Raw genomic sequence first — 71789 nt, 5'->3', positions numbered from 1 at the left:
GAGGCCCTTCCAGCGAGCTGCTCATGCTTGAAATGACCCACTTTGCTCTGATTGAACTTGTAGACCACCGCGCCCTGCCTGAACCACTCGATGGTCTCGTTGCTGCCGGGCTGAAAGCTGCAGGGGAGCATGCAATCCTCTGAAACGAAGCACCTCACGGTGACATCTGGAACATGGGAGGAGTCGGGATGATACGGTTAATGGTCAAACTAGAAATCCTCTGTAACTGAAGTGACTGAAGCTTGAATTTTAAACTTGTGTCAGAGGTTTATGAGGTTGTTACACCTGGATTTATGGATACTGAATACATAGTGAAATGAGGCAAAACGAGCTGTCTTTTGGCATCTGCGCCTTCTTGCACCAGCTGTGGTGAAACTGCCCGCTGAGACATAATTGAAGGACCGGTGGTGGCATAAGCTGTGGGTTTGTCAGAAAGGAGACTGTGGCATGGGTGTGTTTTTCACTTGGATTCATCTGTTTAGCTTCATTACAACTCCCTTTCTAATTGAACCTCTTATATTGCTGGTTAGGCATGAAAAACGACTTGGTTGGGCCCAGAGAAGATCAGTTTGGGTAAAAACGCAACCTTTCACAACAGTCAATGACACACCCGTCTCACTAATGCACTAACATTAAAAAAAAGTGCTTGCAACTGTGAGAAAATTGCATTATTTTACACACAGCAAGGCTGGAAATCTTTCATTCCTTCATTTTTATATCCAACAAAAGACATTATGAAAGATACATGTGATACTAAAAGACCCCTGAATGACACGTGTGGGAGACCTCTGTAACACTGATTATGTTGGCTGCCTCCAAAGAGTCACTGGAAAGCTGAACAGGGAAAAGTATCAGCAGTTGCTGCACTGCTGCGTGCACACGGCTGAGATTCACAGCAGTTTCAGTTATTTGCTGGAATCGACTCACTCTCAAAGTACAGATGTGGGCAGGTGTGCTCATTTTTCTTGGTGACTGGTGAATCTATCCATGCAGGTTTTTCTCCCCATTTATTTAGATAGCCATTTCAAACCAACTGCTCAAATAACTGCCTTAAAGTAGCATCAACATGTCTGCCAGGTGATGAGATTTGCTTCCAGAAGGACTTGTACCCACTGATCCACTGGAGCAGTTGTTGTGATCCAGTTAGGCAGGGAAATGCTCTGCAGATGCGTAGACAGTTGAGTTTAACGCTTCTTAATCACAGGCTGTTGGTTCAGCCTCTGATTGGCTTACGTTGGGTGAGATTGAGGGTTAATGTTCAGACTATGGCATTATTTATATTTTAATCTATGGTGCCAAAGATGTGAGTACAGTCACTGTAGGGTGGCTAATCTTTTACCAAGAAAGGATTGTTAAGCTGCTCAGGCCATGAATCATTAGTGCTCCAGATATGACATGTGTTACTAACAAAGTTACTATTAAAAAAAATAAGATGGGTTTAGATCGTTAGATTAATGAAATGTTTTGTTGCAGCCCTCCAAAGGCCTGTTTCAGGGTTTTAGACTCAGGTTCAGGTTACAGTTGCAGGAAGGGTTTGGCACTTAGTTGTGACGGTTAAATGATTGTTCGACTCGGGTCGTTTGGACGAGCGGTTCACAAGTATCTGCTCGTTTTGCACACAGTCACACACACACACACATAAACAGCCACACTCCGTGATCTTTATTTATTTTCAGAACAGCTGTTTTAGTTCATATTCAAGTGAAACAGAACCTTGGCTCTTATTGTGTTCTCACCAGGTCAGACAAACTAAACTACAAGAGACGCACAAAAACTCCCTCTGGAGGAGTTCAGCCATCTTTCATTCATTCTTTAATCTTTCGTTGATCTAAAGAGTAACTCTCAGTGGGGCCCACTGAGAGTTACTCTTTTGTATTAAAGCCCTGTATACAGAGGACAATAAAACATTTCACAAAGCCAGAAACCTGCATTCAGACAACACTCAACAGAAAGGAAAGGTTAAAGGTGAGAGGAGGAATCTTCACCAAAAAAGATGTCAGTGAGAGAGGAAACACATGCTTTGGGGATAAAAAAAAAAACACCACAGAGCAGCGACTGGATTATCACTGAATAAAATCTGTTTTATTATCAAATATTTGTGAAAGAGGCAGATCGTGAAGGACACTGATGTGTAAACTGCCTAAACTGATCTACTGAGATGTTTGAATGTGAGCACAAAAGCCTCAGACACAACTGAAATCTTGTTTTTACTCTCTTGTTCAAAGCAGATCCAAACTTTCAAAGTGTGAGGAAAAGGATGGACAGGTGGGTTATTCATCTGGGCAGCGATGAGCAGACAGCAGTGATGGTTACCACATGCAGGAAAGGTATGCAGGAAATCATCCTGCTTTCGTGAGAAATAGAAGTGGGGGGGGAAGAGCCTTGTTCGATCTAGTTCTTACACGCCTGCTTTTAATGTCCTGACAGGCAGGAAGTGTGACTGAAGACATTCCTGAGGAATGGTTGAATACCCACATAGACGACGATAAGAACAGCAGTGGCTCTGCAGTCAGTGCTGGTAACTCAGCACAGCTTCTGCATAAAGAATGACTCAGGTTTGTTCATTTCCACCGGAAAACATTCATAACTGTTGAGACATTTTTAGAAGCAGAAATAATTTAACTTTATTGGCACTGAGTGGATCTAAAGGGTGATCAGTAAATCCCATAAAAAGAACAGGAATGGGCCATCTGTTCTCATTTGTACTTCTTTTATCGGAGATCTAAATATATTTACAGTACAGTTTTTAATAAAAACTGCTCATTAATCTTCCAAAAACAGATAATATATTAATACATTCACATACTGGAGGGTTTAATGCATTTGTTCCAGACTGTTTTCTGTAGCGGATTAATGTGCATTTGATTTAGTGCTGCTTAAGCAGACTGTGTGTCCTTTCATTAGCTTCAGATAAAAATGATTCCCCCCCACAGAAAAACCACCGAGGATTTCATCACCGAGGAGGCCCTGACAATTGCTCTAAGACAGATTTGTGAAGAACATGTTCTTTAGTCATGTTACTAACCTTACAATGATATTAATGAGTCTTTTTTTTCACAGGGTTGTACCGTATTATCATACAAACAAAGCTAGCAGGGGAAGGGACTTCTAGAATTGTATTGCTGACGGATGCCAACTCTGTGGAAGCTGTTTTCCGCCAAAAAAAATAATAAAATAAAGTAAAATCGCTGTTCGCTCTGCCAATCAAGGAAGCTCCGTGACGGTACGTCATTTCCTTGTTAACCGGAAGCAAGAGGCCGAATAATCAGCTGTCCAACAGATCGACATGGAAACATTTGAATCCTCACCTTTTATGCCGCCATTTTTTGCTAGAAGGTATTTTGAAAGTTGACTGTCAAAACGTCGACAACAACGTTTGTTAGAAACTGCTTGCTCACTGATACTGTCGGTACCCTATTTTGAGCGCACATGCGTTGCCGTCATCTGCTTCCGGGTAACAAGGAAATGACCTTTTTCACAGAGCTTCCTGATGGGCAGTAGTAATATAGTATAACGCTCAAATTCAATACCCGCTCCATATCTGGATTCATGTCCAGATGAAGCATACACATACAGGGTTTTGAAAAGTAAAGGTTTCAAAGTTAGTGCTGCAATGTTAACATGAAAGAGGAGGACTGAATTGCAGGACACTCCAGGCAGAGAAAAACTCGTAAACCCATAATCCAGATCTTTTAAGTCACTCAGTATCCTGAAGAATAATTCACATAAAAGGCAGGATATATATATATATATATATATATATATATATATATATATATATATATATATATATATATATATATATATAACACACACACACACAAATTGAGGGGAAAAAATAGTCAAGAAACATTTGACTACAAATGCTAACAATACTATCTGGCCAGTGAGGGCATTGCAGATGATTAAAAGAAAACTGAGGCCATATCCACAAAGGTGTTTTGTGGTTTTTTGTTTTTTAATGATTCTTTTGCCTTTGTTTTGAAAAATATCTCCATCCTAGAAAAAACATGTCAAGCGCTGTCAAGAGCATGCCAAAGCAACACGTGGAGATATAACCCTAATCTTTTAGAAATGTTGGCCTATCAGAAGCCTATAAACAACAACGAAAAGGAGATAAAGGTGCACACCTTTGACGCTGGAAGACTAAATGTTCAGAAGCTGAATTTGTGAAAATCTAAACCCTGGAAACATTTTATCACAAGCTCTTTACAAAAATACTTGTGTACATTGGGACAGTGTTATGAGATGAGGATCCAAATGCTGGCATGAAGAGGAAGACTGTGGTGTAATAAAAGTGATATGTTTATTCTGGGCTGATAACAGGTACATAGAAGATGAAACATCAAATACTACAAGGAACTGAAAACTATAACCTTCCTGAAACCTAAGGCATCCCCATTGTCCTCAGCCTCTGCTTCCTCTACAGAAGTGGGATTAAGGAAGTCCTCACAGTATTCCTTCCACCACACTACTATAGCCTCAGTTGAAGTCAGCAGTGCCCCACCTGCACAATACACCTTGTGAGTAGAGCACTGCTTTCCCCTCCTGAGTCGCCTGATGGTTTGCCGGAATCGCTTCAAGGCCGTCCTGTCAGCTGCCTTCGGAGTCCCACAGGCCAACCAAGCCCAATGACACTCCTTGTTCAGCTTGATGGCTCCCTTCACCTCCAGTGTACACCATCTGGTTCGAGGATTACCACCATGACAGCCACCAACCATCTTGCAGCTGCAGGTCCATGCAGCAGCCTCAACAATGGAGGTGCGGTACATGATCTATTCAGACTCAATGTCCTCAGCCTCCCTCGGAATGCTGTTGAAGATCTCGCCGACCAGGTCCTCTGCCAGGCGTTCCCAGCACACCCTCAGTGTATTTAGGTGAGCCAGGTGATCGGTCCACCAGGGCCTCCACCTTTGGACACCGCCCAATGCACACTGCACGTGTCCCCTACTGCGCCTGCTGCAGGTAGTGGGCCTACAGGAGGGCACAGCCAATGCAAAAGTGGAGAAAAAAAACCCTGCAGTTCCTCTAATGGCCACTTCAGGCTATCTCCAAAAGCGAGTCAGTCCTCATAGACTCCCATGTGAAAACATCCAACTTTACCCACTAAAATACCATATTTACTGCCAGCTATAACAAAGTTTTGGTATCTCCAGCCAAGTTAACCTATAAAACAACTGAACAGGGGTCAATGTTAAAGCAACTCATTTGTATGAATTTTGATAAGACTTGTGGCGATGTGATGATGTGGCGGATCACCCACTCTTTAAAAATGTGTAGCCCACAAACCAATGATGACTGTGTCCATTTTTTTTAAGTCTATGCTATGCAGCCAAAAAAGGAAAGGCTGCAGTAATCATCCACTGTAAAGTAATCTGGAAGAACTGCATCAGGAGGATTTAGTGCACACTTTACTGTGTATGAAATGCTTTGTGGATAATGAGATTAAAATGTGCAGGTAAAGAAAAAAAAGAGGGTGGGTCCTCTAGCATAGCACAGATTAGCTAATCAGAAAGTATCCTGTTCAGAGATGGTCTTTATTCTCCCCGACAGGTTCAGTGTTGGGACAGGTATGAGCCAAACCTGCTATCACAATGCTGCCTTTGTGCCAGCTAAAGATTATTATTTGTTTTTTTCTCAAATGCAGATCCACGTGTTTGGATAAGTGTGTGACAGTTTCTGGCAGAGCAACCTATGAATGAGTGGAGGGATCAATGCTGCTGCATCACTAGAGTGTTGCTTTCACCCTCTCCTCACTGACAGAGTCATGATGAACTCCGCCTGCTCACGCTGCCACTGTTCTGGCTCAGTCTTCCTTTTCTTGTAACTCTTTGGCAGCAGCAGCAGTGTGTTGGCTCAGACCTCTGACTCACACCTGTGCAATGCAGTGGGCGGAGCCCTACCTGTTCGTGGAAAATGCTACACCTGTTTTTGGGGGGAAAAAAACTGATCTGAAACTAACTACAAGCTGGAGCTGTCTGATAAATATAACAGTAAATATATTTACTCAAATACATAAAGGGTCTAAATATCTCTTTTAGCACTTTGAAAATCACTTATTCAACACAAGCGGGGGTGACCAAACTCGGCCTGCGGGCCTCTTCCGGCCCCGCCCCCTTCTGGTCCACAAATTGATGTAAAAAAATAACACAATTTGGCCCTTTAAGTTACTTTTTTGACATTTCATCTTCCCCTCCAATTAAGAGGGTTAAGCGAAATGTCAAAAAAGTAATTTAAAGGGCCAAATTGTGTGTTAGTTTTGACATCAATTTGTGGACCAGAAGGGGGCGGGGCTGCAAGCGGCCAGTGGGCCGCGAGTTTGGGCACCCCTGGTTTAAAGTCTTGTGTAGAGCCACTTTTTCTGTAACACCACCTGTATGAGGGTGCAGGAGCCTGAAAACTGCTCATGGTCTTATACACTTTATTTCTGATTTCCTGTGGACCCCTTTGTCTCGCTCTTGATTCACCCTGTCGTCACAATCTGGCTCGAGGCACGTGACAAAAAAGGGAGACCACTCACAGATGTGGGAGGTTGTTGAATATTTTAATGAAAATGGAACAAAGAAACCAAACAGATCCTCAGTGTACAGAGGACAGGGATCAGAATGCATTAAAATGAAGGACATAGTCAGCAAAACAACCTCCATGGGGAGAAGAGGAGAAAACAGGAACCTCCTGCACACCTGAGCTTAACAGGCTCAGGTGTGCAGCAATTAGGTCAGCTCCACCCACAAGCTACCTGTAAAAGAGAGACAGGCAACAAGACAACAAGGCCAGCCCAGTGGGTGCCCGTGGTTTTGGTCACCATACTCTGAGAGAAAACATACAATAAAAAAGAAAAAGAAAAAAGAAAGAAATCAAGGGAAAAGTATCCAAACTGTTGACACTTTGATACACATGCACAGATTCATTTACTGTGCCTGTAAGTGGGAAGCTGACAGTCTACTTTTTGAGCAGTGATGATGTTTTTGAGACCCTTCCACTATTAACAGCCAATCCCAGCAGAGCACCGATCCAATAATAATAATAATTTTATTTTCCTCATTGTCAGTTTAACTTACATTTCTTACCTGCCTACCTGAAGAAAATGATTCAACCTGAACTTTGTTTAAAGTTCAGTCATGCACGTGTTGAGATTTGAGAACTGAGCCCTAGTGTGTGTGTGTGTGTGTGTGTGTGTGTGTGAGTGAGACAACACCCTTCCCTCTGAAATGCTTCGAGCTGTTAGAATCAGTTGCATCATTGTCAGTTTCCTTTCCAAATCCGACTCAGCGGTTGGCAGTGATGCTGGGAGCTGCTCAAACAGTTTTCCCTTTAAGTTCAGCCGCTCTTCGACTTGTTGTGGTCGGAGGATTTTTCCATTCACTGATGTCACAATTTAACTGAGAGGAAAAAGCCTGAATCTGCTGCCTGTCTAATCTGAGAGTTCCCTTCTCCAGGGAGAAAAGCCCTTTAACATGCAGCCTTAAGATTCATTCTTTTTTTTTCTTAACAAACTGGATCTGTGTAACAGGTTCTGTAAAGAAACCCTTCAGGCCTTTAATCCCTGTGAGTGGATCAGATGAAACTCCAGAACAAAGAGGAATTTGTGTCTTACCTGGGGTTTTGTTCTGTGTGGTGAAGCTGATCCAAAGGAGGAAACAAGCCCAGGTGTGTATCGCTGACATGATTTCCTTTCAGCTACACGCATTTAAAATGCAGGCAGACACACATGCAGTGGGACGACACAGAGAAAAGCATTCACACGAGCCTTCAGTCCAAAATCCTTCCACTGAGGTAATTTCAGCCAAATGTCTCCACTCTTTTTTTCCCCTTTCAGCAGGTTTTTCCTCGAGTCCCTCTGGGTGGTTTGGTGCTGCAAAAATACAAGGAAGAGAGAAAAAACATAATTAGAAAAGCATTCCTGATGATGTGGAAACAAAAAGATACACTGTGCAAAACATGACAGAACACGCACAACTTTGAGAGGAAAAATTCAGGTTTGATCTTTTGATGAAAGTGAGATTTGCAGCTGGATCTCTGCACTCTTTCATCCACCTCAAACCCAGAAGCCTCTTTTCATTGTTCCCCATCATTCCTCTCTGTCTTTTCATCCTCTTCTCCTGCATTCCAAACCTCTCTTTATATCTGCAGAGCGCTTTGATAAGTGAGGGAAAAGGATACATCTGCTGCCCGTGCACAATGAAGCCCTCTCACTGTATTTTGACACCATCTTAACTTCTTCAAACAAATGCACCTGAACTCCGTCCTGCACATCAAAGAGCACAAGTGTGTGCAGTCAGTCTCTCTTAAAGGCAAAGGAAGTTTATTACAGTGCAAATGAAACAGAAGAGGAAGAAGGAACAATTCAGGATGAGCAGAGTGATGAGATTCAGCTCAAGTGTCGGGTGGGAAGACGCAGCCTGAGCCATTGTTGGATCCTTCCTGCATTAGAGGGAGGATTGTCTTCAGCTCTAAGTGTATAAACACCACATAAAAACGACCTTATCTCGTATGTATTGCTGATGCCTGTTTGTTGGCTGAAGATGAAAGACAACACTTGGATTTTTTCCAATAAGTGCAACACAATAAAAGCATTCTTTGCATTATGAATAACAAAGAATGAGGTTATTGAGCAGCTGTATCTAATTTAAGATCAGCAATGATAGCAGTGCACATGAGTCTGCAAATAATCTTTAAGAAATCGATAAATAGTAGCTACCAAACCAAATGTTTAACAGAAGAAAATATGTGCCAGGAAAATGGCAGATATCCTTGGATAAAGAAAAGATAACGACATTTTTTCACAAATGAATTCCAGCGGGTAATAAATCTGAGTAAGAAGTGAATTGCATAAATGCAGAGAAATATGCTCCTGATAATAATGCATAACTTATTCTGCATTAATAATATTTTAAAGAGGTTATCTGAATTGCCAAATACAGAAACTCAGACAGCCTCTAAATTTTTCATAAACCCTGGTTATCCCCTACTTCTAATTTTTAAGGATCACGACACATTAACAGTAATTCCTGGACCTCAGGTGCATTCTCAGGAGGCAACAATATCTCTGTGCTTTACTTCATCAGTAAGAAAATGGAAGAATGACACTAAAAAAGCTGTTTGAAATTTGTCTTTTAGTCAGCCCGACACAAAAACTGCTGCGCTGAGCTGCATGGAGAGGTCTAAGACGGGCAAACGAATGCTTTGCCAATTGGCTGCAGACTCCAGTCAAGTTTTTATTATTTTTATCTTTAATTTTGTTATGTTAGGACGTTCTCATATCAACAGATTGCTTCAGGGCATGGACGTTACTGTTTTTTCCCCTCACAAAATAGAGGCTTGTCAGAAAGAAAGAGAGGAGTCCTAACCCTAAGAAAATTAAAAGGTAAAGGCCAAATTAAACCCCCCCCTCCCCACTTAGGCCGCTGTGATCCAGATGATGATTCATGGCACTCGTAGACATGGCGTCACTGCAGAAGCACGGCCGGGTAATGAGAAAGTGCCTTTCTAAACAGTGCGAGCTCATCAAAGAGCAAAGACTGCACGCCCTCCAGCAGGGCTGAGAACTCCCCCCACACCATCCATGTTGTGAGCACGTGTATCCAGAGCAGCATCTGACTCCACGTTGGCTTCTAAAGATCAACAGGATGTGTCTCCCAGCTTTAGTGTTTTCAGTTTGATACGTGTTTGCGGAGAAAACACACAATGTTCAGTTTTGCCTCGCAAAGAAATTTAGAACCAGAACACACAAGCTAAGCAGAGCCGACTCCCACCTGTGGTTTCAATTTGTTTGCAGATCTGACCGCAAGTTTTTTAGTAATCCTACCAACAAACCAACAAACCAATCAGGAGGCCGACCTTCTAAAAAAACACGTTTCACCCTTTTCCCACTATTCTAGTTTTGTTCAGGTCTGTCATTTTGCTGCCCCATATTGCAAAGATTAATAAAGATACACACAAAGCCAAAAAACAAACTGCATCCTTATCAAGCTCACATCATCTTGTGTTTACTCACAAAAGACACAAAATACTGAAGAAAACTGCAAATTTTCAAATTAAGTGTACAAAAGCACAACAACAAATACAAAAAAACCCAAAAAACAAAAAAACCCCACTAAAGTTCATTTTAAAAAATAACCTTAAAAAGACCTTTTTTAATATAGAAATCAACTATGTGAGCTCATATCGCACATACTGTGAGTTTGCTCCACTGGCTTCTTTATGAATGAAGATAAGAGAAATATTTTTATAGTCTTGCTTCAAAGCCAACACAGAAAATTCAGGAGTTTAGTTTCTCATAATCCTCTATGAATGAAAACAGCTCAGCTGATGTGGTTTTAGTGTCTCTATATGCACAAATTACTGAAAAAAAAAAATCAATAAGTACTTACAGAAATTTCCAGGCATCAACTGTAAATCTAATCTTAGCAGAAGTAGAAAAGGTGTAACTTTTTAAAGTGCTGAAATCTGTCAGAGAAGTGGTGGTAAACCAGTGTGAAACCTCCAAACACCAAAAGCAGTGACTTACAGTGACTCAGCTCCAGTTCAGAGGAAATCCAGGAGAAAGAGGAAGAGTTGAAGAGCTGAGCTGAGCTGAGCCTGCTACTTCCAGAGACTGAGTGTTAACTTGACTGGCTCAACAGGTTATTTAGAGAATAGGCTCCACACACACACTCTCACACTCACGCTCACACACTGAGGCAAACTTTTCACCATTCACACAACACTATCAAACACACACCCTCTGAATGGGTGGAGTTTGGTTGTAATTGGCAAAGTCACAAAGACACACACAGACACACGAGACCCTTCCAGAGTTTTCCCTGCTGCAGCACGAAATGTCAGGGAGCAGAGCCGTTTTAGTGTGTGCTGTGTACCATGTGCTATGTGATGTATGCCAAACCGTCCAGCCATTTGACACCTGCTGAGTCCAAGCACACACAGAGGAGCAACAGTGAAGCAGATTTTCTCGTCTAATTTTGGGATCACAAACAGACTGGATTTACAGTCAGGTTCACGCCGTCCTCCTGTGCTGGCTCTCTCTCTCCTCTGTCTGCTCGTGTTTGTGTTGCGTTGACCTTGTGTTTCAGGGGTGGGACTGATCTTGGGTTCCAACTGTTTTGCTCCACACACCTGAAAGGACACACCTGTACCTGATCATCTGGTTTGCTGCCACCACATAAGGCGGTGATTTGCCTGTGGTCACTGCTGCATTGCTGAATTATCAACAGTTAGCAGAGTGACTTCCTGGTTTGTTGCTTTGCTCTGTTTTTCCTATGGAAGTCACTCAGCTTGTTGTCCTCTGGACAGGCTGTTCTGCGGGCTGAAGGGCCGGAGCTCTAACTACCCCTGTGTGCTCGTTAATAACCTGCTTTTAAAACTGACTCCAGTCCACCCGCCTTGGAAATAAATCCCCTTTAAATTCATTTTTAAGTTAAACTGCTTGCAGATAAACTTGTGCTGTTGTCTGCAGGGTTCATGCTTCACGGCTTAAAGGCAGTGGGAATAATAAAGGTCTTTTCCATTGTTCCTTCATCTCTTTTGTTATTTATGACTGAAATAGTTAAGAAACTACAAGCTGTACTCTGAACAGTTGAGCAAACACATGTCCGAACAAGCCAAGTAGCAATTACACATCACATTATCACATGAAGTAAACTGAAGGAGCACATACCTGTCCCCCGGCATGCCTTTGGAGAAGTCGGCTTTGGATGGCATTAAAACAGAAATGGTGATTAATGCAATTTGTATAGTATATTAAAAATAATTGAGACAAGATCAGATTCAGGAAACAGGTGAGGCTGTCCTTACTTTGATCTTTGTTGATAGTTAATACAATTAAATATGTTTGGAAACACACAGTGAGAATCTAAGGATGGGTCCTGGTCTTCTCAGAAGGCTAAAATCCAGCACCAGCTTTATTTTTTAATTCAGTGGTAAATTATTCCCATTAATATGTTGGTCACACACATCTTACAATGTAGCACATTATTGAAGAACCAGCTGTTAAAGGAGGAAAAAAAGAATAATGCACTTCAATAGCTCTTGGAAGAGGACAATGTTACATGAATCATTAGATAAAGGTTATTGTATAAATAAAACATGTAATGACTCCAAAGTCCTTTGTGGGGAGTCGCCCCACTCGTGGTAACGCCCCCATGCAGATATTTACTCCATTACCACGCATCAGAATGACATCCTTGGCATTATGAAATTCTCCTATGGGCCTCTGTTTCTCAGGAACTCATCAGTTATGGCTGACTGAAGCTTTTCAGGTACCTGTGGCTCAGGTGGTAGAGCAGTTTGTAATCACAGTGCTGGCAGCTCCTCCATGAGTCCTTTATTAAGAATCTGATCCCAAAGCTGTTCCCAAGTCTCAGCTGCCTTTCAAGGGACACACATTTTCTCCCAGGCATGGTCAGCAAGAGGCACCCACAGACTGTAGAGGTGTGACACACCAATTCAGTGCAAAGTAACAGACTGTTAACGTACGAGAATTTTGGACATTTTAACATCTACAGGGAGACTCCCTTTTTGTCCCAGCTTAACTTAATTTTTCAGGTCTGAGGGCTGGACAACAAAGCCAGGCTGTCTTTGTGTTAGCTGGCATCACAGCGGTGGTTACCATTTTTTTCCGTTAACTCGGACTTTCTGCTCCAGACTCTGTGCATGCTCAAATAAAAAGGGCATTTTGTCCATGCAAAATGATCCCCATGAGTCCCGCCTACTGCAATCAGAGATGTTATCAGATCACGGCGATAAAGTGGTCATAAAAATCTATGATGAACATAAAGATGTAACTGATAAATGCAACAGTGTTGCAAATAAGACAAGAGATTAACGCTGCAGAAAATGGTGATTTAGCACATTTAAATAGAACTATTATTAAACTAAACGCTCTCTCAGTGCTTTTTGCTTTTGTTTGTTTTACAAACATGATGGCTGCTCATCAGAGCGCTGACACTTTAAACTGGATACATTTAAGCATTACACATGACTGTCGCGCAGCCTGCATATTTCCCAGCAGAGGATCTATATTGCCCTTAAAGCATGCTGTAAATAAAAGAAAACGTGGAGCTTGAAGGTGATTTTAAACCAAAAACACTCAACATAATCTGCTCCCGCTCCAGCATACGTCACCACAGTGACTTAGCCAGGTAAAAAGCTGTGGGAAATGTCACTAAACAGGAGCATTATTCATGATGTTTTGGTTCCCGTTTTTGTGGTATTTCAGTGTTTCCTATGCACTGGGAATTTGCAGAGTTTCTCAAACCTGCAGAAACTGTGAGAGGATGTGTGTCATCTTGAGATCACTTAATTCATTTCCATGGCTCTAATGCTAAGGAGGAAATTCCCAGAGTTTCCCCAAATCGCCCCCAATATTGCACTCACACACAGACACATCACCTAAAAATGCAGCTTGTGTGTGTTTCTGTGTTGCTACGCCGCTTCTTAGCATTTGTGTGCTTGGGATTATGTCTTCCAGAGGTGTAAGCTGAGGAAGGCTCTAGGTAAAGCGGGATTAGACACATTTCCCTCCACTCCAGCTCAGATTAAACCATTGCTGATCTGAATGAGCTGCTTCCAAATGTGCGCTTCATTTCCTCTCACAAATACCTCTACCTATACAAAGTGGAGGTGTGTGTTAACCTCTTGCCTGTTTTTTTATTGTCCCACTGAGAAAATCCTGATTACTGATGAGTGTGTGTCTGTGTGTGTGTGTGTGTGTGTGTGTGTGTGGCTTTTTGTAGGTTAGTGAAAGATTGCTGTGGCTGCAGATAAGAGGATTAGGGTGGAATTAGTGTCATTCCTCTATCGCCGTGAGGAATAGATTCATATCGATTTTAATCAGAGATAGAGAGATCCACAAAACCGCAGAAACAAACAGACTGAGGGAGAGAGAGGGGGCGAGAGGAGAGCAGTGGATGGATGAAGTGGAGGGAGGGCAGAAGATTCCTGGAGATCATCGCAGCTGGGATGTTCAGCTGGAAACTGAGGAGCTGCAGAGGCAAAACTTCCAGAGCTTCCTCATGTATTTGCCCTGCTTGGAAATCTCGCTGACATCCTGGAGGTCTCTGGCTGAGGAAACGTTCAGCTGCTGTGGGATGCTGGACCAAAACCACCAGTGTTAGTGAGCAGGATCGGCCGAGACCAGAAGGAGGGAAGCCGGGATGTTAGAGCCGTGCCTGGTTTGGCGGGGAGACCTGTGAAGAATGAAGGCGGACGTACTCGCCTACCTGGCTCTGGCTGCAGCCAGCTTTGTTGCCACCGTGACCGGCGGTCGCAGCTCGAGCCGCAGGAAACACAAAGAGGTCTTCCTCGGGGAGAACAGCAAGTTCAAGTTTGGAGGGTGAGACACATTCACTGTTACAGCTTTGTGTTCCCACTGAGAAGGTTTGAGCCAGTGGCATTGTTTGAAGTATAGTTTGTGCATTATTTAAAAATTTTTGGTACTTTTGGAAACATGCTGTAAACACAATACATGAAAAATGAGGCTTTACTGTAGATGTACTGTCGTTCCATCAGAGTTCAGTTAAAAGATTCAGCTCTGCTCTCTGCTTGATTTGTGAAGCTGTGGTTTGTGTTGCAAAAATTTTTCTTCAAATGTCCACCAAAATATGAACATGCACTAAACCCAGAGCAGTAAAACCAATGAAGGAGCTGTGTGTCTGTCACAGCTTGTTCCAGGGTGCATGCAGGAGGAGGGTTTGACACTTAAACACCACCCCTTAAATGTACTTTATGGTCCAAATATATGTTAACCATGTTCAACACTGACAGTGATTGGCCTGAAGTCACATGACCATAAGTCCAACAGTGAAGCTGGGAAATGACTGACTGAAGGGGTTTTGACATACAGTATACATTATTGAGCTATAATATGTGCACAGCAGTTGGTAGAGGAGGTCAAGCCGAGGCTCTGACCCAGCTTTAGGACCTCACTGTGGAGTTTTCAGTTCCATCGTATGAAATTGAAAAGGCTGCATGATGAGTGGGGTTTCTGTAGGTGTCTGAGCATGCTGGGTCAAAGACAGTGAGGCTGCAGAGCGTAGCCTGAAGGGCTCTAAAGAGAGGGACGCTGATCTCAGAGCATGCATCAGAATATCTGACTGACATCAGTGAACACAAAAGCAGTGTGGCAGATGCAGGAAAAATGAAACTGTTATTTTTTTATGACAAGAGATGTTCAAACTTCTGTAAGTGTGGCTGGAGTTTTGATATTTGCTGGAGTGATATTGGGAGAGGTGAGTACACGATGATCAGACTGGCAGACCATCACAGGGCTAAAACAGAGATACACACAACCATTAAAGCCTATTGGCCAATTCACTATTTAACTCCTTGCATGTCTTTGCACTGTGGGAGGAAGCTGGAATACCTAGAAAGAACCCACAAAGGGACACAGGGAGATCAGGCAGACTCCACACAGAAAGTTATTGAGTTTGTCATTCAGTTGAGTGGTTTATGAGTGAAAGGTCACTTGTTCCATTCCAGCCAGTGATTCAAATCCTCTTTGGGGTTGTAGCTGGTGTAAAAACTTTGCCACATAAAGCATGCAGAGCTACCCGTGGCTGGCAGGATCCAGTGATGATTTTTGAATTGCTTTCAACATTAAAGTGACATAATTATTTAAAATGACTGTAATTGGCTGAAGAGCAGGGATCTGTAATTCCTCAAGCACTGGCTCAGGGAGAGCCGAGTGCTTACAGTAAACTCTGTGATTTACTTCCTAAGAACGTGTCACACAGAGATTCCCTCGGTGACTCACATCCCTGTTTCACAGAAAAACCACAGAGCCTGCTGCAAAGGAAATTTCACATCTGCACGTTTACTTTCATTTGCTTAAAAAAAATTAAAAAAAAAAAAGCGTTAAAGTGGTCGCTGCCCTCCAGCCTGGAAGGATTATTTTAGTTTTCAAAGCAAGTCTGCAGCAAAGACGTTTCCCTTCAGTGTGTAAAAACTTCCCTTTTCATACTGACTCTGCTGCTTGTCGGAGCAGCAGCCCCTGGAGGAGTGACCGCTGCAGGTTTAATATATTCCAGCATTCGGTCAGCCTCAAACAAGTTTTAAATGGAAAAACAGAAACAGCCAGTTTCCTGAGTCGGTGAATGCATCTTCAGTTCTGTGCAGCTCGGACGAGTCATCTAATAAGCTTCTCCTGTGAATCATGCTGGAGAGCCAAATATGTAAACTGACTGAATAGATTTCACTCTTTCCAACACATTCTGCAATTAATTCTCTAATTTCTTTGTCTTAGCCAAACAAAATACTAATATTTTACATTTAGAATCTGCATTATAATTTCTTCTGAAGACATTTGCAAAATTCACTGTACTACCAACAGTATTCACTCATCTGCCTTCACACACATGAAACTGAGTAACATACATTCTTAATCCAATGGGCTTAATATGATGTCACCCACCCTTTGCAGCTATAACAGCTTCAGCTCTTCTGGGAAGGCTTTCTACAGGTTTAGGAGTATTTATGGGAATTTTTGACCATTCTTCCAGAAGCACATTTGTGAGGTCAGACACTGATGTTGGAGAGAAGACCTGGCTCTCAGTCTCCGCTCTAATTCATCCCAAAGGTGTTCTATCAGGCTGAGGTCAGGACTCTGTGCAGGCCCATCAAGTTCTTCCACACCAAACTGGCTCAGCCATGTCTTTATGGAGCTGCTTTGTGCACTGGTGTGCAGTCATGTTGGAACAGGAAGGGGCCATCCCCAAACTGTTCCCACAAAGTTGGGAGCATCAAATTGTCCCAAATGTCTTGGTATGCTGAAGCATTAAGAGTTCCTTTCACTGGAACTAAGGGGCCGAGCTCAACTCCTGAGCTGATCTGAAGGCCACATGAAGGTTGGAGGTCTATAGTGATTGACTCTGCAGGAAGTTGGTGACCTTTGTGCACTATGACCCTCAGCAACCACTGACCCTCCTCTGTGATTTTACGTGGTCTACCACTTCATGATCTGAGTTGCTGTCATTCCCAATCACTCCCACTTTGTTATAATCCCACTACCAGCTGACTGTGGAATATTTAGCAGTGAGGAATTTGAGGACTGGACTTGTTGCACAGGTATCATCCTATCACAGTACCACGCTGGAATTCACTGAGCTCCTGAGAGCGACCCATTCTTTCTGCATGCCTTGGTGCTTGGTTTATACACCTGTGGCCATGGAGGTGACTGGAACACCTGTACTCAGTGATCTGGATGGCGAGTGAAGACTTTCTGCAGTTTAGTGCATGACAAGGTAGTAACAATGACTCTACATTTGTTTCCATATTACACACCCAAAATAAACACATGAAGTCAGCAATAAAAGTAATTTTGTGTTACTGTTAGCAGAGCTGATAACAGAGCCACTTTTTATTCTTTGTTGTTTACACTGCCTGAGAGTTGATGTGTGTGTTGCAACAGTGAGATAACAACATGACCTTGATCTATCTATATATATATATATATATATATATATATATATATATAATACCATAACCCAGCCCTCACTGTTTGTATGACAGGTAATCTCTATGAAATTAAAGTGCAAAACAACGAAAAAAAAACAAGCTGCAGAGCAAAGCTAAAATGACTCAGGCTGTGATTGATGTTTAAGGACACGCTACATGTCAAAGATACACTACAATACAGGCAAAGAGGACAGAACTTTACTGAGCAGCTCGCAGTAATGCAACAAATAAGCTGAAGTGTTTCCTTTAAGCAAAGAAGATAAAATCCCTAAATTAGATTAAAATGAGTTGTGTCTGTTTGTGTCTGTGTGCGTGTTCAGTGTAGTATTACAGAGGTAGTTGTGCTTGAATCCTGTTGCTGATAGCAGCAGGTAGACTTCCCTCATCTGTTGCACTGACCTGTTTCTTTGTGATGCCATCTGTCTTTATGAGGACCAAATATTTCCAGCAGCAGTGGAAGTTCTGCTTACTGTGCAGCTTCTGCTTGAAGGGGAACTATTCTACTCATTCCCAGCCATATATTTAAACTGAAACAGAACAGGTGCATTATCCAGACTGCATTCCGTGTCCATAGAGCCAGTTTAAGCCACCAGGGATTGAACCACCAAGGTCTTCACCTTTGACCTCTGCCCAATCCACAAAGCTCCTCCAAAAATGAGAGGAGCCTGCTGAGGTGGTTTAGTGACTGGGATGCATCCTGGAAGCCTTCTAGGTGAATTGTTGTGGTTATGTCCAACTGGGAGAGGACCCCAGGGCAGACCTAGGACACAGTGGAGAGATTATGTCTCTAGGTTTACCTGGGAACACCTTGGTTAACCTGATTTTAGCCTTGATAGCGATGATAAGCTTTTTCACCTTTCACTTTATAACTACTCTAAACCTGTCTCTTTATGATAGTTTGACTCTCTTTCTTGTCATTTTGCCTCTGCAGCAGTTTCAACATGTCTGTGGTCACTGCAACAATTAAAATTTCACTTTTGAAACAAATCCTGGGTTCAAAGCCGCCGGCTGGGTCGTGTATGACTGTGTGGGTTCTTTCTGGGCACTCCAGCTAACCAAAGACATGCATGTCTGGGGTCCAACCAGCCACAGGAACAGATGGTATACAAGAGAGGTGAAGAAGAGAGTGCAGGCAGGGTGGAGCGTGTGGAGATGAGTGTCAGAGGTGATTTGTGACAGAAGGAGAGCAGCAAGAGTGAAGGGGATGATAGTTTAGAGATGATGGCACTGATAAAAAGACAGGAGGTTGAGCTGGAGATGCTGAGATCTTTACTGAGAGTGAGCAGAATGGACAGGATTAGAAATGAGTCCATCAGAGGGACAGCTCAGGATGAGCAATGTGGAGACAAAGTCAGAGCAGCAAGGCTGAGATGGTTTGGACACATGCAGAGGAGGGATGGTGGATATACTGGACAAACAATGGTGAATATGGAGCTGCCAGGCAGGAGGAAAAGAGGAAGAGCACAGAGAAGATTCATGGATGTATTGAAGGAGGATGTGCAGAGGGTGGATGTGACATGAGAGGATGCTGGGGATGGGGTGAGATGCAGGCAGATGATCTGCTGTGGAGCAGCCAAACAAGAGGAAGAAAATGCATATTAGGTTAACTGGTGAGTAGCCCCTTAACTGGCAAGGGCCCGGTGACGGGCCGTTTGTAGTCCCTTTTATATGGCAGGCTAGACCCTCCCATTTTTATTGACACGTCATTCGGCCAATCATGTAACTGGCTGCACCAAATCACCTGACAAAGCTACGTGACGCCCTCTGAGTATTATTGGCTCTGGGAAACCCATTTCTTAACATGATTGGCCGAATGAGGTGTCAGTCAAAATGGGCGGGTCTAGTCTGCCATATAAATGCACTTCATTCGGCCCGCGGACCAGACGCAGCCGATTAATAGGCTATGAAATGGGTTGTTCAGAGCCAATAATAACCAGAGGGTGTTATGTAGTTGTTTCAGGTGATTTTATTTGCTGCCAGTTAAGGGGTTAAAAAGACAACTTAAATTCGTCTTTTCTGTCAGTTTGAACACATTACTGCAGCTGTTCTCCAGAGAAGGAGAAATAACTTTAAATAGTTTTTGTTGTGAGTCTGTTAGAATGATTGTTTGGGAGAGCAGCACTTCCACCTCTGGCCTCCACAATGACACAAATTTAGAGTTTAGTGTCCATAATGAGGGTTTTTTTTATTGTATTTGAGACACAAGACTGAAGTTAATGGTTGGAGTTGAAAATTTAAAAAAAGGTGAACTGTTGCCTCCAGTGTTGATTTTTATTTGATTAAATTAGCTTCAGATTAGTGTTACAGTCAGTTTGTTCTGGCTGGATTTTGGAGTGTTAGTCAAGGTTAATTTAAAGGATTATAGAAATAGGATTTGGCTGAAATTATTTTTTAGCCTCACAGCAACAGAGGAATGAATGTGTGTTTGTGTGTCTCTGTGTGCGTGTGTTCTTGTTTATCTGTGTCAAGGTGTGTGACTTTTAAAGAGGCTTTCCATCCATGAGTGGAGAGAAAATCTCAAACAGCTTTCAGTGCTGCATGTTCACCTTTGCTCTGCACATCTGCACATGTGATTACACACACACACACACACACACACACACACACACACACACACACACACACACACACACACACACACACACACACACACACCTACACACACACACACACACACACACACACACACACACACACAATGCTGCATATATCACAGCTGAAAGGCAGTTAGTTGTTCTATGATCACACTTTGCGTGTCCTAAGTGTTGTCTTTCTGGGGTTCCCCTGTTTGAATGTCAGTGCTACACAATAGTTCACAGTTTGTCTGCACAATGATTTTCTTTTCTTTCATTGGAGGACAGTTCCAGCCAGAAACACCTCTGATAAGCTGCTACATGCAGAAACTTCCTGCTCTGCATGGATGTGTGTGATGACTCAGAGTTCAGCAGTTTATCAAAAATCTGGTCACATTCATTGTTTTGGGACATGAGCTGCATCAGTGTCTCCTCCATCTATATTCAATGTAAAATCCAGGGTCAACCCTCAGTGTAGAGGTAGAGCAGGTCATCTACTAATCGGAAGGTTGGTGGTTTGATTCCTGGCTGCATGCTTGCAGTCTGTACGCCAAAGTATCCTTGGACATGAAACCGAACCCCAAGCTGCTCCTTGATGTGTTCACTGGCATGTGAGTGTGTGCTCACTGGCATGTGAATGTGTGCTCACTGGCGTGTGAATGTGTGCGAATGTTAAATAAAAAGCACTCAGGTGTAGAAAAAAGTGTTTGTATGAGTGGGTGTGAATGAGGCATGTTGTGTAAAGCGCTTTGAGTGCTCAGGTAGAATAAAAAAGGGCTGTATAATAATCGGTCCATTTACTTTAATGCAGTTTCTGAACTAATCCAGTCTAATTTACATAAAAATCAATACAATGCAATCAAATTATGACAATATAATATGACAATATAAATGCACAGCAAACATTTTAAGCTTGTTACATTGTAACATGTGTTGTAATTATATAGAGGATTAGACTTCTCTGTGGGGGCTGAGGAAGCCATTTCTAATGGTACCTGTAGCTTGCAGTGCTTATTATCCGTGTTGGACTCTCAGCAGCTGTGTTTATCCGTCCTGCAGCAGCACCGACACTTGTTTTGGAACACAATAAAAAGCTTTGTGTTTGAGTTAGATGGAGAGCACGTGCGTGTGTGTGTATGTGTGTGTGTGTGTGTGTTATTTGTTCACAGAGCCCTGGTACGACTTTGATTAAGGTTATGGTTTTGGCAGGGCTGGACCAATGTGCAGGACGAGAAGGACGAAGTGTGCAAAATGTGCAATTACAACCATGGCATAACTGATCATTCACAATGGTGTGTGTGTGTGTGTGTGTGTGTGTGTTTTCTGCAGGCGTATTGACTACAAGCTGAAGAGGCAGGACAGCACCAAGACACTGTTAATAAAAAGTGAACAACTGCTGAGGATTGAAGAGCACGACTTCGCCATGAGACCAGGCTTCGGAGGTCAGCCGCTCACACACACACACACACACACACACACACACACACACACACACACACACACACACACACACACACACACCCCTTCGTAGCCAAAGAGACAAAGGCGCTCCTCATTTCATCTCTGATCCCTGATGATTTAATCCGTTCCCGCACACATCACCTAACGGAGGAAAATCGCTCCTCGTTTGCTGTGGTTTGATGTGATGATGGGCACTGGGTCACCCAAATAACGGATGTGTCAATCTGACCTAGATATCACTATTGTGCAGCAAGGCCCGTGTCCGTGTGTGTTTCTATGCGTGTTTCTATGTGTGTTTCTACAACATAATGAGTGCCCCAGTGTGTGTGTGTGTGTGTGTGTGTGTGTCTGTGTGTTGTGGGGGTTCGAGTGCATTAATCTGGATTATATTCCAGGTCTGGAGCAGATGGAGGGGTGGGAAACAAAGTGACGTCTGCAATGAAAATCATCACTATCAAACACACAACAATGCATTTAGTCACACACAGATGGTTCATATGACTCTGTGATATGGATTAAACATCAATGTATGAACTTAAAGCTCTTTATGTAATCTGAACTGCACATCTATTAGTGCGTCTGTGCGTTTGGATAAGGGATTAATGTCCTTATGGTTATTTTGCAAACTCAAATTTGGCATTCAGTTTGAGAAATGCAGTTATAAAAAATGTAATTTTTTAGTATTTTCAACATTCAGATTTTAGAGAATTTGCTGAAGTTGTTCTGCCTTTTTTCTCCTCTTGCCTTCCATCTTTTAGTGCCTTCATAAATAAAATCTTTGACCTACTTTGTGGGGAAGTAACTGCTGTCAGAGTGGATTGTGGGTATACAAAGACTGAAATTTGCATCCTCCTTCATGAGTGTAGTGAGCTCTTCTAAAACGCTCCGTTTAGTAACAAGCAATGCTCCAAAAACTGCAGTTCCTCCAGTGTCCACTTGAGGCTGGCACCAAAAGTGAGTCAATAACCACCCCCATATTAAAATGCACAACTTTAGAGCAGAAATAAATGTGTCTACAGCTTTCTACAAGAAAGGATTTAGTGTCTAACGATTCTCTCATTTGCCTTCACACACACATGAATCTGAGTAACATCCAGTGGGCTTAATATGCTGTCACCTACCCTTTGCAGCTATAACAGCTTCAGCTCTTCTGGGAAGGCTTTCCACAGGTTTAGGAGTGTTTATGGGAATTTTTGACCATTCTTCCAGAAGCTCATCTGTGAGGTCAGACACTGATGTTGGAGAGAAGGTCTGGCTCTCAGTCTCCACTCTAATCCATCCCAAAAGTGTTCTATCAGGCTGAAGTCAGGACTTTGTGCAGGCCCATCAAGTTCTTCCACATCAAACTGGCTCATCCATGTCTTTATGGAGCTGCTTTGTGCACTGGTGTGCAGTCATGTTGGAACAGGAAGGGGCCATCCCCAAACTGTTCCCACAAAGTTGGGAGCATCAAATTGTCCCAAATGTCTTGGTATGCTGAAGCATTAAGAGTTCCTTTCACTGGAACTAAGGGGCCGAGCCCAACTCCTGAAAAAAACCCCCAACCATAACCACCACCACCACCTCAACCACCACTAAACTTTACACTTGGCACAATGCAGTCAGATAGGTACCGTTCTCCTGGCACCCTGTGCACAATAACTCATCCACTTAAACTACATTCAGGCTTAAAGTCTGGATTTGGGTGTGGGATGCTTTGAATGATATTTAGATGCCAGTGGCTGCACTGCTAGATGTGTAATAGCTTCCCTCAACAGGAACTCGGTGCGGGTGCTTTTTTAAAAATCTGGCAAATACTATAGTTTGTCATGTGGTTATTTTAATAATAAAGGTCATCCAAGATGTGTGTTTCAGATTTGATGAGCCAAATTCTAGGATTTTGTTAGTCTGTAACTTACTGTTAATGAGCTGTGTCTGTGTTGCACCCTTACAGTATAAATGTGGCTTCTGGGCAGTAACTTCTAGCACTTGTCCACCATCTTGTCCCAATATGGCCAGTTTGGGCTCTAAATGAATAGGGTGGTGATAGTTAAAACTCTAAAATCAAGTCTGGGAGGAATTACATTCACAGAATCCAAAGAACTCATGAGAGCAGGAACCAAAACTTACTGGCAACACTTGGTGAGAGAAAACAAAACACAGGAAAATGTATACACACAGGCTACATAGGGGATGTGAATACAAACAAGACAAGGGGAAGTAAAACTGAATATAAAACACATGAGATAAAGGCTACCAAAATAAAACAGGAAACAACTAAAACATGAGACCCTAACACAGAGACTTCACAATAAGAAACGGGAAACACAGGGAGTCAGGCTAAACTAAAACAGGGAGCATAAGCAAACTGTGGATCTAAACAAAGGAACTAACCATGAATATATATAAAAATAGAAAACTCTAAAGTCTAACAACTGGAACTAAAAACTCAGACTTAAAATATTAAATAACATGAATGAATGAACCATGACAGCTGCGCTTTTTACACAGTGCTGTTCGCTGTCTTTGCGCTAAAGGAAGGATTAAGAGAAACCACTGCTGACAGCTGGTTGGAGCCAAGAACCAAACTTCGGTCTCCACCCAATCCTGAACGTTTTTAAGAGGTTTTTTTTTACGTCATCGTTTGCACGACCACAAAAGGCTGAAAATGTAAACAGTGGCTGTTTTACGCTTTAAGGACAATGCAGGCATTTTTCTGGTGGTGACAGTTTCTTCCTTTAATTCTTCCTTAAATTTTTTTTTTTTAATTTCTGTACTAAACTCTGCTCATCTTCACTCTGAAGCCTTTACTCTGGATACTTTCTGTATCTTTGTTTTACAGCTGATTGTTGTTTTCATGCTGTTAAATCCTGGATTCAGGACTTTACCTGATAACAAGTCATTTAAACACTACAAAATGAACCATGATGCACACACACACACACACACCCGGCCTCCTCGCTGTCTTCGTGTGTTCCTCTATATGTCTGGTCGGTCGGCGTCTCTGCGGTCCTGCCTGTCATTCAGGGCGGGGGTAACAAAAGCACCACGGCCCTGCGGCATTTCCACAGACTGTAATTTACACAGAGGGAAATCTCAGCATTTTTCTCTCCCCGATAAGCCTATAGCTTCTGTGTGTTTGTGTGTGTGAGACCCGAAGTGCTAAAACCATCCCCTCCTCAGATTCCTCCGTGGGCAGACCAGACTCCAGAAATACTCCTCATGACATTTCTCTGTACTTCTTGCACATGCTGGGGAATATTTCTAAATCCAGATCAACCTTTAAAGGATGTCTATAAACTTAAACTTACCCCCATAAACTTTGCTTTAAACACCACATCAGGTCACCTCAGTCTTTTCCACATTACACATCATGATGTATAATATTTAATCATAAAGTGTTCAAAGGTCTTCCACAGACACACAGCAGAGTTTGGGGATGAGGGGGACAACTCATCCATCACCAGTGCCCATGTCACTGAGCCTGCTTATAAACTCCTTGTTGGCTGGACCCTTTGGATGAGGTCCGTCCCCACTTGTTTACGACTTTGGAGGTTTGGGAACTCTCCCAGTTGATGTGGCTCTGCAACTTTGTGTGGATCTCAGTGAAAGCACCTCTAGATTGGCATCCAGGGGCATTGGTGGTCCCACATTTTAAGAAGAAGGACCAGAGGGTATGTGCTATCTTCAGGGAATCACACTTGGAAGGTTTAATAATAAGCTAAGGTACTAAAGAGGAGAATCCGCCCACTGGTTAAACCTTGGATTCAGAAGGAACAATGCACTTTTGGTTGCAGACCCCTGGACCTGCTCTTTAGCCTCTCAAGGTTATTCAAAGGTGTGGGAGTTTGCCCAACCATGTGTTCGGTGGACTTGAAAAAGGGATTTGACCCTCTGCCAAGTGTCCTGTTGATGGTGATTGGGTGTGTCAAGCCTGTTGTTACTGGCACTCTAGTCTCTGTACAAATGTAGTGAGAGCTTTGTTTGAATGCTGGTGACATCTGATTAGCCACGAGTGAGTGAGTGAGTGCTGGACTCACCCAGGGCTGCCAGTCACTGATTCTCTTCATAACTTTTATGGACACAAGTTCTGGGTGCAGCCAAAGTATGAAAGGTGGCAGGTTTGGTGGTCTCAGGGTCTCCTGTGTTGGTTATATCTATCCATGACCTGTAGTGTGCGCTGGATTAGTTTCCAGCAGAGTGTGAACTGGCAGGAATAGTGAGCACCTTAGTCTGAGGCTATGGTCCTCTGCTGGAGAAGGGTGGCATGACCACTCAGGTTGGGGATGAGTTGCTGCCTCAATTGGAGGAGTGCACAGTGGTGGAGGTGGCACCTTCCAAGGGAGCTCACAAAAGCATTTTTATTATAATTTTTAAACAAAGTAGAAATTCAAGTAATCACTAAATTTATCTATAATACACAAATTTGTTTCCCACAGATTCAAACACCACCTGTATATTTGTGTCTTTTTAAAACCACATTGAACCTTTTGGGCTTTAAGGATTCAGCTGAAACGATATAAAGTATCAAACTCCACGTTTGGGACGACTGTTTTCTTAAAGCGATGTTTGGTGACTGTCATTTAAAACCTGAGGAATGTGCCTGCGGTCTCACAGCTGCTCTCTGTTTACAGTTTCTTCTACTTGTCATAAACCATTTGCCCGAAGCTGTCGCTGAAATGTCACAAATACATCTATTTTTGCCACACTGAGTGTTTTAGAGGTGTTGCTCAATTTGCACTCCAGTGTCTCATTAAATTGATAGATGATGCGTCTTTCTGTGCAGGATATGAAGAAGAATCCCCACAAATCAAATATTTCATAACTGCTTTATGCTGTAAATGCATCAAACCTTTGAGAGGCCAGATGTTGGCGCTGTTTCACATTTGCTGCTCTTCTTTGGTCTCAGAAGGATGATATCTACGCTTAATCCTCCTTACAAAGCTCTGATTATCTCATAACAGCAGGAAAAAGCATCACCTGACGTATCTGAGTGGAGGTGCGCAGGCGGTGATTCAGAGGGAGAACGCATCCTTATTGCACATCGAGTTTTCCCTAAAGGTCAGCGGTGATGTAAAGCTGATGTGGTGTTTGACGCTACACATATTTCAAAGCTGCAGCATTACACGTGGCCGGTATGGACTCTGTACTCTGACACTCATGTTGTCTGAAAGCTGCCTGGAGATTCACCTCTTAATCCCGCTCCACCTCTCACCTTCCTTGCGATTGGTTCCGATGGAGACGGCGATGGAGGGCGGCAGGGAATCATCCTGCCACCTTAAAGCTGCATTATGCCGCTTATGACTGCATGAATTGATCCATCTGCAGTGTTGTGTTCAGGGATTAGGGCGACTCGTCCTGAAACACTGAGCACACAAACATTATGGGACAAAAAGCTTCACCAGGCAAGAATTTCATGTTTTTAACTAAATCTGCAGCAGATCACTGACTGAGAACATCGTCACGTTACCCAGATGAAAGTCCAGAGGGGGATTTTGTGAGCGGGACAATCAGAGGAGGAGAACACAGACGTGAGGTGGAGGCTTGCTGCCATAAGGTCACATGTGGCAATACACTGGTTTTGAAGGCCGGGTAAAGAGGCAGTAGCGCACACATGCTGATTGCTCAGGGTGATATCATCTTAAACCACAGCACTGATATCATCACAGATACTTGGCTTTGCTGAAACATGCTCAGCGGGGACTTAGCAAGAACTTCTCTTCCTCTTTCCTTGTAGCAGAACTAATCCCATCAGCTGATTAGAAAAAGAAACACCATGAAAAGAGCATTTATTATACAGGTCAGTGAGGCTCGATGACAACAAGAAGCATCCCGAGTGAAGCCAAAGAGGAAGTGCCAGAAAACCCACCTGAGTCCGGCTCCAAAAACAGGTCGATCCCATCAGCGGAGCCACGTCATCTAAAAATGCTCACTGATACTTGTGTGTAAACTGTTTTACCTGAAGTGGACTATGGGAGTACAAATCAGATCTTCAGCACTGTAAAGTTTACATCCTCCTCCCTGCATGAAAAGTCTAATTCCCTCGCTAACAGCTATACTGGTGATGATTTTATTAAAGATAATAACATTCAGATGCTTATACAGGTGGCCATACTGCTGACCTCTGCTAATACGACTCTCTGACTTCTGCACCCATCACAGCGACGCCCTTTGGCTTAAGAAATGCTCCTGTGACTTTCCAGCGTCTGATGGTTTCAGGTCTGGCAGGGTGTGCAGATGAGGTGGTCTAGGAAGAGAATCGGCAGCACGCACACATCCTGTTTGAGACAATCCAAGAAGTCTGTGTGGTAGTCCAGTACTTAGCACTAATTAGCACATATGTGTTTTTGCACTCGTGCAATTTGTGAACGCATTTTGCTAACCAAGCTTGCTAACCTCAGCTGATAACAGTACTTATATGACAACGGCCTGCAGCAGCTTCCAGGAAAGTCAGTGCTCAAGTGCTAAAACCTGCACACAGACTCCCGAGTTAACGAGCCCAAATTTTGCAATGCCTAAAATCTGAAACTTAACCAAGCTGCATCAGTCTGGTTATAATTAGTTCATGCTGGCTTATAAAGAAACAGGAAGAAGATTTACCAGCTAATTTCATACCCTGGGAGTTTGAATAAGTTGACCTTAACCAGCCAAGTAGCCTAAAATTACTCCTTGATGACCACATCAAACTGCTCAGCAGCAGCTCATAATAGTCCAAAGTGTTACTTTCATCTGAGTGCATGGATATAATACGCCAGGTGATAAATTTCCTCATAATTGTTCAGTGTTCAAAATGTCTTTGAGGGCATTCACTGGGCACTCTTTAATCTTCTCCTGTCTTCTTTTTATAAGCTGGTATTTAACAAAAGATTCAAAAATGTTTTGTACTATCATGAAAGCGTCTGAAACCACTTCTGGTTTTCAGGTTTGAGTAATACAGCCACAGTAGTTCAACAGAGCTGATATCCCACAACAAGCCGGGATGTGTGCTGTAAACTTGGATTCCCTTGCATGGCAAAAACCTACAGAGAGCCAACCTTGGCCTCCTTTTGCAGGTCTGCCTCATGCCTCAAACATACTCTAACTGGAGGCGACGCGGGGAAGGACAGCAGTAAAGAGCTGGGAGAGCGAGTGACCTTCTGGTTCAGGTTCTTTCCCCCTGACAGCAGTCGTTGTCGGGGCTACACTGGTTTTATCGAGTCACTCGGGGACAAAGCCCGGCTGTGGCGGCAGCTTTATGGACCTGGCTGTCAAACGAACTTCATTAAATAAAGTGTCCATTGAGCTGCCACCCTGCTAACACCGAGGGCACACTAACACACTTTATTCTCTCAAACTGCAGAGTAAAGTTTTTTTTTTTCAATTGCACTCTTCCTGGGGGTGAAAACAAAAATGTAACCTAGTAAACCACATGCAGACGGAGATCAGAGAAAAACTCAAACCTGTGTGTGTTTCTGTGTTTGTGCACGATCACCCACTGATGGCATTTACATCGTCTTCATCTCTGACACATTTTGAAGCATGATTTCAAGAATCACCTCTTCCTGAGCACTGACAGCAGAGCCACCAGGATATTACTCACTGGTTTGCAAAGTTAGCTCTAGTTTAGCTTTTTTTGTTTTATTTTAAACCAGACATCACAAACTGACCAACAAACTGCAGCAGAAGTACAGTAATGATCTTCCAATCTGAAGAACAAAGCCTTCTTTATCGTCCAAAGTGGACATCGTGTTGCATTCATAAAGTTTTAAAACTCGCAGTTGAGACTATAAACTCATCAAGAAGGTGTTTACTGAGGTCACAGATCGAGTGTGACGTGTCCTGCTTCTCTCCTGCACACTCAGTCGACCCTGCAGTGTAAGAGCTGCCCACTCTGTGTCAGTCGGCCCACTCCGGCAGTGTTGAAGCCGGCGCCTCCTGGTGAAGCATGTGTGCCAGCTCTGTGCTTTAATTGCATTGAGCTGCCAGTGAGTATTCGTCACTTCCTGCCAGCACTTGGACCTTTTTATTGTTGCCTGTTTTTGGGAATGTAACAATTCCACCTTTGTAACCAGTCTCTGCTTCCAGCACACATAAAATGTCATGTGATATGGATGGTAGGCGTTTTCATTTTAAAACACTGTTTTAAATGCACTGCTGTATCTGTAGCGTCACCTAAGCTGTGCCATTTAAATCATGATTGAGTGGAATTATGGGCCCAGGACAACAGCACCCACACAAATACACCTATTCCAGTCTCGCTGCCCCAGCAGAAATGGAAAGCTCACATATTTTGAGCTGTTTTCTATACTGTGATCTACTGTAGATGCTTAAGACAATCCCATTGATTCCAAAATTAGCCCAAATTAAATAAAGACATCTAAGAATGGCAACACATGGTTTTCCTTCTGTGCATTCTCCTCATTGCTAACCTTTAGATATCATCTCCAAATGGATGGAAACAGGCCTGTAACAGGCAGAAAGACAGCAGTGAAATCATTGTTGATGCCTGTGGTCAGTGCAGGAATGAGCTGTTTTGTCTGCAGGTCTCAGCGGCTGAATATCCTAAAATTAACTCTCATACTTGCAGCAGGTTTGGATGCAGAGTTCAAAGGAAAAGAGAAGCTTTTATTCTGGCCAAGATTCCAACACACAACTGCAGGGAAGATGCAGAAGGATCGTATAACACAACAAAAGAGTGCGAGGCAAGTGGAGACAGCTGGGGCAAACTAACACAAGGGTAGACAATCAGCACGAGGCCAGGGAGGAAGTGAAACTAAACACAATACACAAGGAAGTGAGATGGGATAGATTTCCAGAGAAATCCCGACCACTCAGCCTGGTTCTTTCCTAATGTTTGTTAGGTCATGATTCCTTTGTGGAGCAGAAACACAAACAGCGAGTGAGTAACTGAGATTTAGGTGGTGTTTTGATGTGATTGTTGATTGGTGTCTGAGCAACCCAGCTATGTGTGCTCTGCTTGTTTATGTGAAGTCAGACTGTTTTAAAGCAGTTAAACGAACTGAATCTGCTATTGAGGAAGAGGAAGATGGGCGAGGGCGCTGAAGACAGATGTCGATGGCTGCACAGGTGAGTTGGTGGAAACAGAAATGATGTCACCGCCCAAAATGAGGTTTCCGGGTCAGTACAGGTGATGGGATTATAGCAATAAATGAGAAGTGACTGATCCTGATAAAAACGGGTTTATTCCAAAAAGGAATGTATTTATTCCTTTTTTTAATTCCATGTCATTGTAGGACGCTAAACGGATATCTGCTGCTGTTTATGCCTTTAACCTATCCGTACTGAGCCTGGGTTAAAAATGGGATTTTTATTGTTTCTACTCTGTAGTTCTACTCTTTTTTTCCTTGCAGGATCAGGGCATGTGTGTTCATAAAACTTTGCAGCCAACAAATTAAACCTGATTTTTCCTGGAAGGTCTGTGGAAATATGCTCCTGATAGTTTGCTGATAGTTATATGAAATACTGACACTACCTGCTGCAATTTCATAAAGTTAAAAAAGCACTTAAAGGACCCTCGCACACAGAGACGTGTCACAGTCCAGGTATGCTGCCATGGAGTCGAGCGGATGTCTTAAACCATCCATCCATCCATTTTCTTCCGCTTATCCGGGGCCGGGTCGCGGGGGCAGAAGCCTAAGCAGAGAAGCCCAGGCTTCCCTCTCCCCAGCCACCTCCTCCAGCTCATCCGGAGGGACCCCAAGGCGTTCCCAGGCCAGCCGAGATACATAATCTCTCCAGCGTGTCCTGGGTCTACCACGGGGCCTCTTCCCGGTGGGACATGCCCGGAACACCTCACCCAGGAGGCGGCCAGGAGGCATCCTAATCAGATGCCCGAGCCACCTCAACTGGCTCCTTTCGATGTGGAGGAGCAGCGGCTCTACTCTGAGCCCCTCCCGGATGGCCGCACTCCTCACCTTATCTCTAAGGGAAAGGCCAGCCACCCTTCGAAGGAAACTCATTTCTGCCGCTTGTATTCGCGATCTTATTCTTTCGGTCACTACCCAAAGCTCGTGACCATAGGTGAGGGTAGGAACGTAGATCGACCGGTAAATCGAGAGCTTCGCTTTTACGCTAAGCTCCCTCTTCACCACGACGGACCGGTGCAGCGTCCGCATCACTGCAGAAGCAGTCCCGATCCGCCTGTCGATCTCCCGTTCCCTTCTCCCATCACTCGTGAACAAGACCCTGAGATACTTAAACTCCTCCACTTGAGGCAAGAACTCGTTCCTGAGCCGGAGATGGCACTCCACCCTTTTCCGGCTGAGGACCATGGCCTCAGACTTAGAGGTGCTGATTCTCATGCCAGCCGCTTCACACTCGGTTGCGAACCGTTCCACTGCGAGCTGGAGGCCCCCCCCTGATGAAGCCAACAGAACCGCATCATCTGCAAAAAGCAGAGATGAGACTCTGAGGCCACCAAGGAAGAAGCCTTCCGCCACCTGGCTACGCCTAGAAATTCTGTCCATAAAAATTATGAACAGAATCGGTGACAAAGGGCAGCCCTGACGGAGTCCAACACCCACAGGAAACAAATCCGACTTATTACCGGCTATACGGACCAAGCTCTCACTGCGGTTGTACAAGGACTGAATGGCCCGCAACAATGGGCCAGACACCCCATACTCCCGCAGAACCTCCCAAAGAACACCCCGAGGAACACGGTCGAATGCCTTCTCCAAGTCCACAAAGCACATGTAGACTGGTTGGGCAAACTCCCACGCACACTCGAATATCCTTGAGAGGATAAAGAGCTGGTCCAGCGTTCCACGACCAGGACGAAAACCGCATTGTTCCTCCTGAATCCGAGGTTCGACTAACGGACGCACCCTCCTTTCCAGCACCCTGGCATAGACCTTACCGGGGAGGCTGAGTAGTGTGATACCCCGAAAGTTGGAGCACACCCTCCGGTCTCCCTTCTTAAAGATGGGGACCACCACCCCGGTCTGCCAGTCCAATGGCACTGCCCCAGATCTCCACGCGATGTTGCAGAGGCGTGTCAACCAAGACAGTCCTACAACATCCAGAGCCTTCAGGAACTCAGGGCGAATCTCGTCCACCCCAGGGGCCCTGCCACCAAGGAGTTGTTTAACTACCTCAGTGACCTCACCCCCAGTGATGGTCAAGTCATCCCCCTCATCCCCAGACTCTGCTTCCACTACAGAAGGCGTGTCAGTGGGATTCAGAAGGTCCTCGAAGTATTCCTTCCACCGTCCGACTATAGCCTCAGTTGTCTTAAACCCTGGATTCTAATTGGCTGCTGAACAAAACAGTTACAAATCACTTCCTGTGCCCACTAGGTGGCCTTTAACACCCACTAATTAAATGAATATCACTAGTGGAACTTACAATGAAAATTTATTGTGCAACTGATGGTGTTTTTTACCTGATGCTGATTTCCTTTTGCCTCTCAGAGGTCGATGACTTTCATCAAGAATGTCAAGTTTTAGATTGTCAAGGTCTTTAGAGTGAACAGGTCACAGCTTGGATTCATCTGATTAAATCTCTAAAGTATCGTGCCTGAAACTGGTAAAAACAGCAAAATTGCATTTTAAATTTAGGTGACGTTGTGGTAAACCCGACTGCCTGGGCTAACCACCACATCACCACCACCACCGTGCTAACCACTGGGGTGGGGTGGGAGTGTCTGTGTGGAGTTTGCATGTTCCTCCTTTGCTTCCTTCCACAGACCAAAGACATGCATGTTAGTTGGTGAGTCCAAATTGTGTTATGGCCCGTGTGTGTGTGTGTGTGTGTGTGTGTGTGTGTGTGTGTGTGTGTGTGTGTGTGTGTGTGTGTGTGCATGTGTGTGCTTTGTGATACAGGAGACTGCAGGAAATGCAGGCAGCGTTCTGTGGGGCTATTTAAACCCCACCTTTAGAGGCCTTGGCCCATCTTTGTTGCTCAGCTAGGTCTCAGAGTCTGAACCGTCTCCGTGATGCAGCACAATCATTTCTTTTTGTTTCGCTTATTATCTTAATTTGGACTTTGAAGACATATCAAATGCCTCACACTTGACAGCTCATCCGTGCACCACTTTACGCCACTGATACAGACTCACACATATCATGATTATTATAATAAACCCTTGGTAATCCCCATTCAGTTGGTGCTCCATTCTTTGTTGTAGCCCACAAGCCGTGCAAATAACCAGCTGCTAATGGCTGTCTCTGTGTTCACCCTGCAATAGACTCATGATAGCTGGAATAGGCTCCAGCACACCCGTTACCCTGAAATTGTGTAACTCTTGCAGAACCATTTTGTCACACCCACAAGACCCATAAAACATGAAGGAAGTGAGTGCCAACAGCCACAACATCCTGTTTCATGGTGAACTGCCATGAAGCCAGGACGTGCTACTAAATGAAAACTTTTCACTGTTAAGCAGCATCAGGGTCTGAAGTTTATTCAGAGCACATTTGAGCTGGATGTGGTCAGCCTGTGTGCACTAAATTGATATCTGTTACAATGTTGCAGAGGATGCTGTGGAGCCATTTTGCACCCCACATGTGCCAGAGCCGTAAAATACTTAAATTTTCACCAGTCCTGATACAAAATGTCCTGAGTTTTTAACCATGTTTAATTCCTCGAAAAGGCGGGTTATTTAATTAAATGATGATAAAATGAAGATCCAGTAGGGTCTGCTTTGTCAGAGCTCAGGTTCCACTTAGAAACAGGAAGTGGTGTGAGAATGCTTCCAGCTGCTCCTGCAGGCTGTCTGAGCTTCTTTACAAGCACCGATTTATGATTTATGAGTTAATGGCATCAAAATGAAATATTTTACTTGTCTTTGCTTTAGGGGCACCCATCCCCGTAGGCATCGACGTGCAGGTGGAGAGTATCGACAGCATCTCGGAGGTCAACATGGTGAGGATGTTTTAAGTACATAGTACACAGCACGAAGGTCATGTGTTTGAATCCGGGGACTTTTCTGTGTGCAGTTTGCATGTTCTCCTCATGTTTGCGTGGCTTCCTTCCGGGTGCTCCGGTTTCCTCCCACAGTCCACAGACATGCAGTTAGTGGGGTTAGGTTACCTGGTGATTCTAAGTTGTCCATAGGTGGGAGTGTGAATGGTTGTGTGTCTCTCTGTGACAGGCGGGCGACCGGTACAGGCTGTACCCTGCCTCTCGCCCTGTGACAGCTGGGATAGGCTCTGGCCCTGAAAAGGATAAGCAGAAGACAATGGATGGTATTAATAGCTCTGCCATACCATATCCAAGTACTGTAAGATGATCAGAGTCTGTGATTCATAACCAGCCAATGAACTGCTCTTCTTAAGACAAATTAAGCTAAAACGTGTCATATTTTGCCCTTCTATTATGTAAATAAACTGAACTAAAGGGTGTTATGATTCATGGCTGCACTGACGTCACTGTTCAGGTAGCCAGCTTTGAACTCAGCTCCTTGCATAACTTAAAAGTTCTTCCAACTAAGAGAGACAGATGGCAACAGGACGGCTGCAGCCTGACCTGAAACAATGGAAATGTTGACTCCAGCTTGAAGCTCCAGTTAAACAGCCCGTCTCATCCTTCTGAAGCTGCATATTTATGAGCTCTTTAATCTCCCAGAAGTCAAACATACTTGCAACCTAAATGCAAACAAATGCAAGATAATAAAAAAAGTAGATACTGCCATGATTTCTCTGGTGTGTGTCTGGCTCCTGCAGGACTTCACCATGACTCTGTACCTGCGTCACTACTGGAAGGACGAGCGGCTGGCGTTCCCGTCCGGCAGCAACCAGAGCAGGACCTTCGACTCCCGCCTGGTGAAGAAGATCTGGGTTCCTGACGTCTTCTTCGTCCACTCCAAACGCTCCTTCATCCACGACACCACCACGGAGAACATCATGCTGCGGGTCTATCCTGATGGAAAAATCCTCTACAGCGTCAGGTACAGGACAGGTGCGGGTGGATGCACGTGGAGTTTATCTGAAGCTCTAAAGCTTAGTGCAGTCGATCTTGTACTTTATTAAAAGTGTGCATTACCAGGAAAGCATAATAGTAAAAGTTGTCAGTCCACAAAAATGACCCAGCATTTATTATTATGCAGCTGATAATTATTTCTCTAAGGATCGATCTGCTGCTTGTTGGGGTGTCAAATATTAGAGTGCCATAACCTCCAGCTCCTCAGAGATCTGCTGTAACATCCTGAGCCTCTGAGGGAGAAGATTCCCTGCAAACTGCTTGAACAGGGATGTTTCCTGTGCAAAAATGATTTGCAATCATTTTGCAAATGATTGCAAATCACCATTACCTTTACCCAGAGCCCAAAGTGCCAAAAATATTTAGATTAATCAGAAACCTCTCTGGTATTATATACTGACCAGGCACTTCATTAGGTGCCCCTGTTCATTAACTCATACATCTAATCATCCAATCATAATGCATTCAGGCATGTAGACATGGTGAATACAGCCCGCTGAAGTTAAAACTGAGCATCAGAATGGAGACGAAAGCTGATTTAAGTGACCTTGAAGGTAGTGTGCTGTTGGTGCCAGACAGGCTGGTCTGAGTATTTCAGAATCTGCTGATCTACTGGGATTTCCCCACACAACCATCTCCGGTGGTAACAGAGCATGGTCCGAAAAAGAGGAAATATCCAGTGTGCCACAGCTCTCTGGGCAAAAATGCCTTGTTGATGCCAGAGGTCAGAGGACAACGGCCAGACTGCTTTGAGCTGATAGGAAGGCAACAGCAACACAGATAACCACTCGTTGCAACCAAGAGCATCTCTGAGCACACAACATGTCAAACCTTGAAGCAGATGGGCTGCAGCTGCAGAAGAGCACACCGGGTGCCACTCCTGCCAGCTAAGAGCAGGCAACTGAGGCCACGGTTTGCACAGCCTCACTAAGAGAAGGCCTGAGAAGTCTGCTGTGTGCTGTGACATTCAGATGGAAAGTTAGAATCATGAACAGCATGAATGTGCAAATCGATCTGCTCGACAGTCACAGTGGTGATGTGGTGGAATGGGAGATTTGCATCACGGATCTGCAGCCGACAAATTTGCAGCAATTGTGTGAATCTGTCGGGCCAATATGGACAAAATCTTTAGCATGGAGTAACTAATGAAGGGTCTGAGTGTAAATTACGTGTGACAGATAAATCTTTACATATCAACCTTAAACTGACAAAACCAAAATCTTTGCAAGTCCAATCAATACAAAAACAAACCTTTTATGTCAGAAAAACTATCAGAAGAATTTAAGGAGGAACCATTTGTCCAGGACACGATGAACTTTATCTGCAGCTGCAGGGGGAGCCTTTCATATGTGTGTGTGTTTCAGGGTCACGGTGACGGCTCTCTGCTCTATGGACTTTAGCAGCTTCCCTTTGGACACACAGAACTGCTCGCTGGAGTTGGAGAGCTGTGAGACACAAAATATACACACAATAATAACAGCTTCATGTTCTTAAATCATAAAGTCACGCATGAATGAAAGGTGGGACAGCATCAGGTGACCTCCAGCTGAAACAGCTGACCTCAGCTGTCCTGTTTTTCCTCTCCTTCTGGTTCTCCGTCTCTCACTGCAGATGCGTATAATGAGAACGACCTGATGCTGTACTGGAAGAACGGCAACGACTCTCTGCGGACGGACGAGATCGTCCTGTCACAGTTCTTCATTGAGCACTTCCAAGCCTCCAGCGGCCTGGCTTTCTACAGCAGCACCGGTGCGTTTGTGTGTACTCGTGTCATCTGTGGGGACTCACAAATGTGCAGGTTTAGCTGTGGTTACTGTGTGTGTTTGTGTGTATGAGTGTGTGTGTGTGTGTGTGTGTGTGTGTGTGTGTGTGTGTGTGTGTGTGTGTGTGTGTGTGTGTGTGTGTGTGTGTGTGTGTGTGTGTGTGTGAGTGTGTATGTGTGGTTTTTTTACTGTAATTTCAAAGAGCTGAGATCTCTTTATGAGAGGATCATGTTTTATCCTGAATATCAGATACAGAAAATGATGTCATGGAAGTGGGAGCAGTCTCATATTTAGCAGACATGGATGCTTCTCCTAGATCTGTGACTGTTTGTCCTGCTTTGGGAGGGTGCTGCCATAAAGGCCTTTGAACTTCAGCCTCATCATCCAGTATCAGAGGCTGCTGGAGAGACTGAAACCAAAAGTAGAAAGATTCATTTTTACATCAGTGCTTCCGTCTCCCTTTGTCAGGCTGGTACAACCGCCTCTTCATAACCTTCATCCTGCGGAGGCACATCTTCTTCTTCATGCTGCAGACATACTTCCCCACGATGCTGATGGTCGTCCTCTCCTGGGTCTCCTTCTGGATAGACAGGCGGGCCGTTCCTGCGCGAGTGTCTCTGGGTAACATTCAGAAATCCTGTCCCTGAGTGCAAGGAGAGGTGGCTCTCTACACCAGCATCCTTTTCATCATTCTCTTTAATTATTTAGCCCAGAGCCTCCAGGAATTGTGATGTCATCTGGCTACATGTCAGCAAACATTAGCTGTGAAACTTTGCACAGAAGGATGGATCCTGATGACTCTGGTGATGCTCCAACATGTTATTTCACACCATCGTTATTCTATTTGAGCCTGCAAGACAACATTCACACCAGCTTCAGCTTTACTTTATTATTATCATCACTGTTTTTAAAGGGCAAAGCATTCAAAGAAACATTTCCAGAACAAAAATGGTCTCACATACAACCCTGAATTTTCTATAATTTAACCCCAACAATAGAAAAACATTTAATCTATTTGTTTTGGGGGTTTTTGTACAGTTTTGAAATGTCTCCCTCAGTATAATCAGTATGTTGTTTCCATGTTCATTTGTGATCACAAAGTAGAAATTAATTTGGATTTTTTTGTTTTGTAGCATTTTTGGGCTGAAAAACTATAGATAAAAGATGGAAGTAGCCATCATGACATCACCCTATTGGATTTTGAGGCCTCGGCGTGACCGTTTTGGCTACAACCATCTTGTTTTCTGTTTGTTTGTTTTGTTTTGGATATTTTCTTTTCGAGTCAGAGGTTACCATGTTTAGAAGGTGAAATGCTAACGGCTAATGCTAACAAGCTGCATCCATAAACTTTGAGTGCCAGACACAGATAACTGCTAATTAGTGCTGGCAGACTAATAAAATACTGGAATTTAAATTCACCCAAACTGAAGAACAAAATATTACTTAAGGATTCACTTAAAAAAAAAAAAAAAAGTCTCCAGTGAGCATCAGTAGCACAGTCACAGTGCAGAGGTCCAGTTTGTGGAGCCAAGGCCTACAGCTGCCACAGTCATAACAGTATAAACCCCCGAACGGCTGCTCTGAAGCTACCATGAAACCAAAACCTTTTCTTTTTTTTAGCAGGTTGTTAACGTGTTTATTTCTGCTATAAAAATTCTATCATGGGAGTCTGTGGGGGCGGACTCACTTTTGAGCTTCATGTTTCATCCCTTTATGGATTCTTGGTATCTACACTGATAAACCTCCAACCTTCACCAAACGCCGTGTATTACTTGAATGAATTTGAATATCACGTGTGAACCGTGCCTGTGTTTTCTCACCCCCTGCAGGTATAACCACGGTGCTAACCATGTCCACCATCATCACAGGAGTGTCGTCCTCGATGCCTCAGGTAACAGCCGTGTTTGTGATGGTGCAGTCAGACTCTTTGCACATCTCCCTGCTTATGTGAGATCTCACTGACCAAAAATGACAGCAAAAAGGATTGTAAGATCTCATTTTGGGGCAAGTAAGCCTCACTGATTAATTTTCAAAAATTCTTTTAATTAAAACAAACTCAGTTGTTAAAGGAAAGTGCAAAAGTCAGAAGATAAGATAAACCTTTATTGTCATCGTGCTATATAGTACAATGAAGCTGCAGAGCTGTCCACATCAGTGTAACATAAGGCATACACTCATACAGTAAATATAAATAAATGAAATCACTCACCACTCATTTATTTATTTATGAAGCACATTGTGTGGCTCTGTATAAGTCAAAATATGTGATGTTTGTAGGTGTCGTACGTGAAAGCGGTCGACATTTACCTGTGGACCAGCTTCCTGTTTGTCTTCCTGTCTGTGATCGAATATGCAGCCGTGAACTACTGCACCACTCTGGAGGAGATGAGGAAGATGAAGAGGGGGAAGGTCAGCACAGGGGACAAAAGGGGATTATTACTGTACACCACAACACAAAAAAACCAGAAGGAACTCTGACAAGAGCATCATGTTGTTAATGTCTCACTCTAGTGGGCAAACAGTGGCATTACATGTGCACAGAAACCGGGGACTTCCTCCAGCTGCAGCTCGGAGCTCAAAAATTTCAAATATAATGTTTCAAGCTTTGACATTTTCTTGCAAAGTGCGAGAGCATTTATTTAAATGAATTTATTAAATGAAACCATTGCCATAACCAGGGGGAATAGATCACACTATCATGAGTGCCATTTGCACTTTGTCAGTATGTGACTGACTTTTTCTTTTCTTAAAAAAAGAGGTCATTTTGATCATTTCAAGGCTGCATTTATATTTCTTAAAGATTACATTGATTCATTGGCACATTGTCAGCAACACCAGCATCCATCTTTTTTCCAAACACCTGATAAATGTCCAACTCCCTACCAGCACTCCTAGGTGGGCCCCATATGGGATAAGCAAGGGCAAACATTATGGGCCCCATAAGGTTTTGTCCGCGGTTTCCATGGTGGCCCTACAGGGGTTTGCTCAGATAGATTTTAACCGGCCCTGAATATGTGTTCATTCGGACCCAGACGGTCCATGCATGCATGGGCTATGCATGGACCCTGCATGGGCCTCATGTGAGTCAACCGTCTGGGTCCGAATGAACAAACTACTGAAGTTCGAGTATCATGCAGTATCATGCAGAGAGTGTAAAGAAAGACTCTTCCAAGATAGCAAGACAGAATAAGGCCGTTTGTTTTGATGCGTTTCAGCCTTCAGTTTACACGACTACGGAGTGAAAACGATGTGTTTTGGAAACGGGGTCGAGAGTGGAGCATTTCAGAAACGCACCGGCTTGCGTTCTCGTGCAAAACCCTGAAACCGGGGTGATTTGAAAACGGGTGACTCGCACATGCGCACTATGTGATAGTTTCTGAAACGCCATCGTGTAAACGGAAGGCTGAACCGCATCAAAACGACACCGTTGTGTAAACGGGTCCTAATTTGTAACATGTGAGGAATGTGATGCTGGTCGAAGGTTGTCTACAGTAAAGCTTCCTGGTGAAATGCTGCCATCTTGTGGCAAAAGAAGATTTTACATTTTATGGAGGATTTTTACAAAAATACCTTTTAAAAGTAAAAAGTGTTTTTAAAAGAAGTGCAGGCGAACATTTCTGTGATTTCAAAACTACCACAAGTTATAAAACTGTCGCTGCTTCTTTTTTCCTTTCTAGTTTTAATTCTAAAGTCTGGTTTGTATTTTAATTACAAGTAACTGATTTTCAGTTGTTTTGAGTTCTAGTTAACAATGATAACCTTTCTGTACAGTTTAGAAAAACCACTCAAGTGTTAATTTTCTGCAATTTTATCACCACCACAGATTTCTTCCACTGAGCCATTTGATTAGTTGTTAATAAAGATCATATCAGCTTTAAGCACACACACTGCTGCAGATTCCTCCCTCAGATTATAATCCAGGATTCTCGGAGTGTCTCTGCCAGCTTGTTCTCTGCCTCTGAATCCTTTCTTTGCCTTTTTCAGATCCCGTCCACCTTCAACGCAAGCCAAGCGATGGCCTTTGACGGCTGCTTCCACGACAACGACATTGAGCTGACCACGTTCCCCCGACTGGCGCCCACCTTGACCTCTGAACCTCTGACATCGCCAACTCAAAGCTCAGACATCCGCCCCATTGAGGGGACTCGCCTCCGCCGGCAGCGTTCTGTCCGCGAAAACGTGGACCTGCTGGTCAGCAACAGCTACATGATCGACTCGTACTCCAGACTGGCCTTCCCTCTGTCCTACCTGCTCTTCAACACCATCTACTGGAGCATGTACACCTGATCCAGCAGCGAATACGCTCTGAGCAGGAGTGCTGCAGAGGAGATTCCTCCTCTCCACGGGGGTCCACGGGTGCTTTACTGAAATGTTCTTGGTCAGAGGGGCCTCAGCTCCATCCTGCTGATGTTCTTTGTAAAAGAACTGCAATAAAACCTCTCGAGGCCCCTCAGCCTGAGTGCGAACTCCCTAACTGTTCATTTATCTCATTGGAGGGGCTGAAATCCTGGAAGTCAGACTCTTTCTGTTAGGATGATCTGTTCATGTGTCTTTTCTTTCGTGTTTCATCGTAGCCTAAAACTCAAAGCTCATATTGATCTGTGCTATTGATATATGACATCTTTATCAATTTCTTTAGCTACATGATGCAAAATTAGACTCAAATTAATGTGAATATGTGATGAATGTTTTGGAGCAAATAAAACTGTATCTTGTTTGTCGTGTTGCAGTGCGCTGCAGTTCCTGCATTAGTGACCTCTGACCCTCTTACTGAGCTTTGGGAAAATGTTCTGGATTTATGTTTCAACATTTCTCTTCAAAATGACCAAAAATGTCAGTAATAATAATTTAAAACAGGATCATTTCATAATCATTTTTTTTTTCAGATTAAAAAAAAATTATTTATTTGGACATAAAAAATAAGATTGAAAAATCACACAGAGACATTTAATTTCAAGATGTTTAATTAAGTAAATTTTAAATATGTAATAACTACATGTAGAGGTAAAGGCTGAAGTATTTGTTCCACTACAATGATTTCAGATTTTCTTAATTAAAAAATGTGAGACATTTTATTGTAAATTAACCCACTGAGCTGTTTATGCAAATTAAATTCATGTAGTTTTGTTGATCTTTAAACATATTATGGTTCCAGCTTCCAGAAAGAACATTTGCTGCCTTGGATGGATCCATGGTTTCCTGATTGGTTGTGGTTCAGGTCGGCTGTTTGATCCCTGACTCCTCCGGTCTGTGTGCCGAAGTATCCTTGATACTGAACCCTGAGCTGCCCCTGCTGTATCCATCAGCTCGCATGTGTGTGTGTGCAAGTGCTGTACGATTGTGTGTGTGATTGTGTAAATGAGAGCTTTAGTAGAAAAACCTTGTGCTCAGTTGAGTAGAAAAGCACCATATGAAGCACGACCTGCCATCTGAATGTCACAGTAGAAACAGATCATCAGATCAGCTGACTTTATTCCAGTTTACTGCTGTCTGGTTTTGGTGAGCTCACTGGATACCTTCTCACTTTGAACTTCAGCAGGTCGTCTTGATCATGCCTACATGCCCAAATGCACTGATTTGCTGCCATTAAATATTTGCAAATTATTGTGAGTTTGTGTGTGTGCATGTGCAGATACACTATATGGCCAAAAGTATTCACTTGTCTGCTTTCACACACATATGTACCTGAGTAACATCCCATTCTTAATCCATAGGGTTTAATATGATGTGACACAAATGGAAACCAATAGGGTTGGCAGTGTTGCCAACTTAACGACTTTGTCGCTAGATTTAGCGGCTTTTCAGACCCCCCTAGCGAGTCTTTTTTTCCAAAAAGCGACTAGCGACCAATTTAGCGAGTTTTCCCAGTGACGTCGACGACTTTTGGAGAGTTTTTTATTAACCTGAAATCCTCCGCTATCGCCATGTTTTGTGTATATACAGCCTTGGTATTACGTACGTTCAGACGCTTTGGCATCGCCCGGACCCCCAAGAGTACCTGGCTGTTGGTATATACCGTAAGTCACGTGACCTTAATAGAGGAAGTGGGTCTGCTGTCCTCGTGATGTAGCCGGTGGATACCACGCGGCATTGAGTGGATAGTCCCGTTGCTGCGATATATCAGCGAATATGTTTATGGATTTACTGAGCTGGCTGAAATCCTGCTGACTGAAGAATGGAAGTTTGTTCATTCAGTCTGTTTACATGTTTTGTTATCTTACACAGGAAACACTTTGGTGAAGCAGACTGGCTTTAAAAAGAATAAGCCAGCCTTTTGCTGTTTTTTGCTTTGTGTCTTTTCTGTTTACATTTTAATAGCACAGCTGTCAGTCTTTTGTTATGGAGGAAAAACGCATTAATTTATTTCAGGAACATTAATATTTAAATATGCCAGTGGTTTATTTTTGAGTAATTTCTCCTGTACATCTACAGCTGAATGTTAATAAAAGTGTCTGTGTGACTTTTGGGACATGTAGCTTTGACTCAGAAGTGCCTTTTTGTTTATACATTTGGGAAGAAAAAAAATATCAAGATATATTTCATAAATCGCCATACAGGTAAAAATTATTGAGATATTATTTTGGTTCCTATTCCCCAGCCGAAGTAGTTCTAAACATGTTTAGCGTGTTTTTCTTCACTTTTTGTCTCTCCTACAGCCCCGACTGCAACTATATGCAAAAAAAACAATTAGGCAAATTAGGCGATGACGTCATATACCGACTTCTAGCGACTTTTAGGACAGCCAATAGCCACTTTCCTTGCTGAGGAGTTGGCAACAGTGGCGGTTAGCTAACGGCAGCTCGGTGGGTGCTCTTCGTGTGAAATGTCGCTCGTATCCCGGAAGGTGAAACTTTTTTCAGCCAAGTTAACTTGACTTCCACCTGCAGAAGTGTCTGTGTGAGTGTTAAAAGGTCAGTGTAGTTTCACCTCACCCATCGAGGCTGATAAGGGCAACAGAAACGTTAGAGACGTTTAGTTAACAGTTAGGCTAAGTAGGCTAGATTTTAATAACAAGCTAATAATCTTCCCACCCAAACCCTTTCTGTGAGTTCTGTCATTATTTCAAGATTCAAGATTCAAGAAGTTTATTGTCATGTACACCGCAAAACACTGTGGTTATGCTGAGCAATGAAATTCTTACTTGCGACTGCTTTACAAACAATTGAAATAAGCAACTAAGTTAAAATAAAATTTAAGAACTAGTATATTAGGAAAGTAAAAGTAGAAAATAAAAATAAATAAATAATAAAGCAAGTGCAATATATACAGATATATGCAGATGAAAGAAAGGCAGGTAATCACAGTTTGGTAATCAGTCAGTGGTTCAGTAGCCTGATGGCCTGTCGATAGAAACTGTTTAGCATTATTATTTAGCATTAAATGTGTGAGGATGCTGATGTGAAGTGATGCAGGTCACCCTGGGTTTTTATATCACTGCTGATGAAATTTCTCTGTTTATTTTGACTTTTTCATTCTTTATTTGTGAGGCACCGTCCACGAAATCACTGACCTCATACAGGAGATAAAAGTGTGACTTCACCTGCTTCATTTTACACAGTTTTCCACCTGAATCACACTGATATTCATGTGTTGTCTATTTGTCTTTTACTGTATATATATATATATATATATATATATATATATATATATATATATATATATATATATATATATAAGGGGTGGGACATTAACGGGTTAATGTTGATTAATTAATTACGGGGAAAATAACGAATTAAAATTTTTAACGCATTTAATCGCACTTTGCACCGTGGAACGTTTCTCAGTGCACGAATTCCAGGCATAAGATTATATCGACGCACGAAGTCAAAATTCAGGGGCTGCATCCTTCGAAGGACCCGGCCCACGTCCTTCGCAGCCCACGAAGACCGCAAAGGCCGGAAGTGAGCGGCTATCCTTCATATTAGCGTCGTCTGCCCTCACCTCTGCCTAGCTCATGTCGCCGTGAGTGCAAAGCACAGCTGTGTAAAAGCCGCTGGTTCGGCGGAGAACGAACTTTTGCTCCTTTTTGTGGTTTAATTTTAAATCTTTTATTCAAAATAAGCTGTTAAAACAAGCATAACAACATCAAGGAATACAGCTGAGCGGATTATTAATTTCCAACTATATTAAGTGAGACATTAATGTTGAATAAAACTATCCAGTTATGATGCTTAACTTTAATTTCAGGAGTTTGCTTATCACAGGAGCACTTCCACCCTTCATTGGTCTGTGTAGTAGACTGGTGGGAAAATAAACAAAATTTTGATGTTTAAGCTTATGTATATTGATTCATTCATCAAACAAATTTAAATTAATATTTATCATGTTAAATATTGAAATGTGATTAAAATGCGATTAATTTCGATTACGTAATTACAAAGCTTGTAATTAATTCGATTAATTTTTTTAATCGAGTCCCACCCCTAATATATATATATATATATATATATGTGTGTGTGTGTGTGTGTCTTTAAAAGTTCAAACATTGCCTCAGATTTCAATGTGCAACAAACAAACTAAGTAGGTGGACAGGCCTTTAAAAATGAACGAAAATCTGGAAAATTAGTTGATATATGAAGCTAAAATTTCACAGCAATGATTTACATACATGTCAGCATTTTAAACCATCAGACTTTCAGGCACATCAGAGGTGGCTGAGCAGAAAATGGTCTAAAAATGTGACGCCTCAAGATTGACTGAGCCCTCTCAGTTTGCACAGTTACACACTTGCCGTTCATTTCAACATTTTGACACTGCAGTTTCTTTTACCTGGCTTAAATGGTACCACGTCAGAGGTGGATACATTGCAAGGATGTTTTAAAAAAGCAGCGAGGACAATTCAGTAACAGTGCCTCACCCGTCACTTCTCACTGACTGGGTAGATGACATGAAATTATGGCCCGAAGTAAGCTACATCCACATTATTAATTACAAGTGTGTGTTTCAGTTTCTTGGAGCCCGGGGTCATACTTGCATGTAGCTGCTTTGGTCCAAGCAAGAGTCCAGAAATAAAGTTTTCAGTTTAACATGATTTTATTTAAAAAAGCAGAAAAACATGTTGTTGATCATTTTTGCTGAGCAAATATAGTTGTAAGTTGTTGCAGGATAGATTATTGATTGGAAGACTTATAGATAACTGGTTAATGTATAGTTACTTCCACCAAGGAGGTTATGTCTTTGGTAGCATTTGTGTGCATGTCATTCTGTGAGTAAACACAATAAACCATGATAACACGCTGTAGGGCTGCAGAGTGGACAAGTGTTAGCAGTCTATTAAAATTTGGCTTAGATCCCCGAGGCCTTCAAGAACAACTGAATGATTTATTGGTAAAAACTTCAAACTATGATTCTTACAAGGGTGCTGTGTATTGCCAACATATAGAAAGTACCACACAGAGATTTAAAATATGTCACATTTGACCTCTGACCTCACTTTTAGGTTTGTCATCTGCCTTTCTTTTAAGTTGACCCCAAATGAGCTGCCTGCTTAGTTAGAAACATACTGCAGTATAAATTATATAATAAGCTCAAGATATTCATGTCCAGTTATTTAAACATCAGTGCCTGTTATCATCACCTGCTCCTACATCATGTTTGTGTAATCAGAGTAAACACCTGCAGCTCTTACTACAAACCTCTGAAAGTACATTAAAAAGAACAAAGAAAACAAAGTGAATTTATACAAACTACTGAAGTTCGAGTATTGAAAGCAGTCATTAGTGCCACACCTGTGGACACCTGCTCGTTATAAATATAATTTGACTTTAAAGCAGTTCCACCTGCAGTGTCGTTCAGTTTTAGTCCACACTGAGTGATCTGGTTGTTGTGGCGTGTCCATCCTACCAGCTGTTGTTGTGACTCATGTCCTCCTCTGTCCCGCTCTCCCCACCAGTCTCCGTGGTGACCGTCGACAGCAGCAGCCCTTGTCCCGTACACTTAGCCGCCAGACCGCTTCACATGGCGTCAGAGCAGAATCCACTGGATCCATCGGATCTACAGGTGCAGCCAGATCCTGGATACTACAACTCTTACCAGGTACTGTAATGCCAGTGCTCACCACACACACACACACACCTGTACAGTATCATACACGTGTTGTTTTCAGTCAACTTTATTGATTGGAACACTTTAGTTTGCAAAAGTCATTTTAATTCATGTGGTACCCCTTTATTCAGACCATAGACTGTAAATAAAAGATGGACTGAAGCCAATGCAGCACACTGCACTGGCTTCACACTGTTGCAGCACTGCTGTGATTGGTGGCATCTGCTGGGCTGACCCCTCTCAAACTTATCTAGGGTTCCCACATATTTTCAGACACACACAGAGTGGTGTCCAGCCCTCTGTTGAGTAGCAGGAACATGTGAGCTCCTTCATATTTACTATTCTGGGCAGGGGAGGGGAAAAAGGGAGAGGGTGAAGCAGGGGGTGCCATGGGGTTGTTGCTCTTTCTGCATGTGGCTGGACTGGTGCAGGGAGCTGCTCATGATTGAGAGGAGCAGTTTGTTACAGCCTCTGCTCCACGATGGGCTCAGTGAGGCAGCAGAGTGGGTCAGGCAACACGCCATGGCCCTAGCTCAACATGTGTGCTTAGAAGAAGAGGAGAAGTGGGCGCCTGAGGGCGCGGCCTGGATGAACCCTTTGGAACACGAGGAAGTCGACAAAATCTGGATGGAGGCGGCTGACGAGGAGGCTAATATTGTTACAATCAGCACAAATGTGAATACAAACACAGCAGCAGCTGTGAGACATGCCGCCGGGCTCAGCTGTGAGCCGGCTCCCTACGTGGAGGTGCTCAAACACAGTCCAGACAAGCAGAGGATTCTGGACAGCGCCACGCTCAGGGCACTGTGGTTCACTCAGCTCCCAGCTGCCCCAGCGGGGCAGGAGTATCACAAACCGGCAAGCTGTTGGTCTGCTCACACCAGGTTACTGTCCACTCCCTGCCCGAACAACGCAGGGACAACAAGCAATGGGACACATGACCAGGTCAGTGTGTGTCAAGGGGCAAAGGGGGGTTCCCCTGAAGAAGAGCAGTGGGAGGAGATCAAGGAAGCCTGCAGCATCACAGCAACTTTGTGTCAGGTTTTGGAGACGAGGACCTGCAGTTTCTACAGCATTTGTTTGATTGACGTAGAAGACCTTGAGCGTGACCGTGAGCGCAGCCGGCCCCAAAGAGCTGGAGGAACACAGCCGCTGCACTAAGCTGAAGCAGAAACTGCTGTTCTGCTCTCCAGCCGCATCGATATCCTGTGACCACACACACGTCACAGAATGTGTTGATGTCGATGCCGTTGATGGGAATATAGGCATTACTCTTCAGCGCCCTGAGCAGTCTGAGAGCAGCTTTGAGGAATCTAGTCACAGTCCTGTCACACAGCCTCCTGCTGCTGGAAGTGAGATTTCTATTACTGCTTCCTCCAGTTCACCTCCCTCATCCTCATCTCTCAGTCTGCCCACACCTGAGAGTGAAGCTGATCCTGCTGAGAGTCAGTGCAGCCAAATGCAGCTGAAGATAAATCCAGCAGAGAAAGAAAGTATACAAGTGTGAGGGGGGAGAAGAAGACATGACGGCTGCACAGATGACTCACGTTGATCAACCCATCTCAGTGCTGGTAGAGCTTAACTCTCCAGGTACAGCAGAGCAGCTCTCCCACAGTCCTCCACCAGCCTCTGAGCCCACAGAAATATTTTCCTGCGTTGTTTCGTCTGACTGCGTGAGCCCTGCAGTTAACACTGACCTGCAGCAGAAAAGTGTTTACAGTTTATCTCAAAATAATACAGATGAAATGAATGAGATGCACACATCACCAGCTGAGCACCGTGATGCTGATTCAGACACTCCTAATAGACAGATCCCCAAAGTACTGAGGTTCACACTGTCACCACTGATGACTCCTCCAAGACTCCAAATGAAGTTAGTTGTCAGCAGTGTTGTTTTCGTTAACGATGATGAAATGATTTCATTGACGACCCTTTTTATCATGACGGTAACAAGACAATAAAAACGTCTCTTTGATGACTAAAACATGACGAGAAGAAACTAGACGAGACGGTTAATGGATGTTCCGTCAGTCATCCAAAATGCACGACATGTCTGCCTATTGTGCGTGTAATCTGTCAGTCAAAATCTAAAACCTATCACTAATGCTGCTGCATCCCATCTATTTTTGGTCACGCCACCACCTCCATTACTTTAATCCAGGGCCGTCAAAATTGAATACACACAGTCTGAGTCGCAGGCCAAACAGGATTAAAAATAATAATTTTAATCAGTATTATGAATTTGAATGGCCAGAATACAGCACATTTTTCCTCAACACATTAAACAAAATATAAAATTATATTTTTCTTCAAAAATAACATCAGGAAAAATGTATATATTTCAAGCTGATGAAAATGTGCAAAATTTTCAGGTAAAAACTGAATTTCTGCGCTTCACCGTCATAAAAAAGATACGTAAACTGCGCAGTGTGTCCAGTTTCTCAGCAAAAAGCGCAGCTGCAAACACAGCGGTGGAGACCTGCTCTTAGTTTTTCTTTTCCTTTTTTTTTTTTTTTTTTTATGGCAATCACGCGTAATCAGCAGTCCCATCCCTGAAGCTCCATGGATGTATGGTTGCTTCTCACACAGCCACCTTTCATCCTGGAGCCCTGCTGAGACTTTTAATTTACTTTTCATGTAGTTGACAGATTTCCTCAGGTAGCTCATGGCACCTGTGTATAAGGCACATGACCAAACTCAGAAGCTATTTAGTCCAAAACTGCTGGTGACCTTTGCCGTGCTCATGGCGTGTGCTGTCATCAGGACTTTGCTGCACAGCGTTTCCTGCTGTGTGACGCAGTGATGCACTGTCAGCTCACCTGTGCAGGTCTCCCTCTGCATCTTCTACTGCATCCATCCCACCAATCCACTCTTTTACCTGCACATCGCAGGCGGGGAAAAGAGACTCACGATTTGCCTTCAGTGTCAGCGATCAGGTCCTCTGCATCCCATCTGTTTTGAAAATCCCTGTTTTCCACTTTACATTTGGCCATTTTTGGGGGTTCAGCAGCTTAAATGTCACTGTAAAAAGTGCTGACCGCTGTTTTTATCTGCTGATCACTGATCAATGTGTCATTTGCAACGCGGAAAACGGGTTAGTGCACAGGTCTTGGCCTGTGCTGCAGCTGTTGCAGTGCATTGTGGGATTTGTAGTATACGTGGTGGGAGCACTATTTACCAGCAGGCCATTAATAATAACTATATGAGATCATATAAAGCCATATAAAATTATATGGTGGGCCACATGTGGCTCGCGGGCCACGGGTCTGACACATGTGCTTCAATCACTGATGGACCATGGTGGACGCTGCATGTTGCACGAAGGGTCTCAGTGGCCATAAACCAAGAAAAGATCTATGGACTTATTTTCAATATAACACATTTGAAAGGAAAACTGAATGCATTGTCCAGGGAGACGGCGGTAACTGTGGATTAAAACTTGGTGGAAAAAACACCACAAATCTTAAGCGGCTGAAGGCTCACCACCCTGATATTTTACTCTAGTTAAAGATAGCCCGGTGTTTTATATATATAATATACAACTTAATTGCCCTGGCAGACAGGGTCAAGTTAAGCATGTGTTCCTCATCCATTGCTAATATTTTGGGCATGTGTATGTTCATTGCACTTTAGCAAATTCTGAGAAATAAAGCCCCAGTTGCCAAAGTGAGAATGTTTTTTGTTTATTGCATTTTTGGAGTAAGTGATTCCACTGTTACCACTAATTATTCTAATTAATTTGTAAAGACTAATACTTTCCCACTAAAGCTGACTAAAATTTGACTAAAACTTTTTAGTTTTTGTTGACTAAACTGGACGAAAACTATCACATTTAGAAATGACTAAAGCTGAATAAAGCTAAGGAGCATTTTCATCCAAAAGACTAAGATTAAAACTAAAACTACAATGGTTTCCAAAAACAACAATGGTTGTCAGGATGACAGCAAAGAGGGTCACATCATGACTGCAGTAGACCCCGATCAGATTGATGCTTATGCTTCAACTCCATCTTATGAGATTCATTTTCAGGGTCACGAACCCACTGCTTCTGCTGCTGAGGAGGGAGAGAAGGAAGGACGGATGAGGACGATGGCGTCTGAGCTACAGGGAGACGATGCAGAGTCCTCCGTCTGCCATCTCTCCCCCCAGCCTTGGATCAAGCAGCTTGGCCAGGGTGAGAGCAGGCAGTATAGCAATGCAGAGCGAATCCCAGAATCTGTCTTGGAGCTCCAACCCTCCATGGCTCTGTTGGGAGCTTATCCCTATGGCACAGTGATGCCTCAGGGGGCCTGCGTGTTGGACTGGCACACAGATTGCGTTCAGACTGTAAGTGTTCATTCAGGATGCAGCATGACTGGGCTGAGCGATAACATTCACATGCTAAATGTTTAAAGGAAACTCTGTAAGAAAAGGATTTGATTGATATTTGATTGATATACAGACCCATTCCAAAAAATTTGAATATATATATATATATATATATATATATATATATATATATATATATATATATATATATATATATATATATATCATGGAAAAGTTGATTAATTTACATAATTCCACTCAAAAAGTTAAACTTTCATAGATTCTAGATTCAGGGCCCACAATTTAAATGACTTATTTGTTATGATTTATTTATTTGATATTTATTTGTTTATTTTTACATAATTTGGGCTTCCAGCTCATTCAGAAAATTAGAATACTGCCCAAATTTTGCAGGGCATGAATGTTTTAAACTGAGTGTGACACACTAATCGTCTACTAAACTCAAAGCACCTGCACAGGTTTCCCCAGGTGTCATTAAATTGCTTCAGTTTGGTTCAAATGTCTCAGTTCAGTTCAATGTGGGGAAGACTGCAGACCTAACAACTGGCCAGAAGACCATCATTGATACCCTCCATAGGATGGGTAAGCCACAAAAGCTCATAGCTAAGGAGGCTGGCTAGTCACAGAGTGCTGTGTCCAAGCATATCAATGGAAAGTCTAGTGGAAGGACAAAATGTGGCAGGAGAAGATGCACCAGCCAAAGAGATGACTGTGGGCTTCAGCAGATTATCAAAAAGAGAAGATTCAAGAATCTGGCAGAGATCCAGAAAGAGTGGAATGAGGCAGGAGTCACAACTTCAAAAACCACCACATTCAGATGCATCCAGGAGATGGGCTACAACTGTCAGGTCCCTCGGGTCAAGCCACTTCTGAACCTGAGGCAACATAGAAAGCATCTCAACTGGGCCAAGGACAAGAAGGGCTGGACTGTTGGCCAGTGTTCCAAGGTCCTCTTTTCCAATGAAAGTAAAGTGTGCCTTTCATTTGGGAATCAAGGTCCAAGGGTTTGGAGGAAGACGGGTGAGGAACAGAGCCCAAACTGCTTGAGGTCCAGTGTGAAGTATCCACAGTCAGTCATGATGTGGGGTGCAATGTCTGGTGCAGGTGTTGGTAAACTCTGCTTTTGTAAATCCAATCATCCAATCATTTTGTAAATCATCGCAACAGTCTACCAGAATGTTTTAGAGGACTTCATGATTCCTTCTGCTGAGGATCTGTATGGAGATGCAGATTTCATCTTCCAGCAGTACCTGGCCCCTGCCCATGCCACCAGAAGCACCAAAGCCTGGTTTGATGCCCATGCCATCACAGTGCCTGACTGGCCAGCCAACTCGCCAGACATAAACCCCGTTGAGAATCTCTGGGGTGTTCTCAAGAGTAAAATGAGGACCACCAGACCCAACAACAAAGAAGAGCTGACAGCAAGCATCAAGGAAATCTGGGCTTCCATAACTCCCAGGCAATGCCACAGGCTGATTGGCTCAATGCCACGTCGCACCGAGGCAGTGATTAAAGCAAAGGGATTCCCAACCAAGTATTGAACATTGTCATATCATTTTGAAAGTACTATATTTTGATTGATTTGGTGTGATCCTAATTTCTTTTTTTTCTGCAAAAACTGAGAAGTAGTTTGGGCTGATTTCTCGACAGTATTCTAATTTTTTGAAATCCTGTTTTCGTGGGCTTTATGAGCTGGAAACCCAAATTATGTAAAAATAAACAAATACTCGAAATTGTTTAAATTGTGGGCCCTGAATCTATAATCTATGAAAGTTTAACTTTTTGAATGTAATTATGGAAATTACAACTTTTCCATGATATTCTAATTTTTTGGAATGGGTCTGTATTATGGATTCATTCACATACAGGCAAACCTGAGCACTTGTGCCTGGAAGCAGGCAGTGTGTGATCAAAGAGTTATGCAACAAGTTATTGTTCATCTAGATGTCCTTGATGCATAATGACTGAAGAATGAGAGTGCAGTACATAAACTTCCTGTAACAGCTTTGATAGCGCAGGGTTGATTCAGGGGATCAATGATCTGTATTGATTTGTATTGGTTCCATGGATTTTGCTGATCTCAGTTACACCTGGACACACACAGATGATTCTCTGCCATCTTCTCTGTATGTTACACTTTAACATGTTTTTAAATGGTAAAGAAGGTGTTGTATTTATAGGGCTTACTGTGCTTTCTATATTAGAGAAATCTGGTGCACATTCATGTCTTTTCATTGCAGGAACCCGTTGCTGCCTCAGGCCTTAACCCTAATGCTGAGGTATGGACCAATCACATCTTGGACCTGAGCGTCCCTGACTCTGCCTACCAGCAGCTTCAGCAGCCATTGCTTCAGGTCAGTGACACTCTGACCCATCAGGGAGGTAGGTTAGGTCTGCTTTTTTCTGCACACAGCCTGGTTATTGCTGGGTATTGTGGAGTGTTTTTTTGTTTTTGTTTTTTTTGTTTTTTTTTAAGGACATATGCTAGCATGCCAGCTGGAAAACATGAGCCTGAATGACCCCAGCACACTGGAGTACTGGGCACTGACAGCTGAAGCTCCTGTCAGTAATGGAGAGTCCTGTGGCCCACCTGTGACAGGTATGTTTGTAAATCTCAGTGTTTCTCACACACATAGTCTTTACTTTGAGGTACAATGAGGTACAATGATACACTTGGTGACTTATTTTATCAATTTTTACTTTTACCTGTTTTTATCTGCCCAAAAAGAGATGATTTGAGTCAACAGTTTTTTGTTTTTTTTTTATTAAATAGTATTTTTAGCAGAATCCTGAGATCAGATGCTCTAAACAACTGTTTATCTTACTTTTATGTATTCATGGTCTTAATCTTCAGGAACCTGGACACAATGTGGGTTTTAACAGTCTTCATGTGAGCTTTAAAATTAGTGTTTTTATTTTCCCATTTCAAAACTTTAATTTAATTTTAACTTTAATTTGTGACACACCAACATGCACATCTGCGCACATATCAAAGCTCAAGGATGTCTTTATTATAACTGAGGGGCAGTTCACAGCAGAAAGCTCAGAACCAATAAATTAGCAGTTATAAGTACAAAGTAAAAATAACATAAAACAGATGAAGATTTGGAAGTGTAGAATAAAACATTAAAAAAGCTGCTGGCTGTTGCAGCATCATGCAGATCTAAGTCTGTGGGAACCACTATGATTTCCTGTGATTTCAGATGAGATCAGACAAAAGCTGAGGACACTATTGGAGTTCTATCTGAGCAGGTAATAGCCACACACACACACACACACACACACACACACCATTTTAGACAAAGTCAAAAAAAGAAAAACATATGGTTCAGTGATTGTATGCTGTGATTGTAGTTTTGCTTTAATTGGTGTATTTATATGTAAGCATAAATACGGGTGAATGGGGATGTTCCCATTTCTCTGTAGCCTCTTTTCCACCAGGGTTCCGGTGCCGGTGCCTTTATTTGAACCGTTAGGCGGGTTTTCCACCGCGGAAGCACTCGGTGCTCGGCTGAAAAACGTGTTCAAATCTGGCCCCGCAAACTAGCTGGTCTCGAACCAAGAACACATGATGAAAGCGGCAGAAGGGCGTAACTCTGCCATCTCAACATCAAGTTTTCCACCATATTGCATGTGTATTACATGAGAAAAGCGAAGCGATTTTCACGGCTGTGAATTAGGTTGGGCTCTAAGGCTGAACTTGCTGCTTTGTATCAGTTCATATCACAGATAAAAGGACACAAAGCGCGTACTTGTCATCTTGCTCTAATCGCTGTCTGTGTTTACCTCTGTGCTGCACACAGATGCTGCAGTAGTTCGATTTGCAGCACAGAAAGGGGAGCGTGTTCTCCCACGTTTGTGCGCTTCGGCTTCTGTGTCCAGATGAGGACCTGCCCACACTCATACGTAAAGGAGCAGTTCACAGAAACGTGGGCCCGTTCTTAAGCGTTTCGCCGGTTCATTGAAACCAGCATGAGCACTGGCACAAGCACCGGCTCCTCGGCGGTGGAAAAGTAGCATGTATGTATGCGGTGTGACCTCTGGTAACCCCTCTATCACCAGCGTGCATCACTGTGTGGTTGTTCTCAGCAGCTCTTCCGTCCCTCCTCAGGGAGAACCTCGGCAGCGACCTGTACCTCCAGTCTCAGATGGACAGCAACCAGTACATCTCCATCTCAACTCTGACCACCCTCGACAATATCAAGAACCTCACCACAGACCTGGGCCTCATCTCTGAAGTTCTCAGATGTCAGTGTTTGTTTCTGTGGGCTCAGGTGTAGCTGACTGACCTTAAACTTTTTATTCAGCGTGGAATTTTTACCTCCAGCCACAGAGATATGGAGGCTGAGTAACTCTGGAGGATGTGTTACTTTTAAGTAATAATTTGTAGTGTGCATGGATCAAACGATCATTTCCTCCTGTTTGCTACAAAACCAAGCGAGCAATAAGAGAAATATCTTTTTCTCTGTTCTCTCTGTAGAAAAAATAAATCTGTTCTGGTCCTTTTATGATGAAGAAGCAGTTCTAGTGGACTCGGTGACACTGACTGCAGAGCTGAGAGTGATGAATGTGGTTTGTTGTCTTGAAGTGCTCTCTCCTGTCACTGTCTGGCAGCCATGCCGCTGGTCCAGCTGGCCCCGTGTGGACAGAAAGTCCGGCCCAGGCAGGATCGGTGTGTTATAATCCTGAGGGAGATTCCTAACACCACACCTCGAGAGGTAAGACTCCAAAAATCCACCAACACTGCTAAAATCCTCCTGGGTAGGTTGTTACATGTGCATAAACAAACTGAAGTCTGAGGCGTTGTAGGTCTGGATGGGTTTATTTAGAGAAGTTTTAAAATGAAATTGTGTCTGTTGTGTTTGATATTGCTGCTGCTGTGCAGGAGGTGGAAGCTCTCTTTCAGGGGGAGAACCTGCCCAAGTTCCAGAGCTGTGAGCCTGTGAGCAACAATAACTGGTTCATCACCTTCAAATCAGAAGCCGATGCACAAAAGGTAGAAACCAGCATGCTTCTTTTATTTTGTTCATGACTGAAGTGGATTGATAGAGATTTTTGTTTATTAGAACAGTTCAGGAGAAAGGAGATAGTTTCACAGCAAAGTTTGTGGTTTGTTTTTGAGTAATGACATCGCTGCTGAGTTTTTTAAACCATTTTTGGCACTTTGAGCACCCCGAGGCTAATGGCCTTCAGTTCAGTCTGACATCTCAACAGATGATATCTCCAAAGCTGAGTACCTGAGCACCAGCAAAGAAATCCAGAAGGATAAATAGCGCTAAGCTGGCTGAAAAATGTCTGTTTTTGATTTTAGGATGAACGTCCCGTTAAAGTGCTCTTGTTAGCTTCCTCTGTTGGGAGCTGTGATAATACAGTAATTTAAACCAGCTCAGTTCATGCTCTCAATGCCTCCAGGCCTACAGGTCCCTCAGAGAACAGGTTCAGGTGTTTAAGGGAATGCCCATCATGGTGAGGATAAAGTCCGAAATAATGCCACCCTATGCTCCAGAAAATGGCTTCCTGCTCGCCCAGCTGGGCCAGTGCATTAAGAACTACAGCTCCTACTTCCCCCAGATCACCTACCAGCATTTCTGCCCGGCCCACATGTCCACACAGCAGCTGTACGATATCCCCAGTGAGGTGTGGACTTCAGCTGCATCTGGATACCAAGACTATGCCAGAGTGAGTTTGTTACATCTGAAATCATGTGGCATGAAAGGGTTAATTAGTTGATTAGTAATAATTTCTTTCTTGGTCATTTCCTTCGATTTGTGGATGTTGTAACTGTTAACAGTTCATTTAATGTGCATGAGTGGCTCTTTGGCTCCTTCTCATCTTGCTTTGGCTCAGAGATCAAATCCTGCTGTTTCTATCATCAGCCTCCTGTGTTGAATTACTTCATGAACGGCTTTGCAGCAGCTTCCAGCTTCAAACCCCACCCCCCCCGCAGGCAGAGGTAGCGTCTTGCTCTTCTCTTTGTGCCATTCTCTCTGTGTCATCACACTATCACTTTTATCAGTGTGTAGATTGATTGTTTTCCTCCAGCAGAGGGTCAAGGAGGTCAAACCGTTGGCGGTCCCAGCAGCCAAGGGTTGCTGGGACTGCCGAGCAGCCTTCAGATCCCTCCTCTTCTGCTATGATGCCCGGCCGAGGACGGTTGTGGGTAAACCAGCGCCATCCGAGCATGCAGACCACGTGTCCCACTCAGCAGGGAAGGTAACAAAACATCAGTTCAGGTTTCAGATGTCTCTTTTCTGTTTACTCCTCAGTCATTAAAAATCCTTGCCATGCCCCGCCCATTAATATAGTTCATGTAGTTAAAAAAAAGGTCAGGACACAAGGTCATAAATAATGTCTGTCATGTTATCCTTCCACTGTTGGTGTTCATCAGCTTCAGACTGAGGATTGAAATGGGGACAGCCTCCTTTCATTCTGGTTCATTTCACACAAGTGAAATGGAGCCATAACTCATTGGACACTTTTGGCAACCATTATTGTGCAGCCCTGCAGCCAAAGATGCATTCTGGGGACTGACAACAAGTCATGCTCCAGTTTTCTTCTCCCATCTTATATCTTCAGTCACTCTGTGTGTAGGGCAGGATCACACATAAACACACAAGTATGTGTTGGGCTGTTTAAGACATTCATAGACATCAGTCCATTCTTAAGATCCTAAGGTTAGGTTTAATCTAAGCCCAATCCTCTCCCAAACTCTAACCTAAACTTAATTTTAGCTGCATAATTATAAAACCGAGTCTTAACCTTTGAAAATGTGAAGGGCTGTGAAAGCATGAGAAATGCTCACCACTCAGGAGCCGTGTTAGTAATGCCTGTGGGCAGTTAAAAGACTGCATGTATGGAATCGGCAGTCAAACCTGATTAAAAGCAGCTACTTTCCCCCCCAAATATTCTTTTATAAAGCCTTTTTCCCCATGAAAGTTAGAGACGGTTCGGTTTGAGATTCTTTGAGTGCCTGAATTATGTTTATTCATTAATCATCATGTAGTTACAGCCACAGGTACCCTTGCTTTAAACATCAACATCAGGTGTTCAAACTGCATGTAGCCCTCTGTCTGACACACCTGTCATAATCGCAGGAGATTTGATCTTTAATAAAGTTTAAACCAGATGTTCCTCAGAGCCCCGCGTTTCCTGTGTGTCCCTGAAGGAGAGGGAACTTCCACCAGAGGAGGAGAGGCACCCTGAGGTCCAGGGAGTGGTCCACTCAGAGCAGTCAGGTAAGTCAGCAGTGAGCACTGAGGATGTGTGCTTGGTTCAGACTGCATACTGACTGTTTGTGTCTGTAGAGTCCACAGAGGCAGCTGTCTCACCCTCCTGAGCTCACCCTGTCAAACTCCCCTCCTCTTTCTCCTGCAAGCACTGCCATTGCAACACTTCCTGCAGCTAACAGCAACACCAAGGTAACACACACACACACGCGTGCGCACACACACACAGTGCTCACCTGAGGCTCTGTTCACTGTAAATTAAAATAGCAATCACACACACACAGAGCCATCATCTGTTGGACAAAGACCATTTTCAGCTTGGCTGTTTTGAAGAAAAAGTCGAGCTGTTGTAGCCTTGGTGTCGGCGTCTGTTCCACAGAAACTTTAATGTTGGCTGTAACTCGAGAACGACGTCACGTTAGATCCACCAAACTTCACACGTGCTCACTGACACTATTGTAAAGGCTCTTTGACCTGCCCTTTTTCAGAGGCTCATTAACATGATTGAAGTCGAAAGATTGTTTTTAATACTTGGATGAAAATCGTTTGCAGTCAATGACTGCCTGAAGTCCAGAACCCATGGGCAGCACCATGAGATGCTCTGCCAGGCCTTTGCTGCAGCCACCTTCAGCTGCTGCTCATTTGTGGCTCGTTCTGCCTTCAGTTAATAACTGAGACGCTGCTCAGTTAGGTGAGATACTGACTCTGCCATTGTAGAATATTCCACTTCTTTTTTTTGGGAAACTCTTGGGTTGCTTTTGCAGTTTGCTTTGGCTCATGATCCATTTGCACAGTGAAGCCCTGTCTGACCAAGTTTGCGGTATTTGGCTGAATCTGAGCAGAGAGTACAGCCCTGTACACCTCAGAATCCAACCTGCTGTTTCTATCAGCAGTCACATCATCACATCGGTCCCACTGGCAGCCATACATGCCATAACATTCCCTCCACCGTGTTTGACAGATGAGGTATGCAACATGTTTCTGATCACGAGCTTTTTCTCTCCTTTTCCATACTTTTCTGTTCCCATTATTCTGGTACAAGTTCATCATGGTTTCATCTCTGTGGGCTCTTTTATATGTTTTCAGGTAAAGTCTTTAGTTGTCTTCTGTGGCCTTTTGGTGTTTGGTGTTTAAAAACGTACCAGATTGTTGATTTGGAAGCTGAAGCTGCGTTATGTCCCTGCAGTGCATAACTCTGCATGCACTGATAGCTGAACTGGTTTTTAAATCAGCGTTTTAAATCAGTCCACTGAGAAGCAGCAGCGCCTGCACATCACAGCCAGCACCTTCACAGGAGCCTCAGCCTCTCTGTGGTGTTAAAGTTTAGCCTTTTATTTTGAGTCAACTTTGACTATAAAATGTTTTTTTTAGATGGTCCGTCGTGCTTCTGCATCTGTTCCATGTTAAATGCTGTTCTGTGCTTGCATCTGTCACATTTCTATTGGAGAACACCGGCACTATTTAAAGGTTTTATCACTGCACATTTACATGTATATGCAGAACCTGCATCCAGCAGTTTGACAGTCATCAAGCATGTTTGTCCATTAGGCCAGAGGACAGGGTACACCCAGGACAGGTCGCCAGTCTCTTACAGAGACAGACAGCCATTCACACCCACACAGTGGTGCAGTGGTTAGCGCTGTCACCACACAGCCAGAAGGTCCTGGGTTTGAATCCACCAGCCTGCCGAGGCCTTTCTGTGTGGAGTTTGCATGTTCTCACTGTGCCTGTTTGGGTTCTCTCTGCTTCCTCCCACAGTCCAAAGACATGCCTGTTGAGCTGTGTGGTAATTCTAATTTTGCATGTGTGCCTAATAAAAAGTAGAAATTATAAATCTGATTTGTCACAGTTTCCAGTGGAATAAAGAGTTTATAGCAACAAAAAAATAAAAATACAACATATAAACCTAGATGTTTTCAGCTGCAACTACTGAGTTGGCTTATTAGCTCTATTTTAAGCATATAAAAACAGCTGAGAACACCTATAAAGAAGTTTAAAAAGGAAAAAAACTCTTTTAGGGGAATTTATGATATTTAAACACTTTCAGGATATTTAAATAAAATTTACCTACAGGGTAACTAGGTTTACTTAAATGGTGGTTATGATGTATGATAGGAAAGTGTTTTTGTTTTTGTTTTTTTTGTTTTTCTCTCTAAATAACGCAGAATTGTACTTAGAGGGCACATCCCTGTAAAGTACTTAGTCAAAGTAGTATGGCCTTAGTCAAAATAATTCAGCCTTACTCAAAATAATTCAGCCTTATTCAAAATAGTACAGCCTAATTACACATAACTTAAATTTACTTACAGGATAAATCCCTGTAAATTACACGTAGTTACAGCCTAAGGGTGGGCCATAAAAGAACGCGTTACCATTGAGTGCAGCACTAAATGTGCCGTTCTCACATTATCGTCTTCATCACGAAGACTTTGTAATAGAAGAGTGGTGTTATAATGAGGATTTAACCTGTCAGGCTTGCAGCGGCATGTGCATGAAAACAGCTTTAGAGTGATACGTTGTAAAGAGAACGAGCTTGACCTCATCTTGTACTTTGTTTGGCCAGGAGTTCCAGAAACCGACCTACGCTGAGGTCTGCCAGAGAAGCTTATCCGACAACTCGAAACCTACCTCCACAAAACTGGACAATCCACCTAAGAGAAGTGAAAACGCCGATCAGATGAAGAGAACACACTTTTATTTTTAATGTAATGAGTGTCTGAAAGATACGATTGTTTTCTTGTCCTAATTGTAAAAACAGGCTGCACGACAAAGAACGATCTGTTGTGATATGTTCTCACATTGAAGTCTTTAAATCAACTAAATCCAGATCAGGATCCTGAATCTGAGGAGTCCCACTGGCTGTTTTTAGACAGGAAGCTGGAAGAAATCTGCAAATGTTGATCTGCTGCTTTAATTTCTGCTTTATTTCTTGGTCAGTCGTTCAGGTCAGTTTACAGAGCGCCAGCTTCCATTTTTGATATTGTCTTCTTTTGCTGATGGCATTGCCACTTATTTTCATCGTGTGTGTGTTTGATGCTTTCTTGATTGTACAGGATGCTTCGCTGTGATTGTGAATTTGTTTTATAGTGTTTAGTTTTTCCCACCACATATCTGTGCTGTCTGTGTGCTGCAGACACACATGCTGCTTTTTCCATAAATATTTCTGCTCATGTGTTTCAATTTTCACAGAAATGTGAGGGTCCAGTGTGTTTAATGAGACCTGAGTGGGATCAGATCTGTGGACTGATTCAGTGTTTCTAGTCCCGGGATCAAAAGTATGTTTAAAAGTGCTGTATATTAATTTACATTTTTCTTTAGAACATTTTTATTTCTGTTAAACCGCTTTAGTGTGTTAAAGCTTTATTAGCCTCATGTTTTCATGTCACATGAGCTCAGCTGGGCTTCCAGAGAGGCTGGGTGGGTGGTTACTGTGTCTGTAAACCCCATTTCAGTTTGAACTCTATGTGAGGATGTGAACTTGATTGTAATGAGGCCGTTGTTCCTTTGTTTGAATGTAAAGTTTTAATGTGAAACAGTTTTCATGGAGAGAGAGGCGGCATGTTGTGGAATATTACTCTGTACAGATGTAAATATTGAACAAATATTAAAGAAGTGCCTTCGAAGTTAAACTGGTGTGTGTGTGTGTGTGTGTTTATTCTGCTCTAATTATCTTCTCTCTGATTAACATTTAAATACAGTCACAGCAGCGTCCTCGTCAAATCAGCGCCCTTCGCTGTGGTTCTTTCCTTTGACCAGCTGATGGCAGAAGAGTCGCATCATAACTCTCATTACTCCAGTGGTTCTCAAATCCAGGCCTCATGGCCCAGTGTCCTGCAGGTTTTTGATGTGTCCCTGATCCAACACACCTGAATCAAATGGCTGAATTACCTTCTCAGTATGTAGTCAAGTTCTCCAGAGTCCTGCTAATGACTTCTATATTTGACTCAGGTGTGTTGAAGCAGAGACACATCTAAAACCTGCAGGACACTGGGCCACGAGGCCTGGATTTGAGAACCACTGCATTACTCCATTATCTGACTCCAGCGCTTGTTTACAATGAGGATGATTTGATTCTCTGAAGGCTGCCGGCCTAATGAATGAGATGAAGAATACTAATGAAATACACTGTATTCCACCAGCAAATTGATGCTCAGTTATGTGTCACAGGCACATTGTGCTCAGCCTGTGCTTAATTGAAGGGCGCTTGACCTTTAATATTAATCATATTATTCTGCTGAGGCCCAGTTTCTACATGCAGACGTGGAATAAAGGACCGCATTAAAAGTAATGGCCTATGAGAGGTGAAGAAAGGCTGTGTGTTAATCTGAAAAACATCACTGAGCAAATGTTGCTTAGTTGTGCAACATTTATTTGTTTAAAAACTAATAACTATGACTAATAAATCTACATTTTTAAAATGTTGGCTTGCAGAATGATTTTTCTAATGCAAGTCAGTCACAGACTTGGTTGGCAAAAGGAGGATATGACTGTTTTTCAAAAGTCATTAACAAATTTTTAGAACTTGATAAATCAAATTTTTCATTGTAGAGTTTCAGCTCCTTTTTCCCCTCAAAAATAAATAAAAGTTCATTTATCGACTTAAAAGTTTAACATTTGAGTGAAATTGTTCTTTGGAGCTTATTCCAAGACAAAACTTAAGTGGCACAAGAGCAAAATATTGTGAATTTAGGTAAAGTTAAATATACAAACAAGAACGTGAAAGAATGAGGGTGCAATGAGTATGATGTACTGGGAGTTATGTACAGTGCATTCCTGTGTTAAAGCATTTAGACCTTAATTCTAGAACAAAAACTAATTGAAAAAACAAGTTGTACAATAAAGATAAAAAAGAAAATGTGTTTGGAAATTGAATATTTTTTTTTAAATAAACGTAAAAGGAAAAAAATGAGTATTTTTATTTAAATAGGTTAAAGTGTTACAATGTGGGCCAAATCTGCCCAAAATAAGGAATGGTTCAAGGAGTGACCAGCAAAAAAACACCAACACGCACACGCTGGAAATAAGGTTCACAATAATTTATTCTTTTCAAAGTGTGGTGCTGTGCTGGGCGAACAATCCTGGCCTGGAATTCAGGGCCCAAGAACACCACCACCAGGGTTATCCGCTTGGTTATAGACAAAAAAACAAGGTGGTCACTTTAAGGAATAATCAAATATTGAGCTTGCATCTTTCCTTAAAGAGTTTCCACGCACCTTCAAAAGCCCTGCGTTAGTGGGGAGTGGGGTTCCACATGAATTCCTGGGACTGCAGCTCAGTCTTTTCCTCTCCAGGTCTTGAGTGCTTTCATCGGGCTGGCCACCTCCTAATGGCACAGTGGACTTTCCCTCCTGAAGCTCCCTTTACATGCAGGCTCTCCTTAGCAGTTCCCAGTCCTGTTCTTTGTTAAAACAATCCAAACACACTTTGATTAAAATGAATCCTCCTCTCAGTAAAACTAGACCCCTTTAAAAAGACTTAAAATCAACCACGCCAGGTAAAAGACGAGCTTCCTTTAAAAAGGTGTTTTCCTCAACTGAGATTTCCAGTCCAGCTCTGCTTTGAGCAGCCATTCCTGTGCTCTACAGTCCCCTTACTTCCTGTCTCTCCTGTCTCACATGCACAGCGTTCCTCCTTTCTTTCCCCTTTACAGAGGAGGGCCCCAAACCCGCAACCATCACTTACTTCCAGTACTCAACTCCAAATACCTTGCAGCTGGACTAGAGTGGGACCTCCACTCCCACATGGGTTTGGCCTATATTACAGAAAAAAACAAAAGCATGCAAAACTTAACATAAAATCATCCTAACCCCATGCTTCGTAGGAGATCCGCTGTTATTTCCACTTTGCCACAAAAGATTAAATAATGAAATAAATAAATATATGTAAATATTAATAATTCCTAACATAATCCCTAATGTGCCTGTCATAGAAGACATGAAATACAATATTTAAGTAACAAAAATAAATGAATAAATGAGAGAAGAGGTAGGGCTGGTCATCACCGGCAGGGGGCGCAGCAAACAACCACACCTACAACACCTAACTGAACCTGTATGGGGTTCCCAAAGTGACACAATAAATAAACATGATTTATCACTGATAAATAAAAAAGCTTTCACTTTTTAAAAATTTTTAGTATGATTCATTCATTTATTTTTGTTACTTAAATATTGTATTTAAGTAACATTTAAGTAACTTAAGGGGAGGCTAAGCATTTTACTGAGGGTGCCATGAAGGATCATTTGTTCTTTCAGTTCTCAACACACACACAGACACAAGCTATTTTCTTCGGGGTGCTATGACTTTTCCAGGGTGAGCTATAGCACCCCCTAGTGCCACCACTGGGCTGTTCCTTCTGTCTTCAGCTTCCCAACTCCCCTCCAGTCCAAATGGAAGATAAATAGATGCCATTCTATGCCACATTTTCTTTTCTGAGTGTGAAGGAACTGATTATATATTTTGTAAAGTCAAGTTAACTTTATTTGCATAGCACATTTCAGCAACATGGCTGTAAAAAGTACTTTACATGATAAAAAAATATAATACAATCAACAAACAAAAAAGAAACATTACATTACAGTGGCAAAATAAAGTGAAGTTAAAAAAATTTGTTATCCAGACCCAAATTAATATATGTTCCAGGTATTATTGATCAAAGCCAACTAAACAAATGGGTTTTCAGTCTTTCTTTAATAGAACTCAGTTTTCTAAAAGTTTGATCCAGATTAGAGGAGCAAAGAAGGACAGGTTGTCTGTCCTTCTGTGTTGGCCCTGTGATGGGCTGGCGACCTGTAAAGGCTGTACCCTGCCTCTATGTCGGCCTATGTCAGCTGGGATAGGCTCCAGCCCCCCGTGACCCTGAACAGGATAAGGGGAACTAAATGGATGGATGGATAGAGGAGCAAAGAAACTGAAAGCTGCTTCTCCATGTTTGGTTCTGGTTCCTGGGATGCAGAGTAGACTAGAACCAGAAGACCTGAGTGGTCTGGAAGGTTGATACAATGACAACAGGTCTTTAATGTATTTTCACATTGTGTAATGTGATAAAATATTTTTTTTTTTGTTCTTCACTTAAGCCTGTTTCTACCAGAACAACTGAGACAGATAAAGTTAAGTCCAACTAATTAACTTGCGAAAGTGCTGAGTCTGTGCTTTTATGTTTTCTCAGGAGGCTGGAACAATAACCCTTCAGCAGGCCAGTTCCAAGCCATTTTCCATCGCCTGATGGTGCGGTGTGGGTGTCTCCAAGTGCATCTGGAAATGTGGTAGTACAGGATGCGACTGTGTTTCTGTCAGTTTTAGAAATGCCATCTTCCTCCACAGCAGAAGAAACTGATGAGCTGCCATCCCCTTTTGCAAACACTTCTGCAATTGTGCATGACCACAGTTATCTCCCAACTCCCTTTGGTGCCCTTGTTGACAATGCCCTTGTCTACATCTCTGGGTTGGTGGTTGGCAAATTTTAAAGAAGCTGTTGTGTGATGTGTGCTGTGGTAGCTTGGTCACTGATGCTGTACCTGCATCACTTGATCAGCTACCACTTACTCCAACTAAAAAGGAAAGGGGGGCTAATGGTTCCATCTGAGGGGACTGTGAGGGTAATCAGATCAGCTGAGCGTTTTATTCGCCAGTCTGTGTCCGGGCAAGCTCTCAACTTGTCCTATATCAACCATTTTGTACGGGCTGAAGTTGGAGCTGAGGATGTGTTTGGTCCAGGTGAGCATATTCAGAAAACACAGTGTGGAACTGATAACCATCACTATGTGCTGATGTCATCTGTTGTTTCTGTGTTCCACAAGCTGAGACTGCACCACATCGCCAAACTAAAAACCATACAATTACAGAGTGGCAACAATAGGAAAAAAATGTGCAAAACCATTCTTTTTAATGGATTTTAGTGGTCTTACTTAAACAGAAAAGTGTCTATGGCGTACATAACCTGTGTGTATGTGTGGTGTTTAAAATGATTTTTGTTGCCTCCAAAAGGCCAAAAAATAAATGAAAATAAGATGTTTATTTCTTGTGTGTGGAGGGGGGTTAATCCACATTTATTGTTATTCATATATTATTAAAGTGTGACATACACTCTTTTTTTGCTCTACTTTACAGCTGATCAAACGTGAATTATTGATGTGTGGGATCAATAAAGTTATTTTACTAAGAAGCTTTAATAGGATGGTTTTGGTACCTGTTTCCCATTAACTTTAGTGTGTGTGTGTGTGTGTGTGTGAATTAAATAAGCTGGGGCATTAACGTAGAATTCACCATTAAAATGTGCTTTAAAATCCTATTTGTATTAGTTCACAGCGCAGCTTTGCCTCCTCCAATATGGCGGACACACAGTTACATCACATCAGCAGGCCAACCCAGTCAACGAGACGTCTACGCATTAATGTCTATTAACAAACAAACTCTCATAACAGCCCAGAGCCCAGTATACCAGCATAAGCATGAGCTCCAGTAAGTGGGGAAAACATAGAAAAAAATATAATAAAGAGTGGGAGAAAGAGAGCGCACTTAAAAAATGGATCCGAGTTCAGATGGGAGACAGTGGCGCAAAAAGTGGGTATGCATTATATGCAATGCATAGGGGTGCCTCACAAGAGGGGTGGGGGGTAAAATTGTGTTTGCATACACCTCAGAAAGTAGCTGCGGTCCTGATGGGAGACGTATCAAAGGCATTCTGCAGATTTTGCAAGTGTGAAATATGTGCTCACATGCTGATTTAATTCAACGTGCTAATACCGAGAAGCACACACACATGCACACAAAAAAAGCTGTGCACCCTTCTCTTCTATGAGGCTAAGAAACATAGTTTTCACTGCTAGAAAACACAATGAGACAAAACAAAGAAGTGAGCTATAGAGCTATACTGTTTAACACAGTGTTGTGGGTTGCCAGTTGGGCTCTTTGGGGCATATTTTCATAGAGCCGGTTGCTAGTGATGGGAATTATGACTCTTTTCAGAAAGCCAGCTCCTTAGGCTCTGCTCCCAAAGAAGAACCAATTCTTTTGGCTCCCAAATGGATCCTTAGATTTTAATTTTTTTAAAAAGTGTAAAATGAATTACTAATGTAAAAACATACATTAGGCCTATATCAAATGTTTCTTTATGTATTCAACATATAATAGAGTGCTTCAAATACAAATTATAAAACAAAAGACTGGAACTCAGAAAAAACAAGGGCCTTTGAGGAGTTGATCCTGTTTCTCCTGCCTGATGACCTGCCCTCTTTTGTTCTTCTAATTGCACTGGGAATGAACAATTCGTATATGCCTGTGCAGGTTGTTTGTGGAGCCTGCTCAATATTAAATTTTAAATTTTCACTCTACATCAGGGCTATTCAATTAGCGGCCCGGGGGCCACATCCGGCCCTCGAACCCCCTTTGACTGGCCCACCCCCTGACTGACCCAACCAGTCCCGTCGCCAGATCTCAGTCTTAAGGGGGGCTTATGAAATCCAACAAGGGGGCACCACTATTATTAGCTTGATTAGTGATCTGGCTTGGGTGGGCGGGCCAGGGCGGACCCCAGCGTATCAGTGGGCGGGCACGGCCCCCTAGGGCCCGCCCATAGCGACGGGTCTGGACCCAACGTAAGCTGCAAAAACGCATTTAAATCATATTTGCTGTGACAGTTTTAAAAATTCCCGCCCTTCCTCTTGTACTTGAACGCACCACTAGCAACGCCAGCCCAGAATACTCTCTCTCCAAGTGCGACAACCGCCAAAATATATCACTGACAGGTCAAAAACGTAAAATTGACAATGAAAATCGCCGTTTTAACCCTGCTTGGACTGATAAATCTGTTTATTTTACCCCAAAGACTGAACTCTAAGACTGAACTCATTAAGTCAGCATTACTTTGAATATGCAGAAGAAGCTTAAATTTTACAGTTATTAAGTGTTCACTTGGTGTAATTTCTTTTGTTGAAATATTTAATGCGCTGCATCAGTTGGTCTTTCTAGTTCAACAAATGCACTTTTGCAAATACATCTAAAATGTTATAGAAGACTTTACTGTTGCAAAAGGTTGTTATTATTACATTTTTTTTATTAAACATATGTGTGGTGAATAGATGCCTTGTTAAAATTTTCTGGTCAAGGTTTGGACCAAATGTTAAAATTTTCAATGCACTTGAATTATTTTGCTCATCAATAAATGATGCAGTATAAAGCCTTTATTGTGAATTCCTTTATTTATTTTTATGACTTAGTTCAGGTGTTAGCATATTTACAGTTAAATCTCAAGAAATAATATAAGTAGGGGTCTTCAGCCCTGTGGCATCTCAAAATTTTCAAATCTGGCCCAGAAGAAAAAGTAATTGAACAGGCCTGCTCTACACTCTGTCTATCACATTAATCTTTTAACGCCAGGCGATCGCTGCTGAATCGTGGGTTTCCTAACCCTACTAGCCGCGAACAGCTGATTAAGACATAGCATCTCACCGCAGAGTCAGCTGGTCAAAAGGACTTGATCAGATTACCATAACTCCGCGACCATTCGTGCTATCGAAAAAATTCAAACGGTTCCTGAAAGCTCAGAAATTGCACTTCACAGTCAAGTAGTGGTATTACGGTATTTGTTGCCGGAAGTCCGCAAACGCCGGCACTTTTGAAGTATGCTGTCTTCTTCGACATGTTTGGAAGTATAAGGTAAAACGTGTCCAGTCTTTACTACGTTTTCCGTCATTCATTTTCCTCACCGTTGCCGCGTGTAGCCTCTATGTAACGCGCAACTTCCTTTAGCTCTTTCCTGTCTCCGAGCGAATTTTGCAGGAGCCCCTCCCTCTCTGGTGTTTATTTACTCACCGCGCTGTGTGTCCGTGGACCCGCCCCTCCCCTCCCGCTCAGCCTAGACGATCATATGCTATCATTCATCTTAACCAATCACGTGCGGCTTCCAGTAAAAAAAAAAAAAAATAAGGAAAGAAACGAACGAAAACAAAAAAGAAACGGCTCACTACCAAGATCCGGCTTCCGTCGTTCACTTCAAACAGCCGGCTCTTGGAGCCGGATCGTTTGCGACCGACCCATCGCTGGTGGTTGCTTGTTTCTATCGCGAGATCTGTCAACACCGGTCGCTTAATTTTGAGACCTAAGTATTGGCCGTAAAACCGCGCCTGCATATAAACGAACCATTAGGTCGTTTGTTTGAAGGACAGGCTCAAACAGACAGGAGTGGAGTGGAATGTGGTGTTACAATGTAACTGCTTTGTAGTGCGTTATAGAACGTGGCACCTCAAAGGCAGTTTTGAATCTGACAAGATTCATGTAACCGATGAACTTGCGTGTGTAAACACAAACTTCTTGGAGCGCCAAACACCAACATTTTGTTAAACAAGAACGGAATCATCACTGAACATCATTGGTAAGTAATTAAATGGATAGTTTTAAGATCATTTACGTTTATTTTTTAACCCACAATTTGTGTTATGCCCAAATATTATCCCAAAATCTTGTGGCTGGCTGTTTGCTGTGTCCTTCAACCTGAACACAAAGTGTAGAAAGTTCAGTTTGAGTCTTTGAGATGTGGTGTGATAGAGCAGTGAATGGAGTCATTTGCATCATCTTAACAAATTAAAAGAAAAAAAATACAAGAATTTAATTTAAAATTGAACAAAAAGTGCAGCAGTATTATCAGAAAAATACATGTAAAGCAACAGCATATGTCACACAGTACACTGTTGGTACAGTTTAATCCACTTTTGGGATGATTTAATCTCCAACAGTGCATCATATCATATTAGTTTGTAACAGGAATCCCTGTAAAACTTTAATCTGCAGAGTAACCTGTTACAACAGCTGTTAAATGTACAATATTTCCCTCTGCAATATAGTTCAGTTATCAAACCATACATATATACACAACTGAAAACAAATTGCTATTGTGTAATTATGTATAACTGGGTAAGTGCATGTGTAACAGTGCATTATATTTGACTCTGATTGTGTTACACAACAAAGTACAAAGTAAGAACTGTGCCTAGGTTTCAGTTAGTTTATGAATACAACACTTTCAAAGGTATTTAACTTCTTTTTTTTAAATACTTAAAGTTTTAGTTAAACACTCTAAAACTAACTGATTGTAGCTGGTAATTACACCTTGTTCTCACATAATACTTGTCCTTAGTTTAGTTCTGTGTGATGTATAAGATGTCAGTCCCATTCAAAACATCCTATGAATGTGTGCCACAGGATCCCAGACAGACTTTTTATTTTTCTGCACAAACCATGCAGAACCCCACACAAAACACTGTAAATTTTACCACCATGACAAAACAAGTGTCCTCCAAAACAAAAGAGCTGACGTACAGAACGTCCTCATGTCCCGAAGACATCACTATGACTCTCATATCAAATGTCAATTTATTCAAAATTTCCATTAAATGCTGTTTACAGCAGGTTTAAGAATCAACATCTTGTCTGGAGGTGTATTTAAAAGTCTCAGAAGACTCACTGCATTTTTTTTTTGTGTTGCAGCATCTACAGTGAAACCTGTGCAGGAGGCTCAAGAGGCCAAGTGGGCAAGTGCCAGTGTGCCTGTGTGTGGCACATTTCACTTGCAACACACAGAAAATCAGGGCCTCCGGGTTTCTCAGGCTTCCTTCTTGCCTCCACCTGATGATGGAGGGAGACCGGTAACAACGTCCACCACGATGTGAGACCAGGGACGTCCTGGAGTTGGAAGTGCGTGCAGCAGCCCAACAGGCGGTGAACTTGAAGACTTATTCTGGGCACAAGAAGCACAGGCGGATACATATTGTCTTATATCCTTCCTCAGCATGGACCACCAAAACATACGCTGCAGAACTGTGACTGTTCGACCAATACCAGGATGGCAAGAGAAGTTAGAGGTGTGACCCCAGTGTAACTAACACCTGGTTTAAATTGGTTTATAGAATGTAGGAACAGCAACTATCGAGGGCAGAATAATCCCTACGTTGCTGCGGACTGAGGGCAGTCTACCCCGACGTCCTAGTTTTCAGGAATGCTACTTCTGTTACTGTTACTCCAAAGTTTCACTTATTACCAATGTTGTT

The 71789-nt window shown here is 42.9% G+C and overlaps 3 protein-coding genes across 9 annotated transcripts in view; 2 read left to right on the top strand and 1 right to left on the bottom strand.

Moving 5' to 3' along the window:
• The window catches only part of LOC115799662 (V-set domain-containing T-cell activation inhibitor 1-like), a 17226-nt gene extending 6542 nt beyond the window's left edge, over positions 1-10684 (bottom strand). The window contains exons 1-3 of the mRNA XM_030756911.1: positions 10511-10684; positions 7598-7855; positions 1-166 (exon numbers count right to left, since the gene is read on the bottom strand). The exon at positions 1-166 is cut by the window's left edge and continues 140 nt beyond it. Coding sequence (XP_030612771.1) covers positions 1-166; positions 7598-7667 — 236 coding nt within the window. The 5' untranslated portion in view covers positions 7668-7855; positions 10511-10684. The remainder of the gene's footprint in view (positions 167-7597; positions 7856-10510) is intronic.
• Positions 10685-13901: 3217 nt separating this feature from the next.
• LOC115799387 (gamma-aminobutyric acid receptor subunit rho-3-like) lies at positions 13902-43496 on the top strand. The gene is made up of 10 exons (XM_030756520.1): positions 13902-14332; positions 21354-21466; positions 34261-34328; positions 35129-35352; positions 36749-36831; positions 36996-37133; positions 37616-37768; positions 38977-39038; positions 39425-39556; positions 41132-43496. The coding sequence occupies exons 1-10, from the start codon at positions 14196-14198 to the stop codon at positions 41432-41434; spliced, it is 1413 nt and encodes a 470-aa protein (XP_030612380.1). The 5' UTR covers positions 13902-14195; the 3' UTR covers positions 41435-43496.
• Positions 43497-43888: 392 nt separating this feature from the next.
• On the top strand, positions 43889-62375 carry LOC115799095 (la-related protein 4B-like). 7 transcript variants are annotated; one of them, XM_030756061.1, is made up of 16 exons: positions 43889-44058; positions 47040-47182; positions 51209-51517; positions 53761-53902; positions 53997-54119; positions 54724-54772; positions 55632-55768; positions 56135-56238; positions 56406-56516; positions 56933-56986; positions 57092-57199; positions 57397-57473; positions 57563-57733; positions 58686-58755; positions 58825-58938; positions 61310-62375. In XM_030756061.1, exons 2-16 carry the CDS (start codon positions 47105-47107, stop codon positions 61448-61450), a joined length of 1788 nt encoding a protein of 595 aa, XP_030611921.1. In that variant the 5' UTR covers positions 43889-44058; positions 47040-47104; the 3' UTR covers positions 61451-62375. The 7 variants fall into 7 exon arrangements, with proteins under 7 accessions (XP_030611921.1, XP_030611920.1, XP_030611919.1 ...); XM_030756060.1 differs by having other exon boundaries at positions 51221-51517; positions 56933-57199; XM_030756059.1 differs by having other exon boundaries at positions 56933-57199; positions 57566-57733.
• Positions 62376-71789: the final 9414 nt, after the last annotated feature.

The sequence above is a fragment of the Archocentrus centrarchus genome, chromosome 20 (assembly GCF_007364275.1).
Source record: "Archocentrus centrarchus isolate MPI-CPG fArcCen1 chromosome 20, fArcCen1, whole genome shotgun sequence".
In the NCBI taxonomy this organism is placed as follows: Eukaryota; Metazoa; Chordata; class Actinopteri; order Cichliformes; family Cichlidae; genus Archocentrus; species Archocentrus centrarchus.
This window is presented reverse-complemented; position numbering and strand designations above follow the sequence as displayed.

Coding starts and splice junctions, on each gene's coding strand:
- LOC115799387 (XM_030756520.1), top strand. CDS start 14,196: ATGAAGGCGGACGTACTCGCCTACCTGGCTCTGGCTGCAGCCAGCTTT. Junction 21,467..34,260: donor CATGAGACCAGGCTTCGGAG/GTCAGCCGCTCA, acceptor TCTTTGCTTTAG/GGGCACCCATCCCCGTAGGC. Junction 37,134..37,615: donor GGCTTTCTACAGCAGCACCG/GTGCGTTTGTGT, acceptor TCCCTTTGTCAG/GCTGGTACAACCGCCTCTTC.
- LOC115799095 (XM_030756057.1), top strand. CDS start 47,105: ATGGCGTCAGAGCAGAATCCACTGGATCCATCGGATCTACAGGTGCAG. Junction 47,183..51,208: donor GATACTACAACTCTTACCAG/GTACTGTAATGC, acceptor CCATCTTATGAG/ATTCATTTTCAGGGTCACGA. Junction 54,120..54,723: donor CTGTGGCCCACCTGTGACAG/GTATGTTTGTAA, acceptor CTGTGATTTCAG/ATGAGATCAGACAAAAGCTG.